The 72,089-nt window shown below is 37.3% G+C and overlaps 2 protein-coding genes across 9 annotated transcripts; one reads left to right on the forward strand and one right to left on the reverse strand.

Annotated features, from left to right (window-relative positions):
* Positions 1 to 12,673: 12,673 nt before the first annotated feature.
* On the reverse strand, positions 12,674 to 31,683 carry plag1.L (PLAG1 zinc finger L homeolog). 3 transcript variants are annotated; one of them, XM_018268011.2, is made up of 4 exons: positions 31,463 to 31,683; positions 17,102 to 17,201; positions 16,115 to 16,277; positions 12,674 to 13,974 (listed from the first exon to the last, which is right to left on the reverse strand). In XM_018268011.2, the coding sequence occupies exon 4, from the start codon at positions 13,968 to 13,970 to the stop codon at positions 12,720 to 12,722; it is 1,251 nt and encodes a 416-aa protein (XP_018123500.1). In that variant the 5' UTR covers positions 13,971 to 13,974; positions 16,115 to 16,277; positions 17,102 to 17,201; positions 31,463 to 31,683; the 3' UTR covers positions 12,674 to 12,719. The 3 variants fall into 3 exon arrangements, with proteins under 3 accessions (XP_018123500.1, XP_018123497.1, XP_018123498.1); XM_018268008.2 differs by having other exon boundaries at positions 15,906 to 16,277; positions 31,463 to 31,678; XM_018268009.2 differs by having other exon boundaries at positions 15,906 to 16,277; positions 17,064 to 17,201; positions 31,463 to 31,678.
* A 211-nt stretch (positions 31,684 to 31,894) lies between these two features.
* chchd7.L (coiled-coil-helix-coiled-coil-helix domain containing 7 L homeolog) lies at positions 31,895 to 42,067 on the forward strand. Of its 6 annotated transcripts, none has more exons than XM_018266722.2 (6): positions 31,895 to 32,030; positions 33,873 to 33,971; positions 34,280 to 34,385; positions 36,171 to 36,233; positions 38,104 to 38,202; positions 41,940 to 42,067. In XM_018266722.2, exons 4-6 carry the CDS (start codon positions 36,183 to 36,185, stop codon positions 42,042 to 42,044), a joined length of 255 nt encoding a protein of 84 aa, XP_018122211.1. In that variant the 5' UTR covers positions 31,895 to 32,030; positions 33,873 to 33,971; positions 34,280 to 34,385; positions 36,171 to 36,182; the 3' UTR covers positions 42,045 to 42,067. The 6 variants fall into 6 exon arrangements, with proteins under 6 accessions (XP_018122211.1, XP_041421514.1, XP_018122212.1 ...); XM_018266723.2 differs by having other exon boundaries at positions 31,943 to 32,219; NM_001171759.1 differs by having other exon boundaries at positions 31,989 to 32,118.
* The last annotated feature ends 30,022 nt before the right edge of the window (positions 42,068 to 72,089 follow it).

The raw sequence follows: 72,089 nt of genomic DNA on the forward strand, positions 1-72,089 counted from the left end.
ACAGCTGATAATGGCTCACAAGCCCCATTTGACTAACTTGAGCAAGCTGGAGCAAATCTTCCTGGAAAAATGGGGTGCATTTTGTGCAAAACAGCGTAGAAAACATGTACATACATACATACATGTCTTAAAAGCATTAAATCTGGTTTTGGTTCTACAAAAAAAAGTGTGCCAATTTAATAAATGCCCTGGAAGTAATTTTGAATTCTGTTTTGTATACTGTTTGTGTTCCATGTAGATATTGTAACATAGTTCAAATAAATAATTCACTTGCGGTGGCATTCTGTCTATGTAAATTAAAATGAGTGGAGTGGGCTGTGTAAAGTTTGTATTTGTGATTTCAGGGTGTCCAGGATATTTGTGTTCATGCCATTCCAGTTGAAGTAAGGAGCAATTTCTTAATATACAATACTTTTGCTAAAATTCTGGGTGTTGTTGCCTTATCTGATCCAAAGGGGCTGTAGGGGGGGGTCATCTGTAGAACTGAGAACTTTAGGCTAAGACAATGTGCAATTCATATTTTTCATCGCAGTAGTAGAACATATGCTGCCGTGTTTAGAGTAAACGTAAGTATAACCATTGTCTAGTGTGAAGCTTGCCCACTGAGCTCTCCTTCTCTCTCCAACTAGGAAGACCCTTAAGAGCTAGCTACTGCACCTGCCTGATTGATTTCCATTAGTGCAGAGGCAGTGAGCATGCCCAGGTTGGCACCTCTTTGAGGTCTTCCTAGTAAGAGAGAGAAGTAGAACTCAGGGGGGATCTCTCTAGCTTCACAGCAGACAAGGAAGTAGCTAAAAGAGCTGCTTGTATCAGAGAAATGAAATAAAACTAAACGGAGGTTGAATGGTTTGTTATTCTGGGGCTGTTTAGAGAGAAAAAATAAAGGCATACGGTACTTATTTTTAAGTGAATATCAGAAACCATGAAAAATATCTAGAGACCAAGTGATCACCAAGTGCAACTACTTTTAAATGTTTTCTAATAAAGACTATATACATGGTAAAGCCTCCCTCTTTAATGCTTTGAAAGGGGTAGTTCACCTTTGAGTCATCAAGCATGGGCATTACATAATTTGCACAGGCACTTAATGCATGAAAAATGTACAATAATATTGTTTCTACATCTGAGCCTGGGTGCGTCTTAGGATCCCCGGACACATCACAGTAGATTTAGTGGTTATTTGTATTGTTAATTTAACTTAAAAAGTATCAATCTGTTTTTTTATTTTTTTTTGCTTGTTTCTCAGAAATAACTTTTCTAATTCATGTTTACCATGACATATTGTATGAACTAGAATTCTCGGCATTGAAGTACAAGGGAAAGTCTCTATCCAATGTAAGTGTGCATGGAGAAACTACATAATGATGAATGGCTGGTAATTTAAGCCCAACAGGAAAGAGTTACGGGTCATTAACATTCCTTTTTCTTCTTGATGCAGTTACCTCTTCATCTACAATGGTTACCCATGGTGGGGGGTAGACCACCTAGGGGGAATTCTCAGTGATCAATGCATCTTCTGGAGAGTTTTTCTTCACATTTTGATAACTGGCAAGTTATGGCTTAAAAATAAAATGGATACATGCCTAAAGGGAGATACAAAGAGCTTTACTTTCATTTATATCCAAAATTATTTCTTCATTTTTATTGGAAAATCTGTTTTGACATACGCGAAAGCTTTTGACACAGCTGAAGGCTCATCAGCATAGACAGACACGCCTTTCCAGTTTAATGCAGCTCATGTCAAATTTCAAAGCAGGATATATTTTTCAGGAACCCTGGCTATAAACAACTTCCAGGTGAAAACATTTTTCTGTTGGACAGTATTGGTAAGTAAAAAGGAATGCCATTAAGAAGTATATGCAGTTTGTCACAACTAGAATTCCAAGATGTCTTGCATTTTTCCAAATTTTGTAGAAATTTTTTAAATGGCTACTAAAGCATTTACATTTGTCCAATGGCAATATTAAGAGATAAGGTATAATAATATTCATCATGCATGGCTCTGCTTGTGAATTATATTTTTCATGTCCATGCTATTGTTCTCTTGCTTGTTCCCATGAGTCCTTGTTTCAGTCTACCATGTGTGAGGAGAAAAGGATAAAGTGACATAAGGGTTTAAGCCAAAGTGTGAGACATGGTCTGAAATAAATGAGGGGTATGCTGTAATGTCATTGGATTACTGGCACTCAAAGCAGAAGTAAATGAGAGGAACCAGGCAGAGGTTTAGGAAAGTCCCACAAAGCTATTACTTTATCCATTAATTATCAACAAGAAAATGCCACCCTGCGTATTGTGTATTGAAATCTAGAGACCTAGAAATTGATTACCAAGATATATGCTTTACACAGTGGCTTAGTGCAGAGAAAAGGGTGGTGACACATAATGACCAAAGCCTGTATCAACCTTCTCAAGGAGCCCATATTCCTCTTCTTCTGTTCTACATTACCAATGTTACTTACCTTTTATCTTTTCTCTATGTTATGCAGCCTGTTATATGGTGGACATTTTGCAAGCACTTCCTCTTTTGACTGCCAGGTATTTATTTTGAGAGCTCACTATTAGTATCAGGTTTTATGCTCTGTTGAGCATGAGCAGCATGATGGGCAGATGACTAGGTGCAACTGTGTATCCCTCAGAAAGTTGCCTGTGTGTGCAGGTATATGTAGTAAAGCAAGTTTGAGCTTTTTAACATACCCATTTTGGTTGTACAGGTATAGGATCTGTTATCTGGAAACCTGTTATTAAGAAAGCTCTAACTTACAGGAAGTCCATCTCCTATAGACTCTATCATAATAAAATAATTGAAATCCTTAAAATATCCTTTTTCTCTTTAATAACGCATGTGTAGAGCTGAATCGTCAGACATACAGGTAGAAACAATAGAACTCTACCTGTAGCTGACGATTTAGCACTAACAATGGCCAATGCTCGGGTGCCTTCAAAAGTGCCCCATCAAAATTTTCCGCCAACTGAAATCTGCAGGTACTGGTTGGCTCATCTCCCACCATACACGAACCAAATATCATACAAAAATTAGCTTTGTACTATATTATCAGTGCGTCTACGGCCACCTTTAGGGTATGGATATACAAATCATGGAAAGACCCCCTTATGTGAAACACCCAGGTCCTGAGCATTCCTAATGTTTATTAAATTAGATACCTTCTAACAATGTATGTCTCTGAAGCATTCCTTACTTGCCTTTCGCTTTAAATGTATATTTGCTAGTCTCATTTTCGGATTTTCTAATTTGCCATTTATGAATAAAACTCCTTAAGGTGGTAAACGTACACTGTAGAATGATAGCCAGAAGCTTGACTCTGCCTCAAATGATGTTTGAATCTTGTTGCAGAAGACCAGCTATAGCAAACAGCATACTGTACCTAATTTAGCTGTCATATCACTACTATTTGAAAAATAAAATGGGTATGAGCTTCTACCTCAGGCCTACGATCCATCAAGACGGTTATCAAAATAAATTACCTACTTCTTTGTACTAATAAAAAGTTTATTTTAGCTAACTGGGAATGGCATCACAACAATGTTTTTTGGATAACTTGTTGGCACAGCTGGTTTATCACGTGGATGGGAAACCGTTACATAGGCATCTCTTGATTCTCAAGAATATGTAATATTGGTGAGGAAACATTTAGCAGTAAAGCTTCAGAACTCCAATGATCAGAATCGCTTATAAAGTCAAGCTGTGGAAAGGGTAAGGAACTCTAGTTTTGGAATATAGGACTACTTTAAGTTTCCCTACTCTGTCCAAGGCTTTAGACTAGTATTAATCTGTATTTAAAGCTATGCAGTCTAAGGGTGGTGTCAGACAGGGAGATTAGTCACCCAGTGACAAATCCTCTCTACTGTGGGCGACTAATCTCCCTAAATGCCTTCCCGTCGGCAAGAATACGAATCACCGGTGGAATGTCATACGAATTGCTTCAGATTTCCGAAGTCATCTGAATTTGCCTCAGGGTGGTGGCAGACATTGGAAACTTCAGAAATCCAAAGTAATTCATATGTGATCCCGTCAGCGATTCGTATTCTTGCTGGCGGGAAAGGGATTTCAGGGAGATTAGTCGCCTGCAGTAGAGAACATTTGTCGCTGGGCGACTAATCTCCCCGTCTGACACCACCACCCTTAGACTGCAGATTAAAAAGTATATATTCTTATTAAGATGTAGAGCGATACAATACAAGAGTGTAACGTTACTTTTATTATAAAGCTATGAAACTTATGAATTTTCCCATCTCCTAAAAATTTTGCAGTCAAACTTTTAAGATAGATGCTGCTTTTACGATAGTTTCAAATATTAAATTACATGCTCAGACAACCTGAAAGAGACATCTTGCATCTCAACTCTTACGAGTGCTTGAATCTACAGTGACATTTTTAGTTCCATCATTCCTTTTGGTTTTGAAGTTTGTCTTTCTGTTCAATAAAAAAAATGTTTGGTGGCCAAAAACAGGCAGAGATATTTCAAGTGCAATGGTTCAAAAAAAGCATTTTCAAGAAATGGTGGCTGCAGGAGGTGAGCACTTACCCTGGAGTGATACCGGAAAGACAACGCTGGAGCCCAAAGGCTGATGGTTATTCTCCCGCAATAATTCTACTATGGGTGGCAAATCTTCCTCGAGAGGAAACTTGTGCGACTTCAGAAAAACTAAGCAATGCATGTGTTTTTCCCACTGGCGATTTACATTATTGACAGTGGAAAAGCATTTCCGGGATATTTGTCACATATTGCAGATTTTAAGGTCGTCAAATGTCCCCGTGTGCCATGGAATGCCATAAAAGAAAAAGGAATGCAACCAGTCCAATAGCATTTGTCTTTTGTATAAAAGTGCTCTGATTCTTTAAGTTAACAAGGATTTCTTATCTCTTCTCTATCCAGCTGTGAAACTCAAATATTCCCCCAGCAGTTCCCTTGTTTACCTGTCAGGTATCAGCACTATATTAGGATTTTGTAGTAGAAGTTCATAACAGAACAACAAGAAGGGAGAGGAAAATATTTTTATCAAATAAGATTTTAAAAGTATGAGGCCTGTAAATATTGAAAGAGCACAGAGGAGAGAAAGGGAGATTAATGGCAAACATGGCAGAGACTTCAGTGACTACTGGATACTGCACCTTCCGTGAACAACAAAAACATTTGTTTATCACTGCACACACGGGGCAGTTTTTTTGCCCAAACTTGGTGGAAGGGAGGGGCTTGTTTATACTTTGCTCATTATCTCTATGTAACCTCTACTGATTATATACAAGTCCTATTTTGTGCTCATGTTAAACAAAGGTGTTTATAGGACTATACTGCCCCTTTAAAAAGGATATATTTTTCAGATTATTTAGGGCCCATGTCACACACGTTTATTATATTGAGAAAAATGTCAAGGTAACAAGTGCCAAACTGCCTCAATAATGGTGTGTCACCTGTACTTTGCCAGTGTATATGAAAAAAAACACAATCAGAACTGTATTAAAAGCCAGTGTATACATTTTCTCTAAAACCATTCTGTAATTTTATTTAATTTGTGGATTTCACATATTTTGTACAGCAAACACTGTAGGCCATGAAAAGCTGCAGCACTATTGTTTAAAATAGCAGCAAGGTATCTTTATATCAGAGAATCTGGACAATAAATAGCCTGTCTCTTTGGATGTGAATGCTTAACATGAAGAACTGCTGCAGCTTCATAATGTGATTGCTATTTTACAGAGCTTATACACAAAAATATATATGCAATCTTTTTGTCTATATTTTATACAAATACAACAGTAGTTTGTGAATACATTGTAAGTACATTTACAGGATAAGCAACACAACTTCCCATATCTCGATAACATATTTAAATGCAAGAAAGATAAAACAAAATTCAGTCTGGAATGCAATTTCTTCTACTTTAAAACCTTTATAAACTAAAACATTTTATTTATTTTTTATTTTTTTTTAGCACGCGAGACCGAACAGGTTTCGTTCTTGTTTTTTTGCTATTTTTTTGTTTAACCACGGAATAAAAACAATTACATTTCAGCAAAATAAAAAGTAAGAAGCGCATCATCCATTCTGAATACTTTCCCAAACGATGTAACAATGTTGAAGACTTCTCTTAATATACAGCAGGATCTTCACTCCACACTATATATCATGCCCATCTCAAACACTTTGTACAGAGGTTTAATGAACAAAAAGCTGTGTGTTAGAGAAAAATAAAGTGGCATTCTGCCACCTTTCCATTTTTACTTTTTTTTTTTTTGCAAGTGCATATTAATACGCTGTGGTGTTTTGCAAAGTTCAATGAGGGCAAACTAAGTCACAGTATAAAAATAGATCATACAACTATTGCTATAATAAAATATTCATTTTTTTTTTCTATAAGTAAAAATACATCTGTAAGTGACAGAAAAGTTGTAGCACCATGAGAGAGTTGTATCCCAAGTTACATTAGCAGCATGATGATCCAATATAACAATATTGCAGGAGTGTTTTTTGAAAAGATAAACATTCATTCTGGTTGGATTGTACCACTGAAGCTTATTTCAGAAAAGTGTTTACATATGATTAGCAATAGTACTGTCACTTCCATGGTTAGATAACTTATCAAAAGACACTGCCTTCCAACAATGAAAGATATATTTTTTTTTCAGTTAACGCAGGGTCAAACCAAATACAAGTACTTAATGACTGATATTTCTCTTTTCCCACAATATATTATATAGAATATACACAATGGTAAAATTAGCATTGGGAATTGATGTTGCCCAGTGTATATTATTGTCCTAAAATTGTGTGTGTGTGTGTATACATTTTGTGTGTGTGTGTGTATACATTTTGTGTGTGTGTGTGTGTGTGTGTGTGTGTGTGTGTATACATTTTGTGTGTGTGTGTGTGTGTGTGTGTATACATTTTGTGTGTGTGTGTGTGTGTGTGTGTGTGTGTGTTTTTATCTGAAAAACAGCAAACTGATACACCTAGAACACAATGTATATGCATATAGAGTAGAACACCCAACACAGGTAAAAAAGGGTGTAAAATCCATGAAAATGTAAAACCAGTGAAATGGATTATGCATTAGAAACTGGTGGGATCACAGAAAAAACTCAAATGCGGCAAAACTTAAAAATCAGGGTATGTAAAGGTTTCACTGTATAAATACATACATATACATATAAACATTTGAATGGAAAAGTTTGAGAACCCCTTGCTAGATTCTACTTTCAATTAATTTTTTCAGCAAAAAGAAGAAAATAACTACTGCACGAATGAGTTCTTTTAAATAATCTATTTTCAAATGTTAATGCACAGTTACTTTTGATTTCACAAACTTTTAAAAAAATAGGAACAAAAAAAAAAAAATAGTAATTATGACATGTGAAAATGTTCTACTTGCACTGTTTTTTGCAAGGTCACCAACACTTATTACCTCTTAACAGCCATTAGGAATGGTCACCTTTTGCAGATTTCAATAAAATCACACCAAAGCTGTGAAAGCTCCTGAACATACCTCAAAAAGGCACCATGGGCTACTTGAGAAAAGCAAGCTGAAGATTTTGCAATGGCTCCCACTCTCCCCAATTTAAACAGCATTTAAAATCGGTGGGTAGATCTTTAACATGCAAGACTGCCCAAGATGGAATTAGCAGTCATCTACCAGGAAGGGTGGGCAAAAAATTTTTGTACATGCCATTAATATTTTCAAGTTGCTGAAATAAAATATAACTGTGTATTAACATTTGCAAAAAGATTGTTATAAAACCACCGATCCCTGCAGTAGCTGTTTTCTACTTTTAAGTTACAACTATTACTACAATTAACTAAAAGTGGAACTGGCAAGGTGGGCACAAAGTTCTGCTTTCAACTAGGATCATGTTCTTGTCATTGATAAGTCCAGTGAGTGGGGCTCCTAGTGTAAGGGGCAAATTCACTAAAGAGCGAATCGGCTAACGCTAGCGCAAATACGCCAGCATGACGTCATTTCGTTACTTTGCCGATTTACTAACGGGTGCTGGCGTAAATTCGCTAGCGAAGTGGACCTACTCTAGCACTACTTCGCACCCTTACGCCAGGCGAAGTTGTGCTATGGAGAAGGGACGTAACTACGCTAGTGCACGAACTTGTGCATTTTACTGAACATTACCTCTTGCGCCATACTTCGCCACCTCAGACCAGGCGAAGTGCAATAGAGTAGATAGGGCTTGCTTCCCAAAAAACGCTGCCGTCTTTTACTTTTTTAAGGGCGATAGGCTGAAAAAGATCATATATTTTTTTGGGGATATCCTCCTTCCCCCCTACATTTCCTAATATGGCACCTAAACTATACAGTGGGCAATGTATAGGGCAAAATAACAACTCTTATTTTATGAAGCTTTCCCAGGATTGTGTAGTGTAATGTATTTGCTGCAACATATACGTCCATTGTACTTTAACTTGGCGCTGTATGCAAATTAGGCATCGCTAGCTTAACTTCGATTTGCTTGACGAATCAACGCTAGCGCAACTTTGCTACCTTCGCAACTTCGGATTTAAGTGAATTAGTGGCGCCCTGGCGAAACTTCACCTGGCGAAGGCGTCGCTAGCGTATTTTCGTTGCTTAGTGAATTTGCCCCTTAGCTGGAGCTTACTATTGTGACATTGTATACATACACACAAAATAACCTAAGTTTGAAGGTCCATAATTTGACATACTTTTAAGCAATGCAAAACTTATTTGGGTCAGAGCTTAAGTTTGATAAAAAGGTCAGCATATTCACCAGACCTCACTGTTATTTTAGAGAAAAATGCCCCACAAGTTGCACTTCTAGAAAGATCTACAGAAGGCACTGGTTGATATTTTAAAAACGGACTGCTAGAACACCAAAGGTCTGCAACTTTAAAATTATGCAACTACAGGATTCTTTGATGAATTCGATTTCTGATCAATTTTATGTTAAATAACAGGATCACATTTCTGTAAACAAAAAAATATGAAAAATTCTGGGTGATTTGAAACTTTAAACATGTGTATCTCGAAAGCAGCAACTGATACACCTACATCTTTTACGACACATATATATATCCTGTCTCAAATACAAGAGAAATGATCACCACTTTGATGCTGGTCTTTGGATTTTCATTGAAGAAGGCAGTGTGGATTGAAATGTGTAAACCCAATCAATAACCATTGGAGAGAAGTCAAAACACTTGTATCACCAGAATCTACTATGAGATTCAATACTGCTCCACAAGTGTCTCTGGCAGCAAAGGTGTTAACACAATATATATATATATATACCTGTATATATATATATATTTATTTAAAAAGACACTGGTTTTGTGCAACATAGCAAACTGATAAGCAAACACTGTAAATAAGTTGTACCTGTTCCATTTTGTACACTAAGCATTATTACCAGAGGCCTACATATCTGATCTAATGGTACTTGAAAAATTATTCAGAAATATTCTATAATAAAAAGCATTTTCATTAAAGGTTCCATTGTTTTTAAAAGTGCTATATCTTGTAATAAGTGTAACATCGAGGTCACCCAAGCTAAGTTTTTTTTTTCTTTTTTTACAATATTGGCCTATGACGTAGCTAACTAGGCAAATGATCCTGAAAAGAGCTATTAACATTCATTACCTTAACATCACAATCAGTTCTGGCTCATGTATCAGTCAGCATGTTTCTTATAAAAACAAACAAACAAAAATGTACTGGCTAGATTATTTAAAATTCTTTGTCCTACACAAATCAAAGAAAAGGGGTGTAACATCTGGGGTAAAAAAAATATATCAGTGATAAGAAACTAACAAGAGATGTTGCACAAAATAAACGGTTGTCTGTTGTGTAGCTTAGGAAAACAATATGCATTCAGTTAAATATTGAACCTTTTCTGCCATAGAGAGTCTTGTAAGGCTCTAGAGAGGAGCACGCAACATTGTTCCCCAGTACAAAATGAGTAAGGGTCGCCAACAATAACTGGTTATAAGAAAAAAAAAAGATTTACTACTAAGTGCGGAGCTAGATAATCTTCAGGCATTAGGAAAGCAGTAGCTTGTTAGGTCATGGGTAAGAAGAATGCAACATTATAGCCCATCTAAAGCCATGATGACCTATTGAGGTTCAACATATTGTCCTGACTTTCAAATGGAATACAATTATAACGTAATCTAATTTTTTTTCCAATGCAATCCAATAATTCGCCCATTTCTTCTTTTAAGGGTGTTGGCGAGTAGATACACAGAATTATATATACACAATACATAAAATAACTTTTGGAAAAATTAACACTTTATACTATAATATAAATATATGGCACTTCCATTAAACCAAAACATATCTCTTATAAGGCCATGATTTAAAGAGGTGTGGTTAATGTATGTTTAAGCCTTAAAATGGTGTCTTTAAATTTGTATTTCCTAGCAAAATGCTAGGTCTATATGCAGCTATAATTTTTTTTTTAGGTAGTCTTGCTTATAATTTGGCAAATTTGGGAATACACAAGAGGAAAAGTGTGAAATGTTTAAAGAGAAAGAACTGAATCATAGATGACCTATGGTTGTAACCCCAAATTACACAATACAAGCAATGCTTCAGTTGTGTTTTATCTATTATCCAAGATAACCTGCTCTAGGTCCTTAAAATAAAAGGTAAAGTTATCCATTAAAAAAAAAAAAAAATAATCATATTCCCTTCTGTAGTTTTTGTGCTCTGCTGGGTTTTTGTCTTGAGATAAAAAGGCACCTTTGAACCTCAATATTGCTCAATAGTTTGTTTCACAGAAACCATAGGATGAAATAAAACCATCGCTGAATGGATATGTCAGAGGTGTACACAATTTAAACTGTTGTACATTTAGAATTAAAAGTTCCCTACAATATAATGCCTTTAGAAGAAAATACTGTTAGAAATAAAACGGATATTTACACAATACAGGAAAAAAATATAACTACAGAAAATATACTAAGAAAATATAATATTACATTTTAATCCTCTTATTGTTTATATTTTTGCCCCTGCCATATTTTTCTGGTTCGCAACTTCAAAACAAATTCAATATATTGTATATATTAACCATCTAACTCTTAGGATATAGACTTTGTCTTTTTTCCTAATGCCTAAAATTAGACAGCAGAGCAGGTTGAGGGGCAGACAATAATTGTGCTAAGCAATATGGTGCAAGCAATATGCTCTTACTTAACTCTTAAGAGACCTATTTTAAAAATCTTGGTAGTAGGAAAAAATTCCTACACCAAGTATTTATATTGCAAGTGCTGTATGCGTCAATCTGTTACATGGCAAACAATGTCCTGAATACAGATATCTGCTTAAAATATTCTAAATGCAGTTTACACTTTCTTATTAAAGACACACTTGTAAATTCTTGCAAACTTGTTGCGAATAGAGAGAGAGAGAGAGAGAGAGAGAGAGAGAGAGAGAGAGAGAGAGAGAGAGAGAGAGAGAGAGAGAGAGAGAATAAAGTACCCCCTATTCTAAAATATAAGGATATATAAGTCACAGAGGAGTTCCATGACCATATAAAAGCACGAGGCTGAAGGCCGAGTGCCTTTATACAGGTCATGGAAATCGGAGGTTACTTCTAATATCCTCATATTTTCCAACGAGGGGTACTTCATTTATTATAATACACAAGTTTTAGCGAGTCATGTGACAAATTACATCACTACTCACCGTTTATAACTGATGGCATCACTAGTCATTATTTAGAAGGATAGAATTTACAGATAGATGAGCCTTTGATAAGAACACACTGACTTACCTAATTCTTAAGTTTCTTCTTGGCAAAAAGTGGCAAATAGTAAGAAAAACAAAAAGGGGATAAGTACATGGTTATGCTAAGCTTAAAACAATTCTCATTAACAAACATTACAAGTGCCACTAGGTTTTCTCAATTTAAACTAATGCATGATAAACATTCAAAAAAAAAAAAAAAAATGGAGGTTTGGATATGCTTTACCTTGTGTCTTAAAATATAAAATCCAATTACATTAATTTCCCCCTGAATGACAAATTTTCATATACATTTGTTATTTTAGAACAAATTTAACAGCAATGCTTAGAAAAGAGTTGCTTCTAAAGAGCTTATAAGATACTACTTGTGTGAAGTAATGCTGCTCTGCTTTACAGCAAGCCCTTCTCCCTTTCCCATTTTACTGGCTACTTTTAGAATTTGCTAGTTAACAGTATTGCCACTGTTGACCTGTTCATCTCCAGAGGACACATTTGCCTGTATTGTGCTTCTGTACCGAAAGAGATCACTTACTTTTGAAGATGTCCACAATAAAGTCTGCACAAGGAGATGCAGGGTTCTGGAGAGGTTTTTTGTAAAAAATTTAAGATATAACACGAAATACAGAGCTCCTGTATTAATACATGCAAAATACTGTTTTTTTTTTAAAGAAAAGCAACTGGATTTTAAGCAATACTGTTTGAGATCAAGTCATACTTTGACTTTTTTCCCCCATCAATTTATGAGATTGATATGTGTCTTTCCGTTAGTTTGTTAAAGCATTAGCCTTTTCCCTATAGAACAAAAACATGGCAGTGAAAAAATGCTAAGAGGAAAAAATCTCTCAAAGTAAACACATACACATTTGTAAAATGTGAAAAGCTAAAGATGTACTGGCTTGAGGAGACTGTTAATGTATCAGACATTTAAAGTGTTCATTGGCACTAAGGTTAAAAAACATGCTATCTAATTGAATCCATTTTAACTAATCCTATTGGAAAGCTTGATGAAATCGTGGCAATGTTGTTGTAGTACTTAGACTACTTGTAAAAGCAGAGGACAATGGGTGTAGAGAGCCAAAGCATAAATTGCTAGGGTCTTGAGGATCTTGTTGTTGTGGTGGGAGTTGGGGCATTGAGGAATGGGCTTCGTCTGAGGAATAACCCATTCCTAAATTTCCAACTGATACAGGGACATGGTATGGAGGACCATTGGCAGGTATAAAATTGAAAAGCTGATTAAAATCCAATGATGATGCGTTAAGAGGTTCGCTAATTGAAACTGAACCTTTTGAGAGGGATACTCCATCAGAACCATCATCCAATGGCCCTACTTGAGGATCCATTCCTAATTTTGAAGATGATGAAGGAGAATCCTGGGATGAATGTGGCATGCCACTTTGCAATTCCATAAGGTAACTTTCGATTTCCCCTTTCAACGGCTGTTCTTTCTCGGGCATCGAAATCGCATATGAGGTAGAATTAAGTGGGTATTTCAGAGACAGCTGGTGAGAAGGGTGGACAGGATCCATATCTATTGGACAAGGCATACCCAAAGACAATGTTGGAGCAACCATTTGATGAGCAGTTGCAGAGCTCTGCATGGACTGAATTTGTGTATTGTAAAGGTTTAATTGCAGACTATTTGTGAATGGCTTTGATGTCAGCTCACTGGAAGATAAAGACATCACAGGAAGCAGCTCATCTTTAATAGGAACACCGCAGGTAAAATGGTCCAAGAGGTCCATGGGTTCTGTTTTGACTTTTAGCAGTTCTTGATTATGACTTTTCTTCATATGACGAGTTAGATGATCCTTACGCCCAAACCTCTGTGCACAATATTGACAAAGGAAGTCCTTTCTCCCAGTGTGCACTACCATATGTCTTCGGACATCTTTGCGTGTATAAAACCGCCGGTCGCAATGCTCACATTGGTGTTTTTTTTCCTTAACACCACTGGAAGATTTGCCTGCATGGGTTTTTAGGTGCTCCAGCAGCACAACCGTGCTTTCAAAAGTCTGCAGGCATACTTTACAGGTGAGGTCTCCACTTGTTGCAGCATGCAAGGCCAAGTGACGTTTAAAACCAAGCTTTGTGTTGTAGTTCTTTCCGCATTCTTCACACTTAAATGCCTCTTTATTAGGATCATGGGTATGAAGGTGATTCTTTAAGTGATCTTTTCGGTGAAACATTTTCTCACAATAATTGCACTTGTGTGTTTTCTCTGGAGAATGAGTAGCCATATGCCTTTAAAACACAGATAGCACCACATCAGTTATTTGGGTTTAAAACAACAAAATGAAAAGAAAGAAAAACAGCTCTGGAAGCAGTTAAATGTTTTTAAATATAGAAACCAGCATATTTCAGAATAGAATATAAGCATTTTGCCCAACTTATTTTTAGTAACATGGATACTTTAGAAATGTATACATAGGTCAATCTATCCAACGACTTAAATGATCGGTCTAGGTATCTACATTTCAAACGGACACTGAAATGAGCACTTCCCTGAATAGAAATAAGAATAGTGGTTGGGTGTAAAGGAGAAAAGAAATGGAAGACAAAAGATGAATGGAGAAGACTAGAAAGTTGAAGTCATGGAAATAAAGGAGGAGTAGATGATAAAATTTGAATGCCATTCTCTGCATAGTATCCTGATTATCCTTTTATCTATATACGGTAGCACTGATATATTACACAGCTCTAGCTTAAATACGGAGCAGGACAATACCAGTTGGGCCTGCATTAAAGTGACACTAACAACTACTTTTTAAAATATGAATGTACATTAAAAGTTACCTATAGGTCATGTTGATCGTTTTTTTGCTGAGGTTTGTTTTGTATGTAACTGTTAGTTGAAGTTCCTAAACCTGACTCTTTTGCCAAACTGACTGTCCCATCTCAGCTTGTCACAGTGTCAGACTGGCCCATCGGGATACCAGGAAAACTCCCGGTGGGCCTAGGTGTCAGTGGGCCCTTTTGCTTTTAACTATGTGGCCAATTTCATTGTCATTCCTTATTTCTTTATGTAGAAATATAAGCTTAATAATGGAAGAATAGACTAAGTAAATATAAAAGACTAGAATAATAAAGAGGTTGAGTGAGGAAAGGAGGAATAATAGTTTGGAAAGTGGGCCCACGGTCTAAGGATTTCTGGTGGGCCCCTGGCATCCCAGTTCGACACTGGCTTGTCAGTTAAAGTGATACTGACACTAAAAATTTTCTTTTCAAAATATTAATCTACATTAAAGTTACCTATTGGTCATGTTGATCGCTCATAGTTCTGCTTTTGTAAGTAATTGTCACTTGGAGTTCCTAAACCTGACTGTTTTGACAACCTGATTGTTCCTTCTTAACCTGTCGGTTAGAGTTTCTTATGCTAAGGGACTACTGTTTCACAAATATGGCAGCCCCGTCATAGAATAAACAGGGTAGTAAGAAAGGTAATGTAAAAGCATCAGGCAAATACTTTTATGGCAAAATTATAAAAAGCATTCAAAGACAATGTTATGATAGATAATAAAAAAAGGTTATTTTCTGATGTCAATATCTCTTTAAAGTTTCCAATGCTAACGGACTCCTGCTGCACAAATATGGCATCCCCCTCATACAGGAACATGGGGCATCAGACAGGTAATGTAAAAGCATTTTGTAAATACTTTATGGCAAAGTTATAAGTAGCTTTCAAAAGCAATATTATGAGAGATGTAAAAAAGTTTAATTTCTGGTATCAGTATCTTTTTAAGATACAAACTGCACTTGTATAAATACAAGGGGGACTTGCTGTACCCACCAATATTCATGTATATACAAGACGCACCATATTTAAATTTATGCCTAGATAAGTGTGGGGAGGTCCCCATAATTGTGTCTTAAAAGTCAGATTTTTTTTTTAAAAAAAATGTTCATAATTTGATAACAGAAACCTCTTGTTGAAGTTTTTGGCCTGCCGACATCAAAGTGCCATGATATATGGTACACAGGATCTTAGAAGTTGGGCAGCACTAGATTTAAGGCATATCTATAACTATATTTTATAGATATATAAGCAAGAAATGATACCAATTACAATTCTCAGAAATAAACTAGCCTTATTTGCTGTTCTATATAAATGATTGTGATTTGATTAATTTTCCGGTCAATTACTTTAAGCGGAAAAGGTAAATAGAATGTAATACCTTAGTAATTTGTATTTAGAAACAAAGGCCTTGGTGCAGTCTTGTTGTGTGCACTTGTAGGGCCTCTCTCCTGTGTGAGTGTAAGAATGAACTTTTAATTTCTCAACACTGTTAAATGCCTTTTCACACAGTTGGCAAGTGAAGTTTTTTCTTGGTTTTGTTTCACAGCGCTTACGCTTCCCTGAAGGGACTGTTTGGGTATCTCTTACTTCTGACAAATCACCAGGAATGACAGTGGCCATCGCAGCACAGCCTAAACCAGGCCTTCTTGCTTGACACTTGGCAATCGCCCAATTCGACAAGGTGACAGCACTTTAGGGGGCTTCTCAAGTTCCATGTGGTCGAGAAAAAAAAAAAACAATAAAAGGGGCACTGGAAAAGAAAAATAAAGTATATATTCATTTATTAATTCTGTTGCAAATCAATGTGTGATAAATTAAATGTATTTGGAATTAACAGTACTGTGTTACTACCAAGTATGTAAAGAAACTTTATTAGGGAATTGTAATGAAGAACCTTACTAACCTTATTATACATTATAAAATAGAAGAAGATGCCCAGTGGTTAGTTAATAATAAAAAATGTTTTAATTGATTTTTTGGGGTGGGGGGGTTCATCGAAAATTTTATTTTTCATCAGTTTAAACTTGTGTAATGGAAAAAAAAAAACCAACAACTATGGTTTCAGCAATTTCAGGAAGGGTTATAATGCGACCATTGCTATACTATATTTTACATATATGGCTTCTAAACAATGGCCTTAGAAAAAAAGCAACAAGGCAAGTGGCCACACTATGGCACAGTTCCTGGAATCATTGGAAAAACATTGCAATGTGTTTTGTTGTTTTACTGCAATCTTTTGTGAAATGGTTTACCACAGTAGTACCTGTGCCAGTATTTCCCATAGCCATGAAACCACTGCTAACTGCTGTAAAACAAAAAAAAATTGCCACGGATCAACAGGCACCTAAGGTTATGGTTTAAGGCACAGTTTTGTTTACAGCAGATATAACTTATTGCTGCAACCCCGATAGGGTGCCAACACAGAGGTTGAAGATTTCTACTTGCACAGGTTTAATAACAGACCATTTTTAATTATTTTAAAGAATAAAAAACAATAACAAAACTAATATGCTGAAATGTAATTAATCAGTCATACTTAAAATAGCAATTGGATAGATTCCATAGGGTTCGCACCTGGTGGTTGTCCGATAATTTTCCCAGATCCTGTTCTTAACCAGTCTCACTAGCACTTCTTGGGGGAGACCAGACTCTAGAAGTTTCCATTTTTGTATGCCTTTAAGGATATATAAAAAAATAAGTTATTAAGACTGCAGCAATTCATTGTGTTACCATTAGATGGGGGAAGCACATGATGATGTTATTGTGCGGTTTTTAAAGGCCTGGTAAAACTCTAGGCATATCTAGACCTATACTGCATGTTAAAATATTCCCTCTCTTTCTGAAATGGAGGTCCTGTGTGACTTCTTTGTATTATAAATACCTTAGCTGTGTTCAGTCATCTTTATCTGCTGTCTAAACAAAGCCCCACCCAGTCTTGTGTTCAGTAGATCATCAGCTTATACATATTCATGACCTTTCCCCCCAAAAACTAAAAAAAAAACAAAAAAAAAAAACTAACCTTATGTTACTGAATTGTGCTTTTAAAAGGGTCTCCATAAACACTTGTATTTAGCATGCAAAAAAAATACATTGTTTTTAAATGTATGCTGCCACTTGATTTAATTTTTTATCATGTAGCATTGTTTTGTTTTTAACCTTCCAACATATATACAGAGTCCATTTAAACAAACTTTCTTTAAGAACCACTCCATTTCCACCTTTGTTGCCTAAACATCTGGTTTACAGATAAGGTTTAAACTGTAACTATGTGTAACTCCCTTCTTGCACACTTAATGAACAACTAAGGACGTTGGATAAATAAAGGAAGTAATTTCAATGTTACTGTTCTGCACCGATCTATGCAAGGAACACCACAGATCCTTAATAAAAGGGTCAAGCATGTTCACACAAGCCATATTCACTTAAAGTTATGTCATATACATACAGAGATGTAACAAGTAATTATAAGCAAAAAGGTCCATATTTGCATCAACTTCTTTATGGGGGGACCAAACATTTTATACTTCTTCATGATTGATTTTTTTATATTTCCTGTTTCATGATTGTCAATCATGTACTATCTGAATGACACTGGAATTGTGTTGTTTAGTGCAACTACAGTAAGAATCAATTGCAGATCTTACAAACAACTATAGCCTTACAGGTAATGGTAAAACTAAAGTTAAAGTTGCCTCCTTTTCTAGGAATAACTAGGAATCAGCCTCCTCATCTCTGTGATATTATTGTATCAGATCAGGAAACCTGCATATTATTGCCAACAGAAAAAAGTTTTGAAAAAAATGATTTATATTATGCAGGAGGGTAAAATGGTTTGCCAAACTTTATTTCAGGTGACCCCCAGGAAGGATTTCTCTGGCCATTAAGTAACTGGTCAGGGGTTATTATGGTTCCTTAGTCTTTAAAAGCTAGCACATGTTCAGTCTCTTTTTGATCAAGTAAAAATAGTTGCTAAAATCAAAATTTGTGGATCTTCTACTAGTCCATATTCATCAGGTAGGTGTGAAGAAGGACTTTTTTTTAACACTTGGGATGGTCATTTTGAGTAGACGCATGCCGTTTGACTTGTGCTATGAAACTGCTGCCTTTCAAATATGTTCTTTGTTTCCAATTCCAAAAGCTTTGGAATAGGCTTATTCTTTCAAGATCTGTCACCCTGATGCCAAAAAGTATAATGACAGCCACAGCCATTAAGGCTCAGTGTTTATCTTAAGTCATCCTACTCATTGTTAAAGAAACAGTCTTAGTATGGTAACAAAAATTGTTTTTCTAGAAATTCTCAGCTGAAACATCAAACAATTCATTTTATGAAATCAGCAACCAAAGATCTAGGTTTCACATGCTATATTAAAGTCTGCTTCAAGTGTATATCAGATGAGACCTTACTATGATCAGCAAACAAAACAGCAGATAAGTGGTCTAAAAGTCTTGGAAATGGCTTTTCTACAAATGCTTCTAGGCATCACTAATGCAGCTGCCTCAAAAACCTTGAATACTTTGAGCAGACTGGCTTTTTGGCCTTAGAAAAGGTGCAATACACAACTGTACTTGATATGAGGTTTTGTGGTTGACATGCATTACACCTTTATTCAATTTAATTTATATTAAGAGTTTTTTCTTGATCCAAAGAACCATTTCTAAAAAAGAAGCTCTGTGCAATACCATATTTTGTGATGCAAGTACAAAAACAATGAAGAATTTGAAATCTAAAGATACAGAGCACTGTACTATAGTGACAACATGTTTGCAGCTGTCATTCTGGTATTATAGTCTAAACTGTACTTGGGTTGTGACACCACTTTAACCTTGAGAGATGAATTACCTGAAGCTTCAAAATAATCTTTTTGGTCTGTATTTGCTGTTGCTTTAGACATTCTCTACTGTACCGGAGATGGGTAAAGACCGGGTCCTGTAACAAAATGTCCAAAAACTACAAAAGAGTGGATAAACCAGTTTATCTGCCTCTGTAAATAAGCCACAGTCAGAGGTCTGCAGATGAAAATACGTGCAGGTCTAACTTCCAGTGTATGGACTGCATGCCATGAATTCCAGCTTCCCTCTGAATGTAAGTCAAATTTTTTTGTCAGACATGGCAAATTGTAAACCCCTAAAATTATTTGCACCCAGCTCCATGAATATATGGTAGCCATTTCTCAAAAAAAAATAAAAAAAAAGTTGGACCATGCTACAACATAAAGCATATTTGCCAGTCCTGCATCCTTGGTCATGCCCAGAATGACCTCAGGCATCATACTTTAGAGGGTTGAAGAGTGCCATTTCAGAGAAGATACAGGCTGATAGCTTATACGTTCTTAAAATATACCACACCCCGAAACCAACATCAATATGGTCAATATGTCTCCAACAGACCAATGTATGTTTAAAGTAATATTTATTATTCAAACATGTCTGCTAATGTAAAGTTATATAACATGTAAGGAGTAGATAAGTCCATGCAGCTAAACAAGTCCGTACATTTGTGGAACACAAGGTCCCAAAGGGGTTGCACAGAGCATACAATCCATAAAGTTAGAGGTATGGGATCTGTTATCCAGAATGCTCAAGACCTGGGGGTTTATGGATAAGGGGTCTTTCCATAATTTGGATCTTCAGGTCTTAATGTTTACATGATTTTTAAGTAGACTTTATTAAACCCAATAGGCTGGATTTGTTCCAACAAGTATTAATTATATCTTAGGTGGGATCATGTACAAGCTACTGTTTTATTATTATAGAGAAAAGGAAATCATTTAAAAAAAAAAAAGAAATTGGATTATTTAGATAAAACAAATTCTGTAATTCAGAGCTTTCTGGATAACAGGTTTCTGGATAACTGATCCCATACCTGTATAAGGAAAAAAATGTATGGTTCCCATCAAGTACCTAAAAGTACAAATTTAACTGGCAAAAAGACATTTTAGTACAGGTAGTCCCTGGGTTACGCATGAGATAGGGTCTGTGGGTTTGTTCTTCTAGTTGAATTTGTATGCAAGTTGAAACATATACATTTACTTATTAAATGCAAAAAGACAGATGTTTGTCTTAAGATAGTATTTATTTTTACCTTTCTGTACATATGTATTTTTACATCCATGTGCTTTGCAGTAGACAACACATGCCAGAGGGGATTGGGGTAGGTGGTTTATTAAAGCTAAATGCTAATAAAGGCCAAACAAACCACAGTACATTACTGTGCTAGCCTCTGTATGCAAGTATGAGTTGTACTGTATGTAAGTTGGTTGTAAATAACTTGAGTACTCCCTGTACTCATAACATATGCCAATAAGACAGCCTGTAGGTCAAAATCCGAAGTTTAAATAACACATTTACTGAACCAAGCCAGAGGTCCAACAGTTCTATCGCAGTAATGTTTTATGCCTTCAAAATTGTCCGCAGCAGCTCTCTATCATTGATCTTGTAAGGCCTGATTTAGTGTGCCACTGACTTTGCACATGTTCAGTGTGCTCTGTGAAGCTGAGCTTAGGGGTTGTCCAAAATTATGAACACATTTGCAGAAAGAAAGCGGATGCTATAGGCTGATTATTAATGTATTTTGATGCATATATACAGACTGTATATTGAGATTTAGTTGCTAAACTCAGGTAACTAAGAGAAGCCCGCTGAACGTGCTGTAAATCAGCAGATGGGAAGCTGTTGGGAGCATCTCCAGAGGCACAGAGTTACAGTCATGCAACTTTTGGCACAGTCATTGCATTCATTAAATCCAGAGATGCTCCTTGCTCTTCTGAATAGTTGCTCATGGCTGTCTTTGTCCTGCCTCTTATTTGGAATTTTGCAGAAGTGTTTCTAAGGGTTTGTTCCCACACTTGTGCCTAAAGAATTGTGCACATGTGTCATGATGATGGTAATGAAGACATTCTGACAACGATTTTCAACTCAACTGCAGGTAATTAGCACAACTGTCTCGTGACCAATTATGCAACTACAGAGGAATACTGCATTGTGGGTAAAAAACATGGCGTCCTTTTCCAGAAATTGCCTACTGCATAGATTATCCCTATGGTGTAACAAGTCTGGACCAGTTATTTGTTGAGCTTTAGTTCTTCTTTACTATACAGGCAGGTTAAATGTTTCAGGATATCATTTTAATACACAGAAAACAGTCTAGAACTCACTTATTGTCCCAAGATGTTGCTTCCCTAGATGCTGTCGAAGAAAAAAAAAAAATAAAAAAAAGGCATCATACACAGCATATTTATACATTTATTCCAGTCATGGTTCATTATGTGATTTGTGCCCAAAACGTTGGGTTGTGTGTCATGATATGTGGCTGGAATAAATGGGTTTAACGCCATTAAGCGATTTGTTGTGTGTGCGATGTGAATGATCTATAATCTCAGAGGGGACTAGGTACAGCCAATTGTTTCAGATTCTATGTTAAATGAACCATATGTATTAGCTGGAGGGTAAGCCACAACAACATGTTTTTTAAGACCCTTTCCTGGAGCTTCCCATTGATGCAAATGGGAATTTTGTATATTTAAAGTCAAACAGAAAATTTGGCAAAACGTGCACCTTATGCAACAAAATGACTAACAGCCAAAAGGCCCCACAGCCATTTAGTCTGATAAAGGAGCAAAGACAGATTAAAGAGCATATAAGGTCTGTAGAATACATTGAGTTATGATTCTTATGTAAGATATAAACCCACAATATACTATAGAGCTTACCTGCTACGTAACCTGTGCCATTTAGCCCTAAATCAACTGAAATGGTTATCGTTTCTTTAAGAGAGATAATTGAGTGGGTTGTAAAGTAAGGGAGATAAAAGTCAGAGAACACAAGGTGGTGATGAAAGAAACAGCATTTAGATCCCCTCCCAGAGGTATCTGAATGAGAGTATCTTTACCCAATTTGGCCACCTACATGCAAGGCCAAATCAGGCTGATTCGACTATTTTGCCCCTGGGCTGATTGTGTTGTATGCACATGGATCTATTATAAAAAAAAATAACATGGATTGGAATAACGATAAAGGCAAAATAATGTTAATATTGCCTTAATCTGCTGAATTCTGTAAAAAAAATGTGTTTCAAGACAATATAGGGTTAATTTACAATGGCAAAGTGCAGTACTAGCAGCAAAACCAGGGAATATAGCTCAAGGAGCAACACACTACATGTGATCAAGGGTTAATTTTGCGTGTTGTTCCTATAGGTGCTCCTGTTTGCGTCAGATAAACTCTGACTATGTAACGGATACAACACAATGAAACATGCAAGTGCAAATACACTCCGATGTAGGTTTTGTGGTTGTAAAAAATGTTTTTTGCCGATAGCAGGAAATGCTTTTATTGAAGAATAAATATGCTTCGGAGAACTCCATTTATAAATATATGTTAAGAGCTTTTTAAGATGCGGTCCATCAAAAGAAATGTGGTGTCCCACCAGGTTGCCCTAGAACTCAATAGACTTTCTACCCATGACAACATTGCAATAGTAGCCCTCTGAAAGTTCGGTCTGCAGGCTAAACAAATCACATTGCACAAATATCAAACACTTTTTGCTATTAAGCCTCTTAAATTACCTCAGTGTCTCCCTTTCCAGAATGAAAGATATGCAGTTATTTGATAAACATTTCAGCTACAAAATATGAATGCATCTTACTTTATGTAGTGATCTAAGATACTGTCCCAAGTAAACCTGTAGTGGCAGGGTTAGCAGAAGAAATACCATTCTCTTGGGAAGCTCTGTCTATAGTTTATTGTTGACATTTTGTGAATAATCATTACCTATGCCATATTTGACATTTAAGGCTAATAGCACACGCTGGGGGTATTCTCTAGCAGCTGACAAATATATGAAGTTGCACTGGCCCCTTCCATTAACTTGAGCATAAAATGATTGAATAGTAGTCACTTTTCCCCAATCAAGCAGCTTTATTAGCTTTCCTGCCAGTAGAGAATATCCCTGTGTGTGCGCCATCAGCCTTAAAGCTTAAATATGGCATAGCTACACAATATCATTAGCAATAAATGATTAAACAAAATCTAAAGAAAAAATTGTTATTTCTACTGACACTGAAGATTCACATTTCAGTTTAATAATTCCTTAACCTTTTTTCCCCCTGAGAATGTTTCCCGTGCAATAATATGGATAACACGTGAGCAGAAAAATAACTTTCAAACTGTTAATACAAAAACAAATAATGCTAATTATTGTTCAAGATATTGAGCCACTAACATATATGTTAAAAAACAGTGCGATACACTACTATTAGACTCATACACAATTCTTATTACAACAGTTTTAAGAAAATGAGAAAATGTCAGAATAAAGGGCATAAAACAATGCAACTTGCTAAAGGACAATTTGCTAAAGGACAAGTCTATTTCTTAGTACAACACTTTAAAAATCCAATATAAAACAGGACCTTTGAGAGTCATAAAATCACATTTGACCTGTTTATCTTTCTGTGTAAGAACAAAAATCGTTACATCTATAAACCTCACTAAACGAACGTGTGCCCAATTTATTTGGCTACCGCGATGGATACACAGCTTATTATATAAACTGTAGTAGTGCTTCTAAAGCAAATATACTGTTTTTACCAAAGCAGGGTAACAGCATATTATATTTAAATGCATACACAACTTTATTTTTTGTGCTACTGGTCCTTTAAGGCCAGAGTTTTGGTTTTATTAAACAGCACTCAAACTCCTTTCTCTTATACAAATTCAGTGACCTCCTAGATGAGCCTGTTTCTGCAGAGTTACTGAGGGAGAAGGGGAAATACTTTAGTCCTATTCTCCATTTCCATTCCTCAAGTATTGTGTTCAAGAGCACAATGGCAGAGGCAGAAGCTCATTATTTCTTCTAACACTGGAAGGGAGAATGGGAAAAATCATTCCTCTTAAAGTAATGCCACCAAATCAAGGGCAAGGGTGGTGGTATATAAAGAATTAATTCACAGAGTTTTGTTTTTTTTACTCAAAACGTGCTATAAAAAAAACAAACCATACTTTGTTATGTTTGTTTTTTCAAATGTGTAATTTAAATATCTGCCCTTCTAGAACTCTGATCAAATTACTAAATGCAGTCTAATCATGGGTACCATATATATATATATTTACATTTTCCAGGTTGTCTACAGGACAGGAGAAAAAAAAAAAAGGTATACTTTTTTTTTTTTTTTTTTAATATAAAATGTCATACAATTTCATAAAAATAATTAAAGCAAAGATCTGCTCAAGTTCTAAGAGCACCCAAAATGGCAGTTCATTTTACTACTGTGGTTGATTTAAACATAACTTTAGATGTCTTTAAACGTCTAATTTTTATAATTCTACAATTCTAATATTTAATTCTACACCAAATTTCTATGTAGACAGTAGCTTCTTTGGTTAACAGTTATATACGATACATAAAATTTAACAAAAAACAAAACAATACACAAAGGGACTTTTAAAAGTCAGTGCTTCTTCTGCAAACAGTATGTACAACGGATGTTGAGGTCCTCATTTGGACCTCTTTCGAGAATTGCGACTGAAATCTTGATTGTATATACACAAATGGACGGAGATAGATAGATAGATATATATATAGATAGATAAAAAAACAAGGGAAAGTTGTGCTCACCACTATTTTTTAAAACCATTAGGCGGGGGTGCAATGAGGCTGTGACCACAAAATACATACAGTCAAATACAAGAGTACTCTGCACTCAGTGAGTGCAGAGGACTCTTGTATTTGAATATATATATATATATATATATATATATATATATATATATAAATAATATTTATATAATGATTATATATATATATATATATATATATATATAAATAATATTTATATAATGATTATATATATATATATATATATATATATATATATATATATATATATATATATATATATATATATATATATATATATATATATATAAAATCATTACTAGGGTAAATCCACCACACACACTCTCTCCAAGCCCATGTGATTTACAGATAGCTTAAACAAGGGATAATCAGCTGCATAGGCTGGTCAATTTTCCAGTCAAATATAATAAACTTGAAGTAATAGTAAGTTTAAATTATGTTATAAAGGTTTGCTCTGAACAGGGACTCTTATTATTGGGTCCTGCTATGTTTGCAGAAGGGTCAGATTACAAGGCACATCCTGGTATCCAATGGATCCATACAAGCAACAATAACAGAAAGGTCAGATTGCATACAGCCTGCACCAATGAGATTGCAGACAGCATGATTTAACAAGTGGGGCATCTGCAAACATGGCATGATAGATCTAGTGAGAGGAAATTAAGGACACACTCAGCCATGTCTCACATAGCAACGAGTTGTCTACAAAGCACTGCTTTCTTGTTAACGCGTAGTAGATCATACTACTTCACATTACTAATCACACAAAAATATGATGCAGAACTGAAAGCAAAAGGAAAGCAATAATTTGCTCTGAATATCTTTTATGGTTGTATGTGAATGAGGAAGCTACATAGCAAAAAGCAATCAATATTTTATACATTACTATGCCCTCTTTTATTGCCCCTTGTCTCAGATATAATTGAATGCAACCAAATTTATATAGATTTAAAAGACACACTATTTAAGGAAAAAGCACAGAATACAGTGTGAATGGCACCATAGGAGAACTTGCTTCTGTTTCCACCCAAACCACATCAAATCAAGCTGAAGAAGCCCATACCCTTTTGCACAAAACAGAAATGTACACGAACATAAGCTCAAAGTGGTCAGGTGAGAATTATGAACATACAAAAGATGACAGTGTTTAATGTAATTATACAACGATCTATTTCACACAAGTATAATTAGCGTATATTTGTCATTTGCTCTCCTATAGAACGAGAAGCTCATTAAAACAAATCACAAATACTTTGGCAGGGGCAATTAATCCTTTACGTGGCACAGGTTGCTGGTGCTATCAGGCATCCGCGTGCTTGCTAAACAATGAGTTAAACACCACCAGAGACTTTTAAACACAATGTTGCAGTTACATTTGCTAATCTACAATTACTTAGTACCACCCTTGGGAAGAGTTCAAAAAAAACCATGAACTGGAGAATATAGTAGTAACTTGCAATTCAATTTAAAACTAGTTGTTGCATTTTTATTTAAGTGATTTTCATTCTAGAATGTTTGCAGGATTCCTCCCTCTTACAGATCATGTAGTTGTTCTTCTATCAGTACTTTTTTCTGCTGTCCCCACACATAAATTCCAATTATGAGAATTTCTTATACATTAATGTAATAATAGCCAACAGATTAAGCTGTGCAAGCACCGAAATGTTCACTTTAATGAGTTCAGAGCTTATATAGTTGAAGGTTTAAAGCAAATATCTTTTATACTTAATTCAACGGGATCTTAAAAACTTTCTGGTCAATAAAGGATGCAGAACGTGTTTCTATGTGCTTAAAAAAAACATTAAAAAGAAATAGAAAAATGTCTTTAAATATGCAAAAAATGACCATCAAACTATCTCCTAGTATAGTATAAGGACACAAAAAGCATACCTACAAAGTATACTGCATGCGTAATTTGTTTTCTATCTTTTATTAAAGTAATACCAAATACAGGTGAATAGTTAACTTCACAAACTGCATATCAAAAGGCTAAATTTTATTTTAAAGCAAGATAAGTTTCCTCCTTATCACGTCATCGGCGTACAATCACCATTTAAAAACACAAACAACATTCAATCAGTTAATAGAGATATTCACAACATTTTCATCATAGATCATAAGGTTTATATAAATATTCTAAGTCCCCACAATATCCTATTGCCATAAAGCATCCAAGAGGATGTCTCTAACAGCAGAATAAGTTATGTATATTTCAAATACTTTCATTAAAAAAAATTTTTTTAAAAAACCTTATGCAAATATACTAATAAGACAAACAGATTGCTTGTAACTGTTACTGACACAATTCATTTTTGTTCTTTGCCAAGTGTTACAATGTACACCTAGATATCAACACAGCAACAGGCAATCTGCATGCTGCCAAATGTAAATAGTTACTTGTCAGTCAACCAAAATGCAGGAAAAACATATACTGTATCATTTAGTAAAATGATCAGCAATCAGCTTTCATTACAATCAGGGAATTTACGTGGCACTGTACACAAGACCAAATGTATAATGTTAATGCCCAGTGCCTTTGATCAGTTGTAATTAAAGCCACTGGACCTGGCCCAGCTGCAACAAGAAATTCAAATGATATCACTCAATCACAATAAACCCCACTCACTAAGATTATACTTGACTTGTTCATAGATAAAGCACAGAAATCAAGCTTATATTATCCAGGCTTACATAAAGTCAGCCATGTAAGGACTAATGTAGCAAGAATCAGTTTAAACTACTAAATATGTAATAAGCTGTGATGAATGTATTTTTAAGCCTTGTTAAATATACAAATTCACAGCACATTGTGATGAATCGTCACAGGCTCAGATGCAATATTTAATCTGAATTTAATTTCTAAATAAATGATGTGCATTACAAATCAATAGTGTATGTACATATTAAGCATGTAACCTTAAAATGTCAATGTATTGCTTATATGTAACGATTAAATGTGTGTGTAAAAAGCTAAACATTCCGACTTACATCTTTTTAAAATCTCAAATCTACAACTCAGTAGCCAAATTAATTCTGAATTCAACAATGAAGTCATAATGTTACTGCTAGAAAACCAGGAGTAACAATGTATGTAAAATTAAGATACAAAGTGAAAACATTATAATATTTAAATTGCATGCTGACAGGCAGACTTTCTATTAAAAGGCATGCAGTTTGGGTATTTCTATAATAAACGGTTATATCAGGTGATTTAAAATCCTTATTTAGATGCTGCAATTAGCATTAAAGTTTCCTTAGAAGGAAATAAAACAACCTGAATGAAAAAGCAAATGTTCATTTCAACCACATTATGGGTTTTTTTAAATTGACATTTCAGTAAGAAATTGATTTGCGGGTGTATTATATTTTAGTTACACAAGCAAAGAAACATAGCCCTTCCTCAGAAGAACACTTTTCTACCAATTAACTTGGAGGTCACTATTAGACAAAAAGATTCTAGAAAAATATGAAATTATGCAATTCTGGATAACATTAAGAGCATAGTCCAGAGATTTAGAAAGGCAGGGTTTCAAGCTCAGGTCATTTCCAAGAGGGCACCTATAAAAATCTGCATTGTACTATGATATTTTCACCAATGACTGGAGTGAGGGTATTTAATGCAGCTAAGATGCCTCATTAACAGGCAATGCATGGAAGAAAATGCAAGCATAACTTTTAAAGGAGACCAGCATTTAAGCAACCTGATCTTTTCCTTGGGGGTTCAGGCATCAGGTATTTACCACTGTTATGTCTATTTGACATAGTCACTTTTCAACATTTTTTTTCTTTCAAAACACTAGAACACACACATATTTGGCCAGTTTTGCATTCTGCCACTGTTCCAACAGTAGGTGTAATTGTAACTTCTCACTGGACCATGGAAGAGGCAATGATCAGTAGTTTTGTTAATAAAAAATAATTACAATCATAAATCCCAGTCCTTAATAACACTAGCATGCATCTAATTACGAAAAGCCCAAACTACAATTAACATAAAACAAAAAATGTTTATGGGTAGAAGCAACCACAAATGCACACTCTCCTGAATTACAATTATGAGCAGCAGATTTGGGAAGCAGTTCATACACACACTCTACATACATTTGGCTGCTTGCATAGAGAAAAACAGCTACATTGCAATATAAATATCCTATTCCATCAATAAAAAAAAAAAAAACTGCTGCCAAACACAATAAGTTCAAAAACAGATAACACATATAGTGAACATGTGCATTGAGAAAGCAAAAGGCAAATAACTCTTTGGTACAATCATAACACACAAATGAAAAGAACAAAAGAAATTCCAGCAAACTTTTTTTTTTTGTTCTTTGAACATATTATTGATGATTAATATTAATTGACAACCCTGTTACACACTATAGAGAATGCTGGTTTATTAGCAAGCACTCAAGCTTCAGTAATAATGTGCAAAAAGCTGTGTTGCTTCAGTATCTCCTATACCCCTGATCCCACGTGGAAGCAGCATCAGCTGCACCAGCAGCTCTTTTACATGCATGTAGTGCAAGAGACAAACAACAATGGAAAGGGCACAGCTGCATTATTCACTATGGGAGGATTATTACAGCAGGTGAAGTGTATGTTGCACCAAAAAATAAAATAACCAAAACACTTGATGGGGCTGAGTTTCCTAGCAAATAGCAGCTAAGCACAGGGGAATGGATAAGCCACAAGCTACTGAAAAGCAATGGCTGAGTGGCAGGAGCTTGCATTGAAAAGATAAGGGATTTGTAGCATGTAGAAAGGTGACAAGGAAGATAATTTACATCTCAGGGGAAAAGCAAACTGCTTTAGGACAGGCAGGAAAATAGTCATTATAAACTCACAACCAGAATCCATGTGCAAGAAAGACCCCCACATCAGCATCAAACCATCAGTCAATGCAACCCCATCTACTGAAACACATCAGGAAAAATAACTTTAAAAAACACTAAAACTGTTGCAGAATGTTGCAAGGGGAGATCAGTCCTGCTGCGATTAAAAATAAGTATTCTGTAAGGGTTTCTTTTTTCTTCAATGCCTAAAAGAATTCACCTTTCCACGAATCAGGCAGCTCCTGTAAAACTACAACTCCCAGAAATCGCCGGCTACCGAATATTACCGGGACGATGCTGGGACGTGTAGTGCAGCAGGAGCTGATGGGAGAAATCCCGATTCTCGGTTCCCTCACTGTAGGATTTTTTTTTTTAGCAATTATTTTATTTGATTTTATTTGCTGGTGTTTCGGTTCTCCCTCCATTTTGGTTGTTTATGAGACTAACAACACGCTGGTCCTCTTTCCATGCTGCCTCCCAAACTAGTTGCAGGGCCGGAGCTAGAGGAGAGGGGGCCTTGGCACTGCAGGGGGAGATTGCACAGAGCTGGGGGGAGATTGCACAGAACTAGGGGGTCCCTCCAGCTGTAGCTAAACTACTACTCCCAACATCCCCCGACAGCTGCAGGTTGGGAATCCAGAACAATTGTACACACGGGGTGACTGATGCCGGGGGTCGGGGCAAATAGCCTCTGTGTCTGTCCGGCCCTGCCTGTCTCTACCATTCCTCAGCCTGTGGGGGGCGCAGTGCAAGCTAAATGCCCACCCTCTCCTCACATGGAGCCCCCTACCTCCCTCACTGCAGCACTGACCTAATCTTACTCCCCCACCTTAAGAAAAGTGCAGGGAAATCCCGCAGAAACGCACAGTTTCCCCATTCCAAACCCGCACGTCTGTGAGGAACCCCCCACCCCAACTTTGAGGGCAATTCGGGGGGTGTAGAACAGAAGAGCGAATTTTAAAACATTTTCTCTCGGTATTTCCACCCCAAGCACGGGCTCAGTCTGTGTCTGCTTTCATGTCTCCCCCTCTCCAGCCTCTCCTGCTGCCGCTGTCACAATATTACAGGAAAGAAGAGAAAGTTTCCCAGCAGCCACCCCCAAACTTGAAGTAACTTTGCCCCCGACACTCACATAACAGTCACATAGCAGTCACATAACAGTCACATAACACTAAGTGCACATTTCTGTGCCCCAGTCTGAGAGACATTTGCTAAAATCTACACTACCCGAAAACTTTCCCTCTTGCCCTCAAACTTTCCCTTCCGTGCACCCGGTCATTTTATTCGGCCAGGGAAGTTATTGCACACAACAAGAAGAAGAAGGGGCTTCATATGCAATAACTTTTTTTTCTTCCTCTCTCCCCCTCCTCCTCCTCCTTTCCCTCGCCCCCCTCCCATAATTTAAATAACCCTGATTTTCTATGCTTCAAAGGCGGCAGCGAACGTCCAAACCACTTGCAAACTCACCGCGGGAGCCTTAACATCCTTCCTGCGGTCGATTTCCGGGGTTTAGATGCCTTTCCGATTTTTTAATAATTTTTTTCCCATATTTTTGCCTGGACGGTGCGGGCCTGGAAATTGTTTGCTTTCCCCTCTCTCCAGCAGCCATTGTAGTGTAAGCGCTGCGGTGCAGCCCAACCTGTTTCGGGAGACGCGCCCACCTCAAACACCGCCTCCATCGCGTCCCACCGACCAACCCAGTTCCTACGCCGCTCATGCTGGTTTCGCAATACTAATTGGTTAACAGAGACCGGATCGTATTCTTATTGGGTGCAGCGATTGTCAATCATCAAGAAGACGCCATGTAGTAGGCGTATTGGGCCGACACGAGGGGAGTCCCAGAATTGGTCGTTTTTGCTGCCAATCAACAGAACGAGCCATGCAATTGGACTGACATAGTGTCATTAATTGCGCTGAGCAGCAAGTTACTGTGTGCTGCTACTTATAGCACAGTGAGGAGAGAAGTTGACGTATTTCGAATTTGAGTCGTTCGCTCGCTTCTGTGAAGGGTGTTGTTATTGTTATCAACAGCCTCGTGAGTAGTGGTGCCCTCAGCACTGTGACCTTAGGCCAGTTTGTAAAAAACTTTCCAAATCTCCCGACCGACTGTGGGACACAGGGAGGTGAGCGCGAACACTACTTTGCACAGCTCCGCAAACCCCCCTAACGTTTACGCTACGGCACCATGTCTGGTTGTCTCGTCAGAAGTGAGGAGTCAGTGATGGTAACGCAGCTGCCTGTACATTGGGTCAGCGGATTTCCTGGTCAGAGGGGTGCTGGGAGTACTAGTAACAGCCTCAGGGCAGGGACAAGTTAGTGTTTGTGACCCTGAACGTCCACTGTTATGTTATCACCCCCACATCCCCTGACTAATGGGATGTCCTGCGACCCTCCAACGCTTCAACTACAACTCCCAGCAGCCATTCTGCACTTGGGGAGGGACTGTCCTTGTCACTTCTCTCAGGGTCATGGCTGTAGTCAGGCCTGCACGTGGTTATTCCCATCTAAGGTTACCAGACCACCTGATAGGAGGACATAGAAAATACTCAAAGACACTGACTGAAGGCTCCATTTAAATGACACAGCTTCTTCACTCCTCTGTGTGTGTGTGTTGTCCCCATGTCCTCTATGGTACTCTGACTAAGATCCCTACTAAGTACAGATGTATCATTGTTTCATAATATGGCCTTATTTTTTATTTAGAGCCATATCTTTCCTTTGTATGTCCCTTCATTACTTCGCCACCTACCTTTTTATAACCTAGAAAGGTCTAAATCACAGCACCCCTATACACAGGCTGGGATCACGTGTTTACTTGGTAGACTGATCATGTTGCCAGGAGTCTGTGTCATAAGCAACCGAATCCTTATGGTTTTATTGGCTGAATTGTATTCTGACAGATGTATCTGGAGCTGCGAGTGTATCTACTGTTGTAATAGAAATATTCATGTAAGAATTAAAATATACATGCTGGGAGTTCATGCACGGAGACCATAGTTTCTCTGCATTCCTGACTGCCTGCTGTCTCTTCTTAAAGTCATTACAGGCTGATTTAGAAGCAAGCTTTAAAAAAATAATATATATATAGATATATGTATATTGTTGTTTGTCATTGATAACCTGATAGTCTAATAGTCTGTCCACAAAGTTATCTGCAACATATAATGCTAGAACTACTTCCCTTCCACCCCCCCCCCCAGCTTAAAATGCAGGCTGCAGAATCACCTTTCAGATTCCCTGTTAGTGAATACACTGGAATGTGTTCATGTGACACCTAGCGGACATCCGGAATATTTGTCAGATCCAAAAAGCGTCCTCTGCTTTGTTGAAATTCACCATATACCAAACTGTAAAGGCTGATCAAATACCAACAACTTCCATGGGATCTTTGCGTCATTGTCAATATTTATAAATCTGTACATAAAAAAGGGAGGCATTGAAATAAGGGGTGCAGATGATGCATTTGGCCAAATTCCAGACTTTTGGGTATCAGGGGTGTTTGAGTCTGGCCTTATCACATATCTCTTTACCATTGGACAGTTTGGGGGGTTGAGTGGATTATGCTCACTTGCATATACAGATGAGGGTTTGGATCTGGTTCAAGATTCATCACAATCTTTTGTGCAGGATTTAATATTGGTCTGAAACTCTGAACCCTAAAATTGTGTTTTCAGTTTGTCAGTAAATGAAATGCACCACTTTTTGTCCTTCTAGCACCATGGTACACCATGCGAAATCACGTGTAGTTCTAAAACTGTAATAAATTTTGGCTTATGGTAGCCTAGTGTAAACTTTCGGAGTAAAAGGGGTGTTAGAGGGATGCTTGCTAAAATGTACTAAAATGTGACGCGTTAAAGAAATGTTTTTTTGTTTATAGATTTAAAGAATTACAGATGTCAGCCACTGATCCGCATGTAAAGAAGTATTGATCTCTGCCTATACGTTTTCGATTGCCTGCATATCTTCATTTGCATAGGTATGGGACTAACATGCAACACTGACAAACTATTCCACTCGCAATTATCACCATGCATCCTTTGTTGGATAATGAAAGAAGATACACTTTATTGAAGTTGCCTTTCATGCTTTGTGCTGTTCATTAGACTATGGCATAGATACAAAATACCATTTGATAGTGTTTAAAGATAAGGTATTCAAAATCATGCTCATTGTGTAGGCTGTGAAACAATATATGAAGCCTTATTCAATTTGGGCCAAAAACATACCTTATATATCTTAAAAGGCACTGCTAATAAATCCTCTCTGGTCCGTGTTCCTTCTTAGGTCCATTAAACTACTGACTGCCCCATTGCAAAATTGGATTGGATACTGCAGTGAAAGAAGCAGCTTAGGAAAGCAGCCAGCAAAGCTCTGAGTGACTAGTAAATTGGTTAGAACATTTTAATAATAAGTGCAAATGTAACCTTTAAATGCACTCTCTATTTTAACAGTTCTATAAGGCAAATACTTGTTTATATGTACCCTTTGAGTGTTTCTAATTTGTTGTTGAAGGTGTAAACTGTCTTTTTTGAAAAGCATAAAGAATAGAATGTTAGTCAATACAGAATTTTACCTACACAAACTACATTACGCCTGAAATCCGTTAACCTGTCCTTATGTTGGAAGGGAACCCACCTAAAACACAAGGAGGACATACAATTGCTATGGAGATAGGCACTGGCTTGATTTTGACTAGGGTTCAAAGTACTGCAAGGTAGGGGTGCTTACTTCTGTGCCTCACTTGATTTGTCTACCAACACCATTCTTACTGATGAGGGGAATATAATCTTGAAAGACAACACAGTTAATTGACAGCAGTATTCACTCTGCAGGAGGTACAGTATGGGATCTGTCATCCAGAAACCCTTTATCCAGAAAGTTCAGAATTACAGAAAGGCCATCCCCCAAAGACTCAATTTTATCCAAATAATCAATTTTTAGAATTGATTTACGTTTTTTCTCTGTTATAATAAAACAGTACCTAGTACTTGGTCCAAACTATGATATAAGAAGTTATTATTATTGGAAGCAAAACCAGCCCTTTTGGGGTTATTTAAGGTTTACATGATTTGTTTAGTAGACTTAAAGGGGTTGTTCACCTATGAGTGTACTTTTAGTATGATGTAGAGAGTAAACTTTTGAGACCACTTACAATTGTTTTGTATTATTTGAGTTACTTAGCTTTTTATTCAGCAGCAAAACCAGTTTGTCGTTAAAGAAATCCAGTTGCTAGAATCCAAATTACCCTAGCAGCCATGCACTGATTTGAATAAGAGAATGGAATATGACCAGAATAGGAAGATGAGTAATAAAAAGTAGCAAAAACAATACATTTGTAGCCTTACAGAGCATTTGAAAGCTTTGACTGAAGAGTCAAAAGAAAAAGGCATATAATTAAAAAAAAAAACTTTATAAAATAAAAAATTAACACCAATGAAAAAGTTACTTAGACTTGGCGATTCTATAAAACCCTAGGTCCCAAGCATTCTGTATAACAGGTCCCATACTTGTATGTGGTATTATCCACTGGACAGCTCTCCTTGTAGCAGTCCTAGTGGACTGAAGGAGATTAAAGGGATACTGTCATGGGAAAACATGTTTGTTTGTTTTTTTAAAACACATCAGTTAATAGTGTTGCTTCAGCAGATTTCTGCAGTGAAATCCATCTTTCAAAAGAGCAAACAGATTTTTTTATATTCAATTTTGAAATCTGACATGGGGCTAGACCTATTGTCAGTTTCCCAGCTGCCCCCAGTCATGTGACTTGTGCTCTGATAAACTTTAGTCACTACTGCTGTACTGCAAGTTAGAGTGATATTACCCTTCCCTTTGCTGGAGTAGCACTATTAACTGATGCGTTTTGAAAAAAACATGTTTTCCCATGACAGTATCCCTTTAAGGAGGAAAATACATTTAAAGCACTGGGGGCATATTACCATATTTACTGGGGTTTTTTTTCAAAATCTCTTGCCAATTAATTGATTCAGAAGGCAATTCCTGTGTTAAAATTGTATATATTTTTATAAGGATAAGACACACATGGGTGTCAACTGCGACATTTGCATTTAAATTACAGTGATTTTCCTCAGGGCCTTTGCACCTGTTTTGACCCTTTCTACCTGCTTTACTTTGTATACTGATGGTTAGAGTGATCCTAACTCCATATGTTTTGCAGGTTCCATTAACGATGTCTAGGATACGGAGGATGAGGGACCTTGACTCAAATCCCTGTTTAGAGGTTAGTTGAACTATTTTATACACACATTTTACATATTTTATTTGTTACTAGAAACAAATATCACTATTGTTGTTAAAAAAACTATTTAAAATACTGTATTTAGTCTCCAGGACTTAGACCCAAAAAGACTGAGGAAATGTTCTTAAAGATATAATCTAACACATGCCTGGTATATGTGGGCAAATATTATGTTATTCAAATATGCAAGGCAATGATGATGATAGACTTCCACAGACCATAGACAGTTTTCCCAAAAATCATATAGGGGTTGACTACAGCAATGAAAGAAGCATGTACAGCATGCAAAGTTATACAACAAGTAAAATATATTAAAGGGATACTGTCATCGGAAAAAAATGTTTTTTTCAAAACACATCAGTTAATGGTGCTGCTCCAGCAGAATTCTGCACTGAAATCCAATTCTCAAAAGAGCAAACAGATTATTTTTATATTCAGTTTTGAAATCTGACATGGGGCTTAACATATTGTCCGTTTCCCAGCTGCCCCAGTCATGTGACTTGTGCCTGCACTTTAGGATGGAACTACTTTCCGGCAGGCTGTTATTTCTCCTACTTAATGTAACTGAATGCGTCTCAGTGGGACTTGGCTTTTACTATCGAGTGTTGTTTTTAGATCTACCAGGGAGCTGTTATCTTGTGTTAGGGAGCTGCTATCTGGTTACGTTCCCATTGTTCTTTTGTTAGGCTTACAGTACAGCAGTAAAGAGTGACTGAAGTTTAGCAGAGCACAAGTCACATGACTGGGGGCAGCTGGGAAACTGACAACATGTCTAGCCCCATGTCAGATTTCAAAATTGAAAATCTGTTTGCTCTTTTGAAAAATGGATTTCAGTGCAGAATTCTGCTGGAACAGCACTATTAACTGATGGGTTTGGGAAAAAAAAACATGTTTTCCCAGGACATTATCCCTTTAAAATGCTTCAAATTAGTAAGGAGCATAGAAGTTTAAATGAAGGCTGTTTTCTTAGCAAACAATTTTATATTTATGTTTAAGATTTTAAAGGGGAAATGACATTGCTTCAAACATGTTTTTTAATTGTACTGGATGTTGAATTCTTTCCAAAATATTAGGGATGCACCGAATTCAAGATTCGTTTCAGGATTTGGCCTTTTTCAACAGGATTCGGATTTAGCCGAATCCTTCAGCCCTGCCGAACTGAATCCGAATTTGCATATGCAAATTAGGGACGGGGAGGGAAATTGTGTGTCTTTTTGTCACAAAACAAGCAAGTAAGAAATGTTTTCCCCCTTCCCACCTACTAATTTGCTTATGCAAATTAGGGTTTAGTTCGGTATTCGGCCGAATCTTTCACGAATCCAAAATAGTGGATTCGGCGCATCCCTACAAAATATAGGATTTTTTCTTTTGTCAAATAATTACCAGTGTTCTTAAACCAACCTCTTGGTGCTGCTGTATGGAAATTGGGAAGGCCAAAGTGATGTTAAAATGTTAGACCAGATGCATGCGTTTGCAGCAGGAAAAAAAAATAAATAAATTGTTAAACAGATATTTTGCACAGCTGAAGTTTTAATAAAGTATTTTATTTAATACCTAATTAAGTTTAATGTGTTCTGTTTTTTTAATGATAGTTCCATTTTATTTTTTTTAATGCGAGATACATCCTGAAACAGAATTCCAAAGGCATGTACAGTGCTAGATGTGTGAATTGTCTGATTTAAGTACATGCCAGAGACATAACGAAGTGTATCAAAATAAAAATCCTAGCATTTTGTTGTCCCTCAAATGTTTTATCTGTATATAGTGAGCTTCCACCCAGTTTCTGTACTTTCCTGTAAATGTGTTGTTTGTTTGCAAAACCAAATCTTGACTTTTAAATTTGCTTTATAAGGAAACCGACGCATCTACTAAGTGCATGGATGAAAATCAGTACCAAAAGGACTTGTGCACCTCTTACTTTATCAAATACAAAAATTGCAGAAAATTTTGGGTAAGTATAAACTTACCAGTGTAATATTAGAAAGATGTGTCCAATAGTTATGGATTTCATCTTACATTACTCGCTGAAAACAAATTTGTTTTTGAATTATTTGCCTTTCAAATGGAGGTCACTGACCCCACCAGCCAAAACATTATTGCTCTATGAAGTTACACTTGTATAATTACAGTTACTTATTATTACTTATCATTCTATCCTGTTCATGTTTCAGTCTCTCATTTAACCCACTGTCTGATTGCTATGGTAACTTGGACCCTAGCAACCAGATAACTGCCAAAGTTCCAAACTAGAGAGAGGCAGATTTTTTTTTTTAATAAAAACGCCAAACAAAATGAAGCCCAGTTGCAAAGTGTCTCAGAATATCACACTAAAAGCTAGCTTAAATGTGAAATACCCCTTAACATATTGCAGTAAGTGATACAGTAGTATACAGTACTTGAGTACGTTCATGTTTAAAAAAAGTTTTTTGTTTCAGCAAAATGGTTATTAACTACTGGTTCAAATTCTTAAAATAATTAAAGAATAAAATAGAAATGGCAGACAATGGGACAGCATTGAATAAAGATGGGGAGGCTTGTGGGTGTGCACAAATATTTTAGCAGGCAGGCATTTGTTCTGGTTTGAGATTGATGAGCATTTCCATTCTAATTCTTCAAGGGGTGGTTCACCTTCAAACAATTAGTTGTTTTCAGATAGATCACCAGAAATAACGACTTTTTCCAATGACTTTCTATTTTCTGTGTCACCGTTTTTCTAATATTGAAGTGTAAAAAATCATGTTTCACCTTCTGAAGCAGCTCTGGGGGGGTTCACCGACCCTGTAAACTGTTCTTAATGGATACATTTAGTTGATACATTTCTTATTATTGTCCCTGCTGAGCAGAATCTCTGGATTTCATTACATGCAGCTGTTAAAATTGATACAATTGTTGCTAATACTCCAGAGATGCAGCTGAGAAATGGATCAACTCAATGTTGCAAAATTGTAACAGTTTAGAGTCTGAACCTGAATTACTGAGCTGAACACGAACTTCAAACATTGATTTCAAAGAGAAGCTTTTCTATTGCACCAATAATATTTGGAGAATGTATATATCTAATCAAGCTATAAGAATGAAATAGTCCAATAAAGAAACTGGCACATTTTCAGTTTCCGGACACTACAGAAGGCATCTTTGACAAATAATAACATTGTGATAGATGGATTATAGTGGCTTCAGCATGCATTTCTAGTCTTAATGTATGAAAACTAGTGATCTGGTTAGTTGCCGTGTGTATGTGTTTATGGCCAGTATAGAAGGATATAATAAAAGTAAATCAGTATTCCTGTTTCCTTGTACTAAGCACAATCCAGAACAATATTTTACAGTGTAATGTCGGTTTGAATGTCGGATGTCTGAAGTATTTCCTGGGTGCAGCACATAAACAATTGGGATAAAGATGCTAATATTTTCTTTTATAATTATTTGAAAGGGGATTATATTTTGTGACTCTTGCAGGTGATCTGTGCAGACAAAACTCACATGAGTCTGTGCTAATATAGTGTGATATTATAAACTTGGGCAAACCACTTATAACTTTAATGGGAGTAAAGCAAATGATGAATGGAGATGGACCAGGGTTCTTGTGGATTTTAGCTGTAGCAAGCAATGCCGCTGAGCATGGGTTTAAAATGAATTAAATTGGGTATAGATTTATAAAAGGAGAGTAAAATTCTTTTCAAAGGCCATATCTACAATATTTAATGCAGTTTTGGTCTCCAGTGATTACTTTATTGAAATAGGGAAAGTCCAAAGGAGAGCAACTAAGCAGGGAAGGGTTTACCACTTTAGATAAATTGTCATATATTAGAAGATTCGTAGTCTAAATATTTGTCAAAACACCAAAAATTGTTGTAATCACACATGGTAAATCCTGGAAAATACAGTCATAGCAATGCAGTGCTGGTTATACCTTTATTGGTTATGGGTTGTGTTTCTTTGAATAATCTGTCAGTGACCCCAGCCAACTAACATCATATGAACTATAAGGGTCTTATTTTACTTTCCAAATTCTTTATGGCTTTCTATACTCTCTTCTATTCGTTTTCCATTATGACGTTCAAACTACTGCATGGTTGTTATAAAATCCCCTGGGAAAAACGTCTTAGATTGCAACTCTTCTTTGAATACTATTGTCTGTATCATCAAACATTCATATTAAGGTTTGATTTAAGGTTGACTTTATCTTTTTAAGGGTTTGACCATCTATTGCAAATTTAAGAAGGAAATACAAATCTCAGAAATACAGTCTCTACACAGACTAGAGATGTCTGAGCTGTTGTGGGGGGATAGGAGTGGAAAGATTGAGGCTAGATTTACACGCTACATTTGATTGTACAAGGCTGTTAAAGGGTTTTTCCCCTTTGAGTTCACTTTTAGTATGATGTAGAGCGTGATATTCTGAGACAATTTGCAATTGGTCCCATTTTTTATGTTTCATTATGCACTTTTTGAGTTATTTACATTTTTATTCCGCAGCTCTCCAGTTTGCAGTTACAGCAATCTTGTTGCATTGATTTGAATAAGAGACTGGAATATGAATAAGAGAGGCCTGAATAGAAGGATGTGTAACAATAACAATACGTTTGTAGCCTTACAGATCATTTGTTTTTAGATGGGATCAGTGGCCCCCATTTAAAAGCTGGACAGAGTCAGAATAAGAAGGCAAATAATTAAAAAAAAAAAAACTAATTAAGATATATAATGAAGACCACTTAAAGTTTGTTAGAATTGGCCATTCTATAACATACTAAAACTTAACTTGAAGGTGAACCACCTCTTTAACACACATTTGCAAATCAAATAAGAATTGTTTGGCAAAATATATGGAGAAGTGTTGAATGCCATTATACTTTCACATGTTGCAAGCAAATCATGAATCTAACCGTAAATTTATAATTAGCTCTGCAGCAGCGTTACTGTGCAGTAGCTGATTGGGCTAACCATTCTGTTGTGTAAACTACATGGAAGCACTGCCATTCGACACAACATCCCTGTTGAATGTGAAAGGTGCATATGTTGTATCTGGCAAGATAAATCTGAGCTGTAATCTGATGAATATGTCGGAAAACTTTCTCTTATGTCTTCTTATACTACATTAAAGGGGTTATTTACTAAAATCCAATTTCATCTCATTGTTTCAAAAAAATTATTATTAATAAAATAACTAATCGGATCTGTAAAAAAAATGAATAAAATCTAGCAAAACCGAATCATTCTATTTTTTTCAGGAATTTGCCCGAAAAAAACAAATTTTTACGATTATCAGGCTTAACCCAGTGCAGACCACAATATCTTCAAATTGGGGTTGGGACATCTCCCATTGATTTATACATGACCTTGACAGGTCTGAGATGGTGGATTTTTGCTTTCTGGGATTCTTTTTTGCGCCAAAAAGCCAGACCTGAAAAATTCCCACACAACCCACTGAGTGTCTGATGTAAATGTATAAATAAAACATGTCATCCAACCTTATCTGATCAGACTAACCTTACAGTAGGGAGGATGAGATTTGGAAGTTTCCACAAAATCTGGTGCTGTTGCATCAGATAAAAGTCTGACCTTCAAAATCTCCTGTATAATTTGAGATCCGTCCATTTAATTTGTGTTTGAATCGCTTCACATATTGTAAAGTTTAACCCCAAAAACTACTTTTAACCCTAAAACAACTTGTTTTTGTTTTGTCAGAATGGAATTATGATAACAAGAAGAAGAGAAGGTACTGTTCCTTATATGCCAGCTGCAGAAGAAAGAAAGCAGATATTGGAGTCATTGGAAAGTCTACCGTATTAAATATGCTCTGAACATGCACATTATATATTAGGCTATTGTGTCTTTGTCTGTTCGTTGGCAGTCTATGTATACTTTTGTTTTGGTTAAATTTAATGGTCATTTTCCTTAAAATGAACTTTTAGTATAATGTAAAAGTGGTTTATATGAATAATTACCGGTAATAAAACGCTAGCTTGACAGGAAAAAATCCTGCCCAGAAAAAATTCTGCCCAGCAACCAAATACTAGTACTAGTGGGACCTGTTATACAGAATGCTCGGGACTTGAGGTTTTCCAGATAAGGGATCTTTCCATAATTTGGATCTTCATACCTACAGTCTATTAGAAAATTATATAAAAATTAAATAAACCGATAGGCTAGGTTTGCTTCCAATGAGGATAAATAATATCTTAGTTTGGATCCAGTACATGGTGCTGTTTTATTATTACAGAGACAAATCATATTTTAAAATTTGGAATATTTGGATATAATGAAATCTAAGGGAGACATAGGAGCTTTGTGGATAATGGATTTCCAAACTGAAAAGTTCTAAGGACAGACCATTCTGTAACATACTAACCGCTTATTTTGAAGCAAATAACCCCATTAAAGGTTAGAGCAGTTTAAACTGCAAAGCCATCTGGGAAGGATCTCTGCTCTGTTGCAGTGAGAAGAAGAAGCAACGGTTATCTTGGGGCTGTATTTGCAGCTACTATTGGGCATACTGTAAGGGTAAGGTCACACTGGGCGATTCGGGGAGATTTAGCCACCCGGTGACTAATTGTCTTTTCTATGGGGCTACTAATCTCCCCGAAATGCTTCCGCCTGCTAGAATGAGAAATTGCCTGCTGCATGGCACTCGCGGCGCTTCATATTCCGAAGTTGCCTCACAAGGTGACTTTGGAAAACGAAGATAATTGAGTTTCCCATGCATCAATGTGTACACTTGTGTGTAACTTATCAAAGCAGTCTCAAGGGGTGCATTCATACTCTCCACAAATTACAAAGCAACATGTAAGGAACAAGCACCTTTGTAAATAGTATCAGTACCTGCTCAACTTTGGCGCTTTGCCCTTGTCTGCATAAATGAGCCATAATGAGTGAACTGTTGTGTTACATCACAGCCTTACTCAGTGTCCTTGCTTTCAGCTGCCTTTTTTGCAGCAACTTGATCACTACTAAGACAAAGGCATTTGACAGCTGCTGGTTATACTGTATTTGTTCCTCAGATACATCAACTGCTTTGCAATCAACAAAAGTGGGTTTTGTTGATGAGTAAATCAACAGCACTGTCATACTAGAGAGCATTAAAACTTTTATACTTTTTGTAAGGCACAGATCGCTAAATATATTGTTTTGGATGCTCGTGCTTCATGCACTTATTTGCCATTGGCCTTTTATATATGAACGTCAGTCTCTGGAATTGGTAAAGAAGTGTTGGCGGTACAGAGCAGATCCATATTTGAATTCTTTAAATCTTGCACTAATAAGCAAAAGTAGTAGTAAAACAGCACCTTCTTAGTTGGCTTTTGCTTGCCAATATCAAGCTTCAGGCTTTTTATTTTGGTGTTGAACAGGTTCTTTAGGGTTACAATACAACTTCTAAAATGGAATTGTTTGTTCAGTCTTAAAGGAGAACTAAATCTTAACTAAAGATGTTGCAAAAAAATGTTCTATATTATGTTTTGGGCTTCTATACCAGCCCAATGCAACCACAGCCATTTAGCAATAAAGATCTGTGTCTCCAAAGATGCCCCAGTAGCTCCCCATCTTCTTTTCTGCTGATTCACTGCACATGATCTGTGCTGCTGTCACTTACTGAGCTTAGGGACCCACTCACAATATACAGTACACATAGAATAGAAATGTCACAATATAAGATACTAGTGCAATTAGCATCAGAATCTAATAATCAGCCCTGTAGCATCAGCTTGTATTAAAGACCAACCTCATTTTCTACTTGATAATTTTGCAATGACCCCCTAAGCTTAGCTTCTCAACAGCTTCTTAGAGCCCACTGATCATGTGAGTGTCACAGACACTTTCCAAGATGGTGACCCCCTGTGACAAGTTTGAAGTCCTGGATCATTGCTGATATTGAAAAGCTGAAACTAGGCTGGAGCAATAAGGTCATTATATAAAATATAGATTTTTTTAGTGAGTGGAAGAAGCCCCCCTCTGGTGCTGGACTGATTACGGAGGAGCCAATATCGGGGTTGTACATAACAGTGAGGTGAGATACAGCAGCGTTATGGAGGTGGTGGAAGGGGACAACATGATTCCATTATCTTAACACCGATCCTTGAGAAGAATGGCGATGCAGCTGAGTATCAAACCTCTTAATCTTATGAAGGTGCCACATGTTTACTACATAGAGGGATACAATGATGCCACGTTTGGTGCAATGAATAGCAGCTGCTGCGTCTACCAATTACTTTACGCTTGACTAAGTGTCCAAGGAATTCGGAACGTTCTTAACATTTGCTTTCATCTCCAACAACCACCTCTAAGATCTAGCGCTATTATAAAAGTACTGTGCAGTCACTCCACATGTACGGCTCATTTCAGCCAGGCACAGTTGACCTCTAACAGTTAAAGAAACCGGAGAATTTCAGGGGACCATTGTACTTATGACTATTAAAGGAGAAGGAAAGGCTTCGTACACTTGGGGTGCCAAATATTAGGCACCCCCCAAGTGATTGTATTGACTTACCTTAAACTCCGGGTTGGTGCTCCTATCAGCAGAAAACTGTTAAACTGGTTATACCAGTGAGCACCACAGAGTGATCTTCTTCTGTCTTCCTCTGCCTTCCCGCAGCTGCGCATGTGCAGTAGAACGAAAAGCCAAACTTTAACTAAAAAGTCGGCTTTTTCATTCTACTGCGAATACGTTTGCCCTGGTAAATTTGAAGAAAGAAAAAGACGAAAGAGGATCGCTCCTTGGTGCTCACTGGTATAACCCCCCCCCCCGGCCGGTGCAGTTTTCTGCTCATAGGAGCACCTGCCCGGAGTTTCAGGTAAGTCTATACTACGTATATAACATTGGGCACCCCCAAGTGTACAAAGCCTTTCCTTCTACTTTAATGATCTTGCCAGTCATCACAACATACCTTTACATTTCGGTCAGTACTGGACAAAAAATTGTTGATCTGACACACTGATATACATGTTTGAAATCTGAACTACTCCTGTTGATCTAACGGTTTTCTTATTGTATATGTTGATATGCATAAGTATTTTTCTAATTAATTCTTATAGAGTGATGAAATTAGTAAAGGAGGGGCCCTTCTCTCACTAAGCAGCACCATCTGGTTTAATAAGTGTTTTTAATATGCATTGTGATTCATTGGCACGGTTGTTAATAAACATTGGCATTTTATTCATATGCATGTCTATGCAAATATTTTATTATTATTTAGCTGGTACAAAGAGTATAAATCCCACTTTGTAAATATTTTTTGTGCTTGTGGAGATACCCTTTTGGCAAATTCCGGTTTAGGTATTATCAAACTGCTGCCCAACTTAACAATTTGATTTTTGAAAATTCAGTATATAATTACCAGTAAGGTGGTTGGTGGCACATATAAATTTGGTTTCACTATTTCTGAGTGCTGCTGGAATATTTAATTGTATAATTACCAGTTGTTGTAACAACAAAATATATATTTCTGTGTTTTGTTACTGGAGATTCAGGCACAAAAGTGATGAATTGTTTGAAGCAGAATTTACTAAATCTGCTGAATGTTCAGGGTCTTCATCACGCTTAGAAGCAAGTAGCATTTGAATTGGTAAACTCCCAAGAGAAAGTCTTCTAAAATGGAACATTTCAAATTTAAATAAGTATGAAGATATGAATACGCAGCAAAAATAATGGTGTTAAAAGATCTCCCAAAAACATTTTCGCAAAAGGAAAGAAAATGCAATACATTAAAGGGATACTGTCATGGGAAAAAAATTTTTTTTCAAAATGAATCAGTTAATAGTGCTGCTCCAGCAGAATTCTGCACTGAAATCCATTTCTCAAAAGAGCAAACAGATTTTTTTATATTCAATTTTGAAATCTGACATGGGGCTAGACATATTGTCAATTTCCCAGCTGCCCCAAGTCATGTGACTTGTACTCTGATAAACTTCAATCACTCTTTACTGCTGTACTGCAAGTTGGAGTGATATCACCCCCTCCCTTTTCCCCCCCAGCAGCCAAACAAAAGAACAATTGGAAGGTAACCAGATAACAGCTCCCTAACACAAGATATCAGCTGCCTGGTAGATCTGAGAACAGCACTCAATAGTAAAAACCCATGTCTCACTGAGACACATTCAGTTACATTGAGAAGGAAAAACAGCAGCCTGCCAGAAAGCATTTCTCTTCTAAAGTGCAGGCACAAGTCACATGACCAGGGGCAGCTGGGAAATTGACAAAATGTCTAGCCCCATGTCAGATTTCAAAATTGAATATAAAAAAAATCTGTTTGCTCTTTTGAGAAATGGATTTCAGTGCAGAATTCTGCTGGAGTAGCACTATTAACTCAGGTGTTTTGAAAAAAACATGTTTTCCGATGGCAGGATCCCTTTAAGCATGTTCAGTACTTTTACAGTTACTTGTAAATGTGATTGCTACCGAAGTAGTATTTGATTGTTTATATTCCCCACACTGCTGGTTCTAACTCCTGAAACAATGTAGCAGGTCAGCTGACCTAAAGGAGAACTGACTTCTACCACACCTTTTCTTTTAGAACAGAAAGGGATAACATACTGCTTTCAAATGCTATTAAAATTCTGCCTATTCCCAGCATTCAGATGGGAGTCAGTGACCCCATCTGCCAAATAATTATTGCTCTGTGAGGCTGCAATTTGATATACTTATCTTTGTGTACATGCCCTTTCCTATTTATCTTCCAGTCTCTCATTCAAAGCATTGGGAAATTATACTCTAACAACCAGATAGCTGTTGAACAAAAAGCTAAATTTGCTAAATTTTGCTAAATTGCAAATTGTCACAGAATGTCACTGTGTACAACAGAATACAAGTTTAAGATTCCCCTACTACACTTTTAAGGTGATAGTTTCATCTGGCTATATAAATATATATAGTATATGTTAGATACAGAACATCCAAGCATCTGCAACTCAAGTGTTGTCCAAGAAAGAATCTAAACCTCCCAAAATTATTTTTTAAGTGGTTTCTGAGATATTTGCATTTGTAGACTGGAAATACCAGACTCAATTGAGATTTGGCAACTCTAGAGTTAAAGAAGAAGGAAAGCTACTGAGGCATTTTATTGCCAATAGATTAGCTGCAATAGTGCAAGCTAGAATGCTATATTTATTCTGCAGAATGTTTAGAAGCTCTCTGTTTGTTTAGGATAGCAGCTGCAGTATTAGTGGTGTAACATCACTTCCTGCCTGAGTCTCTCAATGCTCACTTATAGCTCTGGGCTCAGATTACAGCAGAAAAGGGGGAAGGGAAGAGGAGCAAACTGAGCATGCTCACGCCCGGGGGAATGAGGTTTAAGCTGAAGGCAGGAAGTCTGATACAGAAGCCCATGTGTACATAATAGAAGGAAAGAAATGCTGTGTTTCTTTTGACAGAGGACTCAGAGCAGCACTACTTTGAGGGTTTACTGGTATATTTAGGTGGACCTTACTTAGTTTTAACCTTTCCTTCTCCTTTAACTGACTGCAGAAAGTGCATAGACTATTAGGGTTACTGACACTCAAAAAGTCTTCAAAGAGAGCTGTTGACCTGAGCCTGGTATTAGCAGTGTAAAACTCTTAAATAGAAATTGCATAAGTGCTCAGGGAACCAATCTGAATAAGTTCATAGATTAACTTTTCGGGTTTAAGAAGCAGCTGGACCCATCTCGCTTTACCTCTGTAAAAAACCTTGGTGCCTTACCTAGCTGAACAGTAACAGCCAACCTTACAAGAGGATAATGGGACTAGCGTATACCACAGCAATCCTACCTTGCTACTACTTGCTACTAAAATTTGCTTTCAGCTCATATAACCTCTGTGACATAATGGAAATCTAATCACCCCAAAACAACAAAGACATCTGCCTATACCCTGGCTGGTTAGTCACAGGGCACTAGTGATGGCTATACCCCGAATGTAGACTAAACTAAAAATGTTTGCAGACAAGTATTCATCTACACTAAGATGCAAACTGTCCCCAGAGCTCTGGGAATATCTTTTTCAAAACAAAAGGACACTTCTCCACCCAAAGACACCCAGAGGGTCCTTACTGTGAAATGCACCAGATGCCCCTCACATGAGGCAAGATACACCCCAGCACTGGCATTTTCACATAAAATTAAGTTGGCCTTCTCTTTGCAGCCTATGCTTTTCTAGGATGTGCTTCTCCTGGATGCTGAAATATTGTTGGCTTCATTCCATTCAGCAACAAGAATTAGTGAGGTTGGGCAGTGATGTTGGATGATCAGGCTTGGCTTGCTATAAACATTCAATTTCACCTAATAGCTGTTTAGTTGAACCAGTGAAATGCTTCTTGTTATAGAACACTTTCACAGAAAGCACTCCTAGGACAGGTTCCAATCACTGGGGCTCATTTATAAGCACTGGCATATTTGCGCCTGGGCAGTAACCCATGGCAACCAATCAAATATTTGCTTTCATTGTTGAACCTGCAGCTGGCTGTAAAAAAAAGCCAGTCATCCAGTGGTTGCTATGGGTTACTGCTCAAGTGCAAATTTGTGTAATGTATGAGGGTAAAGCATATTATGTACATTTCAATCTACATGGTCTGGGAAAAGGGTCTAAGTAGGTCCTGTAAGCAAGTCTTGCCTTATTAATTCTCCCACCAAGCAGCCGGTTACAATTGGTGGTGGGCTAGCCAGTGCACAGAAGTTTGTGGGTTGGGTTCTGGCCATACCATTGAAACCATAATACCAACCACAGCAAGGCTCTCATAATATTTGGGGTATAAGGGGTAAACAGTAGTGGATCTGAAAGATTTTTAAATTAAATGCAAAGAAGGGAAGAAAAAGGAAGAAGTAACTATGGTTTCATAGTCATACTTCTGTGTTACAAAGGCAAGCTACATACTCCTGAAGTTTCTTGCAGCTCATGTCCCCTGCCATGGCTTAAAGGAATTGTTTAGTATAAAAACTGGGTAAATAGATAAGCTGTGCAAAATAAAAAAAGGTTTCCAATATAGTTAGTTAGCCAAGAATGTAATGTATAAAGACTGGAGTGAGTGGATGTCTAACATAATAGCCACAACACTACTTCCTGCTTTTCAGCTCTCTTGGTTTCCACTAATTGGTTACCAGTTATGGGTCATAACTGCTGTTTTTGAATCTGAGCTGAATGCTGAGGATCAATTGCAAACTCACTGAACAGTTATGTCCCATGTGGCTCCCCTTCAAGTCGCTGACTAACTCAGAGTTAGAGAGCTGAAAAGCAGGAAGTAGTGTTCTGTTCTATAATGTTAGACATCCAGTCACTCCAACCTTTATAGAAAACATTTTTTAGCTAACTAAAATTGAAATATTTTTTATTTGGCACAGCCTATTTATTTACCCAGTTTTTATTTTTACACTGAACTGTTCCTGGCACCTTGGTTCCTGTGCTTTTGTTTAAAGCCCTCTACTTACCTTTCACCCTACCTGCCCTGTGCGTGTTTCTTTCCTGTGCTTGCTTTTGTCCATTTGGTATTTTGGATGGCGTATGAGTCCAGCAGTGGGTTAAGTTTCCACAGGATGCCTGCAAAAAAATGGGTTGGTAGGTCTGTGGGATGTTATTTATAGTTAAGTTAAAACTTGAAGCCTACTTCTGAAGACAAGACTTCCAGTTTGCAGCAAGAGCACTCCTGGTTTAATGGTGGCCAGTGGTTGGAGGATCTGGTGGCAGATAAGGCATTTGCAAGTCAAGTAGTGGGTCCAAGGAGGTAAAAATGCAAGATGTGGGTTGCACGTCCAGGTTTCAAAAATTGGACCCACGCATGACTCATTGACTATCCACCTTTATGTACCATGTCTGTAAAACTACAGCCTTGTCTGACTTTATCATCATTTATACCTGCACAATGGCTGGGTTCACCAAGAATGTCTAACTGTTATTTGTATGGTCTCATCATACATGAATGCTATTGATGGGCACGAGATCATTAATATATATCAAAAATATATTATCTGGTAAAAATGAACTGAATTGTATGATTACTGTAATAATGAACACCGTTAATATATACAACCTATTGACTAGATATTAACATAAGGCTTGATGGGAACATTTTATCATCTTTTTATCATTCCTCATCTGACTGCTACTTTCATGCTTTTTACAGCAGAAGAGAGAGTGAAGAATATAAATGGAGAACTGGAGGCAACCATGATGGGCCATGATAGACCTAGACAGACACCAAATGACCTTCAAATCTCCATTTATCTATTGCATTGTCTTTAAAGGAGCACTAAAGCTTAACTAAAGATCTGTGTCTTCAAAGATGCCCCAGTAGCTCCCCATCTTCTGCTGATTCACTGCACATGCTCTGTGCTGCTGTCACTTACTGAACAAAGGGGCAGAGTCACAATATACTGAATATTTAGTATATAAATGTCACAATATAGGGCTGGGGTTGATTAAGAAATAATTATTGGTACATGACAGCTCACAAACCAGCACAATTAGCATAAGAATGTAATCATTTGCACTGGAACAGGACAACCCTCATTTTCTGTTTGATGATTTTCATAGGTTCTCAACATCTGCTCAAAGCACACTGAGCATCTGCGTGTCACCAACAAAATCCAAGGTCAGAAACTCCTGTGACAACTTTGATCATTTCTTCTAGCGATGCTGAAGCTTAGGCTGGTGCAGTATATGAAATTTTTAGCCATATTCATTTTTTGTATTTTGTTCTTAAAGTATAATGTAGAACTGCATAATTTATTATGAAAATCTTTATATTATTAGACATGCATTTTGTCCTATATAATTCATTTCTTAAAGGAAAACTATACCTCCAAAATGAATACTTGAGCAACAGATAGTTTATATAAAATTAAGTGGCATATTAAAGAATCTTACCAAACTGGAATATATATATTTAAGTAAATGTATGTTTGTGTGCACCGTGAATCCTACAACCTTATTTTTTAAAATGGCAATTTTCTATTTATGGTTACCCAATACTGCTAAAAAAGTATATTATTATGAAAATGGTTTATTTACATGAAGCAGGGTTTTACATATGAGCTGTTTTATGCAATATATTTTTATAGAGACCTACATTGTTTGGTACACAATACATATAGGGGGCTAATTACTAAAATCCAATTTTATCTCGACCAAACTCCCATCTCCGATTTTGCCTTATTTGTTAATAAAATAATTGAAATTATTTTGATTGGGAAACAACTCGATAAAATCAAGCGAAAATCGCAAATCATTCCATTTTTTTCTGACTTTTCTCCTGAATTGCTCTATTTTTTCGAGTTTTTTCCCGAAAACCCCCAAATTTTTCAGATTATCGGTCTAAACCCAGGGCAAACCACAATATCTTCAAATTGGGATAGGGCCATCTCCCATTGACTTGTACATAACCTCGACTGGTCTGAGATGGTGGATTTTCAGATTGAGTTTTCTTTTACTCTAAAAAAAACACAACCAGAAACATTTGTGTTTAGTAAATAACCCCCAAAGTGTTGATTGGATTAAAGGGGACCTGTTATACAGAAAGCTGTATGAAAAAATCATTTTCCAATTAACATGAAGCCCAAATTTGTTTTACTTATTTTTTTTTTATTAAAACATCCATACCTGTTATAAACACGCTTAAAACCTCCTGCAGGAAATTCCTTTCACTTTCCGTTCTGCACTTCCTAGATGTCACTCACATTCCCTCTCCCTTCTCACTGTCTGACTGTGTAGCCTGGGCATGGACATCAGGTGCCCCATTCTGGTGCACAAACAGGCTTTTAAACAAGCTTGCCTTAAAGGAGAAGGAAAGTCATCCTGCAAATGTTAGGCACCCCCAAGTGATTGTATTGACTTACCTGAAACCCTGGGCCGGTGCTCTTATCAGTAGAAAACTGCACTGGCCCGGGGTTATACCAGTGAGCACCACAGAGCGATCCTCTTTCAGTTTTCTTCTTGCTTCAAATTTACTGGGGCAAACGCATGCGCAGTTGAACGAAATAGCCGACTTTTTAGTTAAAGTTCGGCTTTTCGTTCTGCTGCGCATGCACAGCCGCGCAAAGAAATCGGAGGACGGAAAAGAAGCCTTCTTCTTCAGACTCTTTCCAGCTTTCACAGACCCCATCTAAAAACAATGTTCTGTAAGGCTACACATTTATTGTTATCACTACTTTTTATTCATCTTTCTATTCAGGCCTCTCCTATTCATTTCAGTCTCTTATTCAAATCAGTGCATGGTTGCTAGGGTAATTTGGACCTTGCAACCAAATTGCTGAAACTGCAAACTGGAGAGCTGCTAAAGCTCAAAAACCACAAATAATAAAAAATGAAAAACAAATGCAAATTGTCTCAGGTTATCAGTCACTACATCACACTAAAAATTCATTTAAAGATGAACAACGCCTATAAGTAAATTTTTTCATTGCATGATACCATAAACAGGAATTCCCTGGGCTTTATTGTGATGACGAAAAATACACAGATTTAGGTATAATGCCGCTATTTAATTTTCTCTCGTGTCCACTAGATGGCAATAACTGCATAATTGTAAATTTTTCTGTAAGGGCGTTGAGAGCAGCTTGTTAAACAGTTCATGTTTACCAAAATGTATCATGATTTTTTCTGTTTTTCTGTGCAGAGAACTGATAATCAGTGACATGAACTTTCTGCCATGTAAAATGTTTACAAATAGCAACCATTCTGCCCAATCGCTAATGGGTATATTTTGTGTAATGGCTGCTAATGTGCAATATAGGGATGCACCGAATCCACTATTTGGCCGAATCCCCGAATCCTTGGTGAAAGATTCGGCCGAATACCGAACTGACTCCCAATCATGCAAATGTGATGAAAAGTCACGTTATTTCCATATGCAAATTAGGATTAGGTTCAAGGATTCGGCCGAATCGGAATCCTGCTGAAAAAGGCTGAATCCTGGCTGAATCCCGAACCGAATCGTGGATTCAGTGCATCCCTAGTGCAATATATGATCAGTTTGGCTTTCTAAATAATGTGATACACACTGCGCTATCATTATACAAATCTGTATATTGTGCTGAATTTATTATGATTATACTATAGCTGAACTTATTGTCACTGAGCAGACAGATGCTTGTGTACTTGTGTAGCAAGAATATGCTAATACACTGTACCATATATTATGCCCCTATTTGTTTCACAAGCAGTAAAATGTACATGTTTTGATGAATGGAGAAAATGCTGGGAATCCCTGAGGAATCCACAGTTATAATAATAACAGATATAATAATGCATAATGATTTTGATTATTAAAACATATTTATAAAGCACCACACATATTCCGTAGAGCTGTACAATAAATGAGAGCATACAACAAACATGAAAAAAGAGGCCATGCCCAAAGGAGCTTACAATCAAAATAAATCAGCAGTCTACTGAACTGCTCCATATTGCAAAGCCTAACAAGCTGCAGATTGGGTGAGGTATGGAGTTTGTTTATACAGAGGCTTTTCAGAGGGCTGCTGATTCGTTTGAATGTGGCGTTTACTTTCATTTTCAGATTTTTCCATGTTTAGTGCAAGAAATAAGAAATACCATTATTATAGATAATTCCAAATAATAATAAGTATTTATTTAAATAAGTAAAAAGGGATGTTCAGCACAAGCCCTATTTTTTTGCACTGAATATGAATAAGGGGGTATTCTGCCCAGATGTACCATATCTATTGATTATCTAAACAGGAGTTTGCTTGTTTTTTTTAGTGTTATAAAATGTTATTTTCATATATTACATAATGAATTTACTATATGTTGTAAAATCCACTAGGGAAATGTCACTTTGATTGTTTACGTAAGTGAAAATGAAGGAATATTGCTTTTAAGACGCTAGATGGTGCTGTGAGTCTTGTAAATGAAAGTGGCATACATTATATATATTGCTTTTGTGTTGTTGCAGGATGATTTCTTTGGGAACTTAAAAAACTTCCCAAGAAGAAACAAAGCTTTATGTGTTACAGCCCGCACTCCGGGTGGAAACGTTTTATTCACTAATCTGTAGGCCCAGATTTCTAATTATAATATATTTTCTAGATGGGTTGTCAGATATGCAACATATGTGTACATTATTCTAAATTCCTTATCATTATCTGGATTATTCAAAGTCCTCTACCCCAACCTCTTATCTTTCATCCAGGCTTGTGTTTGCTGAGCGATGTCCCAGTACGCCCAGTGGAAGGCTGTGAGAACAGTGAATACCGGTACCTATGAACAATATGGCTGTTAGATCTTTATTATGAAGTCCAGGCTTCACAATGATTAGCTCTGTTGCACCCTGTACTCAGCATTTACTGTATATATCAGTCAGAGTTCTCTCCTCTGTGGTGTAACTATAGAGGAAGCAGACCCCAGAGTTGGGGGGGCCAAGGAAAAGGGGGTCCAGACCCCCCTTAGGACTTAGGGCAGAGACACACAGTCAGAATCGAGGAGATTAGTTGCCCGGCTACAAATATCCTCTTCTTCGGTGCGACTTATCTCCCCGAACTGCCTCCCCGCCAGCTTAAATGTAAATCGCCGGCGGGATGGCAATCGGATCGCTACGTTTTCTGAGGTCGCACGAAGTTGCCTCATGAGGAAACTTTGGGCGACTTCGGAAAACGAAGTGCTCTGAGTGCCATCCCGGTGATTTAAATTCGGCGGGAAAGCAGTTTGGGGAGATTAGTCACCCCAAAGAAGAGGAGATTTGTCACTGGGCGACTGATCTCCCTGAATCTGACTTTATGTCTCTGCTCTTAGGCATAGGAGCTAAAATAACTGCTAATATCTCAGACACGCTACAAACTAAAAATAAAAGAGATGGTAAAGTGATAGAGCAGTGAATTCTGACATACTGATAAATACGGCATATAGTAAAGTGTAGTACATGAATTTATTTTTTGGGTTAAATGTTGGCTATTCTTTTAGATACTACGGTCACATTGTTAGCACTATAGTAGCCTGACATAAGGGGTCATTTACTTACCAGACTGCATTGTGCAAACAAAAAGGCTGCAATTGACCATTTTTGTACTTTGCACACTGCAATTTGGTGTTCTAGCATTGCCTTTTTTGGCAGAAAGAGACTTGCCACTCACCCCTAGAATACATTGCTATAGAGTGGCAACAGGGCCCTGTCCTTATCACCTGCCCTAAAAGAGGCTTTGCTGCTCCTCCTGACCTTTCACTCTGCTGTTCACACACCAGAATGAGGAGTAGTTACCCCCAGGTTACCCCAGGGTAACATAAATGACCCCTTTTAATCTTAGCAAAGAAGAATTGTCAGTGCACCAACATGTTCATTACAGTGGATACAGTAAATAATATTATTCATCAATATAACCATTTTCCAACTGTAACAATAGGTTCCTGCTTTAGATCTAGAACACTAAAATATAATCATAACCTATGATATAGCCTGTGAGCATGGAGAGATTCTTAAGCAACTATTACCCATTAATGCATGAAATGATCTCTCTGCAAAGGAGGATCATTTTGCTTTTGTGCATGCAGTTCATTTTCTGTCCTTTTTGTTCCAAACTGAGAAATATCACTCATAGATACAGCATCATTGTATCATTCTGATTCCATATTTTATTCATGTAGGCAACAGCAATGTTTGGTCTACAGTTTTTGCAATAATTAAATATTTAAATAATTAAATATTGTGCAAAATTACTGCAGTGGCCAGTGATATTGTAATGTACTGACTGTGTTTGTCATGGATGTTGAGATAGAGAACTATGTGGTTTTAATTCACCGGACTTGTACCTGACCCCCAGCCTGAATTTTTCTAACTCTCAACTTCTACCCACTTTGCCCCTCGGCAGAGGAACTGATAATCTGCCCTGTTTACCCACTAGTACCACTACCTGTCCTTCAGCCAGGACGTCTCCTGAGGGTGCACAGAAGGCAAGACCTGCTCTTACAGAAGCAAACTGCTTTAATAGACCTGACCAACTAGCTAATCAAACCTGCATTTTAACACCCACTACCCATGCAATACCTGCAATGCACTGTTGCTTCCCATCAGTTCCCAAAATAATCTTGATGCTTATGCTGCAGCTTGTTTTTTTCCATCAGGAAATACACAACTCTATGCAAGTTTGTTGAAAAAATTAAATCAAAATAACAGTCAATATTTACACATTATACTCAAGAAGCAATAAAAGTATTTATTTTGAAGACAGGGATGATGATACATTAGTTAACAGAAGCGGAAGAACAGATGGCAACTTTATCTAAGATAATCCGCTGAATGAGGCAATTTGAATGCTAATCACTTCAGTGAAGATCTTCAATATTTGTATACAAAAAAAAAAAGTATACCATTGTTTTCTACAGTCACAACACCAGCAGAATACATACATAGTAAGTTAGGTTGAAAAAAGGCACATGTCCATCAAATTCAACTTTTTACTTTTTTTAACCTGCCTATCTGCCAGTTGATCCAAAGGAAGGCAAAAAAAAAAAGCCCCATCTGAAGACTCTCCAATTTTTCCTGACTCCAAAATGGCAATCAGACTAGTCCCTGGATCAACTTGTACTATGAGCTATCTCCCATAACCCTGTATTCCCTCACTTGCTAAAAAGCCATCCAACCCCTTCTTAAAGCTATCTAATGTATCAGCTTGTACAACTGATTCAGGGAGAGAATTCCACATCTTCACAGCTCTCACTGTAAAAAAAAAAAAAACCCTTCCGAATATTTAGGCGGAACCTCTTTTCTTCTAATCGGAATGGGTGACCTTGTGTCAGCTGGAAAGACCTACTGGTAAATAAAGCATTAGAGCGATTATTATATGATCCCATTATATGTTTATACATAGTTATTATATCTCCCCTTAAGCCTATTCTCCAGCTTGAACATCCCCAATTTGGCCAGTCTTTCCTCATAGCTAAGATTTTCCATACCTTTTACCAGCTTAGTTGCCCTTCTCTGTACCCTCTCTAATACAATAATGTCCTGTTTGAGTGATGGAGACCAAAACTGTATGGCATATTCTAGATGGGGCCTTACAAGTGCTCTATACAGTGGAAGAATGACCCCCTCCTCCCTTGACTCTATGCCCCTTTTAATACAGCTCTAGACCTTATTTGCCCTTGATGCTGCTGACTGGCATTGCTTGCTACAGCCAAGTTTATCATCTACAAGGATTCCAAGGTCCTTTTCCATAATGGATTTGCCAAGTGCAGTCCCATTAAGGGTATAAGTGGCTTGGATATCCCAGGTGCATGACTTTATATTTATCAACATTGAATCTCATGTTTGTTGTGGTATCACTGGCTGATCCGCTATGGTTCTCTATGGTTCTCTATATGGTTTCTATCCAATTGGCCCATCTTTTTTGCAAGTGTCTTTTTGATGCAAGCACATGCCTATTGGGAACTGCGACCGGCCAGGTTGCCTAGGGCGCCTGGCAGGGCACTGATATTGGGTGCTAGGCAGGTCTCACCCTTTGCTCAGGTCATTGTATCAAACAGCAAGAAGGTGCAACTGCAGGGGGAGAAAGTGGTTTCTGCCTCTAGACAGTAGTGCTGAATGTTAGTTGTAATTTTAGTGTTTGCCCACCAGAGAGAAGAGGGAAATGCCTAGGAGGTTCTAAAAGGCTTTAAAAGGAGGCAGGACTTAACAGAGTTCTTTACCTTTGAATTATCAATTGCCTATTTGTTTTAATTTTTTATGTATTTTTATTTCGATTTTTATTCAGCAGCTCTCCAGTTTGCAATTTCAGCAATCTGGATGGTAGGCTCCAAATTAATCTAGCAACCATGCACTGATTTGAATGAGAGACTGGAATATGAATAGAAGAGGCCTGAATAGAAAGTTGAGTAATAAAAAGTAGCAATAACAATAAATGTGTAGCCTTACAGAGCATTTGTTTTTAAATGGGGTCAGTGACCCCCATTTCAAAGAGCGTCAGAAGAAGGCAGGAAAGAGTCAGAAGAAGGCAAACAATTTAAAAAACAATATAAAAAAAATGAAGACGAACTACACCCAACACAAGAGTAAGAAGGTTTAGCTAGCATAGGCTAGGGGGTATATTTATTAAAGAGTGAAGTTAGAGATCACCACAATCTGCTACAGTGAAATTCCGCCACTCTCCATTCATTTCTATGGGATTTTGAAAAGCGTATTTATCAAAAGATGAACTTTCACTTTCACCCATTGACAAATACTCTTTTAAAAATCCCATAGAAATGAATGGAGAGTGGTAGAATTTCACTCTAGAGGACTGTGGTGAGCTCTAACTTCACTCTTTGATAAATATACCCCCATGTCTTTACACTTAGTAGTGTGAGACAGTTCAGGGCAGTGAGTATGGGCAGCTAAAGGCTCCCCAAGGAGTGAATGGGAGTAGCTTCCAAACAGATACCCCACCAGGTAGAGTTACATGTGAAGAACCAAGGTAGTGTGGGCTCTAGGGTTGCACCTGTCTGGTTTTCACCTGGACAGCCCAGTTTTCGAGTTCTCCGCATTTTGAAATGAGGAAATCCAGACAGGGCTTTAAAGTGACTAAAGCAGTGATCAATCAGCTATCACCACATCATTGGGCCACCCCCGATGTAGCCAGTCCCACCCCTCAAGCTGCCCTCTGCCCGGTTTGCTAGTCGGCAAAAGGTGGCAACCCTAGTAGGTTCCAGGATCTTCGGTGGAGACCAGGAAAGTGTTGGGAAGTGCCTGGCTGGTGTCGTGGGCTCAGCCCTGTAGAGGGGAATGTATTGACAGGTTCCCTGGAGCAACACTGGAGGCTGCTGGCAAGGGAGAGGGATGGGAGAGAAAACCAATAAAAGTGTTGTCAGCAATCTGCCGATGTGTAACTATGCACTGACCTACCTTGCAGAATGAAGAACAATTGAATGTTGCTTAGAATTGGCCATTCTATAATATACTAGTTATTAAAGGTGAACCACCCCTTTAAAAGCTAACATCTTATTGTTTGTTGTTGGTTACTTTGTGCTTTTTATTGCATATAGGGGTAAGTGCCTTATCACATTCATATACGTATAACTATTTGCTGCCAAAAACATTCTCCATGATCTGATTTATTTCTGTTCTTTTGATAATGCCATTTATAGACCCCACAGACACATATTTTATTTTTACCGATCATCTCTTACTTTTGGTAAAACACACCTCAAGGTATGAAGCTAATAGGAAAACTAGGAGAGAGCTCTTCTGTACATGAATAACAACACAGGCAGGGAGAGAGAGTCATTCTGGCAGACTCTCTAGTTACAACTCTGATAATAAACAGATGTAAGATAAGGATGCCAATAAGATGATAGTGTGAGGATACATCTATGAGAAGGAGGGTAAACAAAGAAATGGCAGACATGGGACAAGAATACAATGGTAGCATCTAAGCGGTGTTATGCTGTACTTGCCTATGCTAACACTTGAGGGCACATTTATTTACTAAACTCCGAATGCAAAAATCAGGAAAATTTGTGATTTTTTTAAATAAAATCTGACTTTTAAAAAATCACGGCTTTTTCGGAATTTATTAAGCCTCGAGGATGGAAAAGTCTGAATCTGAAAATCCGGCATCTCAAACCTGTTGAGGTTGCTTATAAGTCAAAGGGAGTAGTCCCAATGATTTTGTGATGAGCGCTGGATTTCGTGCAATACCTCGAAGTTTTCGGGTGAAAATTCTGAAACAATTGTGAAATATTAATGGAAAAATCGCGAAAATCAGATTTTTTCCTACAAAGCTAATTTTCGGGAAAATGTAATAATAAATAAGCATAAAATACCCGAGCAGATTTGATCAGAGTTTGTAGCAGAAAATACTGAGATAAATTCGGACTTTGATAAATAACCCCCTTAGTGTGAATTTTAAGTATCGTAATTGTAAGTACACTTTTTCACGAGAAATGTAAATTTTCTCCTGGCGTGAAAATTCACCAATATATTTTCCCTGTACAATCGTAATGGGGAAGATAAAGAGATTCAAAAGAGGTGGCTCCATCTTAAATAGTAGTTTGGCAGCCTGGGCCTGGAGAAATATCTCTATGTGAAAACTCGTTCTTGTGTAAACCAGTTGCTAATAAATTGGCAAGTTAATTCTTTAAAACCTCCTGTTAGTAAATTGGTGATATTGAGGGGAATCTTCATTTTTGGTGAAATTAATCAAAATTTTCACTTTCACCTATTAATAAATATGCCCCATTGTGAGAAGGAGAAGCCTATTTATTGCTGGCTTTTATTAAAGGAGAAGGAAAGTCTTCTTCCATTTGGGGTGCCAAATGTTAAGGCACCCCCAAGTGATTATATTTACTTACCTGAAACCCTGGGCCGGTGCTCCTATCAGCAGAAACTGCACCGGCCCAGGGTTATTCCAGCAAACACCACCGATCGATCCTCGTCCGGCTTCCTTATAGTTTTTGAATGATTTGCCGCCTTCTTCTAACTCTTCTTCAAATGTATTATTATTGTTACTTTTTATTATCCGTCTTTCTCTTCAGGCCTCTCCTATTCATATTCCAGTCTCTTAATCAAATCAATGCATGGTTGCTAGGGGAATTTGGACCCTAGCAACCAGATTGCTAAAATGGCAAACTGGAGAGCTGCTGAATAAAAAGCTAAATAACTCAAAAAACACAAATAATAAAAAATGAAAACCAATTGCAAATTGTCTCCAAATATCACTCTCTACATCATACTAAAAGTTAATTTAAAGGTGAACAACCCCTTTAAGGTTTGGCGCCTGCTAAATTTATATTACCCTCGGGCAACTCACATGGTCACGGTCATGTCCCATTGACTAAGTCAATAAGGTTTGAGCGCCAGTGTTTTTGAATGAGACCAGTGAAATAATTCACTTTGATCACAAGGGGGTTATTTACTAGAACTCAAATGAATCTGGTCGGACTTTTTGGGAGATTTTTCTAGATTTATTAAAGCCAGAACCCGTAAATCTGGTATCTCAGACCTGCCGAGGTTGTGTATGGCAGGGGTCCCTATCCTAATTGGAAGTTATTGTGGTTTGGGCTGGGTTTTGCCGGAAAATCCGATAATTTCAGCCAAAAACACGAAAAAAGCTAACGATCTGGGGAAAAAGCCAGAAAAAAAACTTATGATACGATTTTTCCCCGAACCGATTAATTTGAGCTTGTTTAATAATAAATAAGGTCAAATTGTGTATGGTAGTTTGGTCGTGTTTTTTTTAAATAAAATAAAGAGATAAAATCAGATTTTAGTAAATAACCCCCTTAATATCGAGTAGAAATTCACGTCATTGTCATTCTAGCCTGTAGTTTTCTGCTGTTGGAGATTTTATGGTTTAAGAAATACTGCTTGCAGTTGTCTGGGACATGCTTTAAAGTCTACATTCGCCAGCAATACATTACACTTCTTCTTTTTTTTTTTCCTGTTGCGGACATCGAATAGCAGAGTTTATCTTTGGTTGACTAAACATACACATTCCTCTGGCAACTCCATCATTTCCTGTGACTGGAACTGAGACAAAACCTTTCTGTTCTGCTGCTCCACTCACATTGTTCTCATTAACAAGTTGCTTTGATACTGAATAATACTGAATAATTAAAAGCTCAGAGATGTTCATAATGGTGTGTACAGCGGCAGGGCTTCCCCAAAAAACGGACTTATGGTTCATTGTGTGACGTTTTATTCTTCTTATTGTTAAAAACACTTTGGGCTGAAAAGAGGATGCTGAAGAGAAGGACGTATCTGGCACAGCAAGAGTTAAGAGCATAGTTCTGAGTGCACATATGGTATTGATCATGCGCTTTCTTGTCCCAGCGCAGCCAAAGCTCTTTCTGTTTCATGGGGAGACACACTTACCTTAGTCGTCATTAAAATGCATGCATCTATCTGATGTTATGTACAAGGAAGCAATACATCCCCTACTATTATTTGTGTATATAAGGAAGTCTTGGGTGGGTGATGTTGGTACAGACCCAAGTAGTTCTGCAGTGATGGGAGAACAGAAGAGTAGAGAAGAAAGGAGAGTAGCATTAGATATTGTGTAACATTTATTAGATATTTGTAGTGGTTGTTTAGTAATACAGGTAATGGACCGGTTATCCAGAATGCTCAGGAGCTGGGGTTTTCGGTTTTCTGGATAAAGGATCTTTCCATAATTCAGATCTTCATACCTTAAGGGTCAGGGCACACGCTCAGATTCGGGGAGATTTGTCGCCCGGCGCCCTCTTCTTCAGGGCAACTGTGACAATGTACAATATGTGACCCTTAAGCTGTTGTTGATCTACATTATCCAGCATCCTGACAGCCTTTAGTTGATGGTGGGATGCTGAGAGTTGTAGTACAAGTATGGGTTCCGTTATATGGAAACCTGTTATCCAGAAAGCTCCAAATTACAGACAGGCCGTCTCCCATAGACTCATTTTATCAACATAATCCAAATTTTTAAAAGTGATTTCCTTTTTTCTCTATAATAATTAAGCAGTTGATCCAAACTATGATGTAATCACTTCTTATTGGAAACAAAACCAGCCTATTGGGTTTATTTAATGTAAACATGATTTTCTAGTAGACTTAAGGGTCAGGGCACACGCTCAGATTCAGGGGTGGATTCAGGGCAACCAATCTCCCCGAACTGCCTTAGTTTTCCGAAGTCGTCTCGCGAGGAATTTCAGACGACTTCAGAAAGCGAATTGCTCCGAGTGCCTTCCTGCCGACGATTTACATTCTAGCCGGTAGGAGGCAGTTCGGGGAGATTAGTGCCCTGAAGATGAGGAGTTTTAAACAACATTTTGCTGACATTTTCCTGAATAAGTCTTTAGCTCCTCTTACAGCTGTCAGTCTGCCATCAGGTGACTCTCAGATCTCCATTTGCCTCCTGCTAATGATTACCTGCCTCAGATAATCCCTCCCCTCTCACTTGCACCATCTTCCCTTTAACCCACTGCACCCCAGAACTGCAGAGCCACACCGCCATCTTTGCCCATGTAACTTCCATTCATATCATTTATCTCAATTATGAACAAGTACAGCAACCGAAGATCCTAGTTTAGAAACATGTTTGTGTCGTCTATTTTATGTTGGCATTATACTGCTTTTATAATGTTTTAAAATATGCTTTTTTTTCTTGTTTATAAATGCTATTCAGTTATGTCGGACGAAAAACCATTAGATGCATGATCTTTCGGTGCCCACTAAACTCACGATAATTTGATGGATTTTTCTATGGTTACCTTAAAAGTTGGGTGAATGGAGACTGAAATGAGGGAAGAGTTACTGGGCTGACATGAGGGAAGAGTTACGCTCCATCTTAAAAATGTCCGAAGAAAATGATATTCTACTGTTTTAACAACATATTCACAAAACTGTTTTTTACTTCAAGTGGCAGTTGAGTCAGTATTTTGGCGGATTTCTGTTTGTGAATATGGAGATAGCATTAACACCACTTTTACTTTAAAAAAGTACTATCTTTACTTGTGTGAATTCCCCGTGTGTTTTTTTTTTTTTTACTGATGCATAATTATTTTCCCTTTAATAAGTTTTATTATTGATAGAGAGAGAGGAACTCGCACAGGGACTCATTGGCGCCTCACATTTATTTCTAAGATGTTGAACATCTTTGTGATTATTTTTATTGAGGCTAAAACAAACCTATCCCAGAAATGTTATTGTTGGTAAAATCCAGTCATTGAAACATTCTTCTTCTGAAAATGCTATGCCTGAATTTTTCTGCATTGCATTTGACATTGCTTTTGATAATGCAAAAAAAAAACCCAAAACCCTTTTATTTACTGGAACAATAAGTCCTATGTCCTCCTTACATGGTCAGAAATGTTATAGTTTGATTGGCCCAGCTAAATTGCAAGCCTTGGACTAAATTCCAGCGTTAATGTATTTTTTCCCTTCCAGCAGCAGCTCTCTGTTATTTGACTGCATATGAATCATATTTGTTACACGTGTAAAATATGATCCCAAGGGTTCCTTCTACATCTACAGATAAACAAGACATGCTGCAAGACTTTGCTTGTCTGGGACAAATCTGGCCCATTGCTCGTGATTTGTTACACTTCATTCACCTAATGTACAAGAGACTCTCTAGTTACAGCCTCGCTCATATGTATTTCATTTGTTTAAATGTTAAGCCTGGAAATGTGCACTAGATGTTAATGACTAGCAATAAGCTCACCTTGCTACCTTATACCTGCATTATAATGCCTATCACTGGCCTTGAGCTATAGCAAAAGGCTTGTGACCTGTTATCCGGAATGCTCAGGACCCAATAAGGATGAATTAAACATTAGTTTGTGTGGTCATAAGGTTTCAGGTAAGTGCAACCATGGGTGCAAAGGTTTATATAAAATTAAATGGCACATGGTATAACCCAGAGTTAAATGAAAGGTCTCATAATCATGGGCAGTAGGAAAAGCTTTAAGGAATTCAGGATGAGTAATGTACTTCATCAAGCAATAATGTCTATTTCTACAGGCAAAGCTGGAGTATTATTTGTTGGCATAGTGCAGGAGATTAAGCCTGAAAAAAAAAAAGATTTGCGTTTAGAGGAGAACTAAACCCTAAAAATGAACATGGCTACACATGCCATATTTTATATTATGAACTTATTGCACCAGCCTGAAGTTTCAGGTTCTCAATAGCCGCAATGATCCAGGACTTCAAACTTGTCACGGGGGGGTCACCATCTTGGAAAGTGTCTCTGAGCAGCTGTTGAGAAGCTAAGCTTAGGGGTCGTCCCAAATTATCAAACAGAAAATGAGGTTGGTCTGTAATATAAGCTGATGCTACAGGGCTGATTATTCAATTCTGATGCTAGTTGCACTGGTTTCTGTGCTGCCATGTAGTAATTATCTGTATTAATTACTAATCAGCCTTATACTGTGAGATTTCTATTCTATGTGTACTGTATATTGTGAGTGGCTCCCTAAGCTCAGTAAGTGACAGCAGCACAGAGCATGTGCAGTGAATCAGCAGAAACAAAGATGGGGAGCTACTGGGGCATCTTTGGAGACACAGATCTTTACTGCTAAAGGACTGTGGTTGCTTTCGGCTGGTATAGAAGTTCAGAACATAATGTATGACATTTCTAGCCTACTTCTTAAGTTAAGCTTTAATTCTCCTTTAAACCTTCTTAAGAGGACGAAATTGGTTTCGGTGCAACCCATGGATACCATGATCCTTGTAAGGGTCTTAGGAAGCAGGAGAAATTAGGAAAGGAAGGTTATTTAGTTTCATTGTTTCAGTATGTCACAGGTAACAATGTCTCTTGCTTTAAAGGACCAGTAACAAAAACATTTGTTTGTACATAGCGAAAAAAAAACACTAACACACATTTAACTTTAAATTCGCTTAGTCTTAATAACTTACCGATACTCCGCTTGCGCTCCTCTTCAGAAAAGGCGACAGGGCGATGATCCATCATGCAGCACTCGATTTCTCCTCCCTGCCTTCTATAGGAGACAGCCTATCACATGGACTCAATTTTAATTATAAAATCAATTATTTAAGAATGATTTCTAGTTTCTTAGTCATAAAAATGTAGTACCTTGTACTTCATCCTAACTAAGATATAATTAATCCTTTAGTGGGGCAAAACAATCCTATTGGGTTTATTTAATGTTTTAATAATTTTTTTTAGTAGACTTCCAAATTACATAACTATCTCTTATTCAGAAAACCCCAGGTCCCAAGCATTCTGGATAACAGGTCCCATACCTGAATAATAATTACTTTCTCCCATTGCCTACATCATTTTGGTATGACTGACTCAGCTGCTCTGACTTACCAAATTGACACGAGCAGGCATATTGATGCCATATAAGAAACTGTCACATTCAAGCTGGTGGTCAAGAGACGAGATAATTGAAGGTATCAAGAGAAGCACCACTTTCTTTCCAAAATAAAATCCACAAGCTACAAATCTATATATCTTAATATTAGGGATGCACCGAATCCAGGATTCGGTTCGGGATTCGGCCAGGATTCTGCCTTTTTCAGCAGGATTGGATACAGTCAAATCATTCTCCCGGGCCGAACCGAATCCGAATTTCATTGCAAATTAGGGGCAGGGAGGGAAATCGCATGACTTTTTGTCACAAAACAAGGAAGTAAAAAATGTATTTCCCTTCCCACCCCTAATTTGCATATGATTCGGCCGAATCTTTCACAAAGGATTTGGGGGGTTCAGCCGAATCGAAAATAGTGGATTCAGTGCATCTCTACTTAATATTTACTTTTCCTGGGTGTTCATTAATTAAATTTTCAGAAACGTAAAATGATTACCTTTTCACAGAAATTTTGTTGGGGTAAAAATAAAGCAGTAGAGTGTGAGCTCTCAGCAACACTGCATTCAGAAATGAACTTGCATGCCAACAAACAAGTATGGCATGACAATCAAAGGAAACCTTAGGGGGTTATTTATCAAAGGTCGAATGTTACAGTTTTTATAACTCGAATAAACTCACAACTCGAATGAGAAAAACTCAATTCTGCGAGTTCGAGTTGCGTGACCTTGACATGTTTTAGATGGTGTATTTTTGGATTCAAGGGTCGGGGTATTAAAAAATCTTGAAAAAATTTTATTTTCTTGAAAAATTTTTATTTTCAAAAAAGCTTGAAAAATTCGAAAACTTGAATTTTCATGAGAAACTAACCCCCTTAATGTGCTATTGCTGCATACCACTACGAGACCTCTTTGGTGCACACAATCTATGGGGCAAATTCACTAAAGTGCGAAGCGCCTAACGCTAGCGCAAATTCGCCAGCGTGACGTCATTTCGTTACTTCGCCGAATTACTAATGGGTGTTGGTGTAAATTCGCTAGCGAAGTTGACCTACTCTAGCGCTACATCCCTTACGCCAGACGAAGTTGCGCTATGGCGAAAGGACGTAACTACGCTAATTCACTAATTTGCGCATTTTACTGAACGTTACCTCTTGCGCCAGACTTGCCTTCGCCACCTCAGACCAGGCAAAGTGCAATAGAGTAGATAGAGATTGCTTTAAAAAAAGTTGAAATTTTTTCTAAGTCCCAAAAAACGTTGGCGTCTTTTCCTTTTTTAAGGGAGATAGGCTGAAAAAGATCGTACATTTTTTTTGGAGGCACCCTCCTTCCCCCCTACATTTCCTAACATTTGGCACCTAAACTATACAGTGGGCACATGTATAGGGCAAAATAACAACTCTACTTTATTTTATGAAGCTTTCCCAGGCTTGTGTAGTGTAATGTATTTGCTGCTACATATACGTCCATTGTACTTTAACTTGGCACTGTATGCAAATTAGGCCGCTAGTGTAACTTCGCTTTCCTTGACGAATTAACGCTAGTGAAACTTTGCTACCGTTCGCCTCCCTGAGCGCAACTTTGGATTTTAGTGAATAAGCATGCCCTGGTGAAGTGCGGCGAAGCCTTCGCTAGCGCAACTCCGCAGGTTAGTGAATTTGCCCCTAAATGTAAAATGCCTGAAATACAACCAGAAAATCTCCATATGCTGTATTAAAACTTACAGAAAGAAAGAGTCTTGTCCCTGCAATACCCCTGCCTAAACATGGCTCTGTTTTACCCAGTAAACTTTGTTGTTCAGCATCTCAGGAATTAATGTAATCCCCACAAAGAAATTGTAATCCTAACACAACAGCACAGGGTTTGAATGCAACAAACCTCCATGTTGACATCAGGCATTTCTCTTTCGTACCACGTTCATCTGTTTCTCATTTTCAACGTGTAATTTTAGAGTTTAGTGTAAATGTTCTGTTTTTTAGAAGATTTACATTTCAGCAGTTGTATAGAATTCCATAAGTGCACTGCGACATTGTTCTGTAAAATGAACTGGAGCTGGCTTCTGCCCACCATATGCTTGGAATTTAGACTTTCGCCAAAGCCAACACAAGAACAGAAACGTTCAACATTGCATCACTTTCAAAGAAACTATTTCAGCTACAGAATGACTGTTGCCAGAATCAGTATTTTTGGGAAGTGCCTCATTTCCTGATTTCTGCTGGCTTTTTACAGTCCTTTGGTTTTAAGGCAAAAGGCTTTAAACACTATGTTTAACAACAAATCCTGACTGCAGATTTCCAGGCTTTCCTCCTACAAAAAAAAATCAATGGAACTCTCAATGTTTTACTACTGACCTCAATTTGCCTCTGATGACTGCATTTTATAAACACTAGGGTTTTTTTGCAAGGAGAAAAGAAACAAAATACTATGTATACAATGTGTAAATTGTTGAGACGAGGGTTTGGCGAGATTCTGGAGCTCCTACTTATGGTTCCAAACGACCTCTAATGGGTTATTTAGTGGGGCAAGAACAGGAACCAACAATCCATAGTTTAGAGACAGATTCTCAAATATTCAATATTTTATTTACTAGCTGAACTGTGTATGTATCTATAAAGCTAAGTATAATCTAATTTATTTCTGTGTTTTGTAATCATTTAGTACACTTAGGGGTAAATTTACTTACCTCCGAAATTGCGCCAGCGACGGCTTTGCATTGTCGCCAGGACAATGCTAATTCACGAAGATCCGAAGTTGCGTCCAGGGTTCCGAACACTTGCAAAGTTGCGCTAGCAATAATAGGATAACCAGTTCGAAGTTACGCTAGCGTTGTCTAATTTATATACGGCGTGAAGTTAAAGTACAATGGACATATATGTTGCAGTAACTACATTACACTACACAAGGCCAGGGAACTTTAATTAAATAAAATTGTTATATTGCCCTATACATGTGCCCAGTGTATAGTTTAGGTGCCATATGTTAGGAAATGTAGGGGGGAAGGAGGGAACCCAAAAAAATATTTACGATCTTTTTCAGCCTATCACCCTGTAAAAAGTAAGATGCCAGTGTTTTTTTTAGTCCTATCTACTCTATTGCACTTCTCCTGGTCTGAGGTGGCGAAGGCAAGTCTGGCGCAAGAGGTAACGTTCAGTAAAATCCGCAACTTAGTGAATTTGCGTAGTTATGCCCATTCGCCAGATCGTAAATTCGCTTGGTGTTAGGGTGCGAAGTACCGCTAGAGTCTATCTCCTTCGCTAGTGTTATCACAGCGCTCGTTAGTAAATCAGCGAAGTCACGAAATGAAGTCACGCTGGGGAATTTTCGCCATCGTTAGTCACTTCGCCCTTTAGTAAATTTGCCCCATAGTGGGCAAACAGGTAAATAAGTAAGCTTTGGTTTGCATCAAAAAGAATAAGAAACATTTGCAGGATGTCCATAGTTGGAAGAGACTTTAATACTTGGTGGTTCTATTGACCAGGGTATACTTATGCATCAAACCTGTCTGCTTTTTTGTTTAGCTTTTGTTGTGTGCCACAATAACAAATATTTTCCACCTTCATTAAATATATTCTGCAAATGAAATGGTAATAATCCCAATAAAATTAATAATAATAATAAATAATAAAAAGGTCCAAGGGTGTGAATAGTTATGCAAGGCAGTGTGTTATTTAACCCCCATAGCCTTTTATTATCTGGAGAGAACCACTGAAAGAGGCTATAGAAGGTGATATATAAAAAAATAAAACTAGAGGAAAACGTGCCAGCTCTGTTTTCCTGTAATGTATGTTTAATGTTGTGTTTATCAAAGTGCGAAAACTGGTATGGGATCAGTTATCCAGAAAGTTCCGAATTACGAAAAAGGCTGACTCCCATAATTATTTCCTTTTTCTTTGTAATGATAAACCAGTAGCTTGTTGATCCCAACCAAGATATAATTACTCCTTATTGGAAGCAAAATCAGTCTGTGGGGTTTATTTAATATTCACATCATTTTCTAGTAGACTTATGGTAGGAAGATCCAAATTACAAAAAGATCCATTATCCGGAAAACTCCAGGTCCCAAGCATTCTGGATAACAGGTTCCACACCTGTACAAGTTAAAAGAGAGCTATGAAATGTCCTTCTAGCAAACTACAGCGAGGTCTGTTTGATCCCTTCTTCTATACAACCACACCACACTTATTGGATCTAATTTAATAACATAGGTGCTACATTGCACTATTGTAGATACTAAGGGGTTATGCAATAAAAGGCACTAAGTTTGCTGAGGAGCACTAAGCCATAGCAACCAATCAGCAGATAGCATGTACTGGTCACCTGTTAAAAAGCAAACATTGATTGCTAAGGGTTTACTGCTCCCAGGCAAATGTAGTGCCTTTTATTACATATGGAGATTACTCTTTTCTTGTAGTAGACTGATCAAAACTGTTGCAATTTAACTGCACTGCTACTTGGTGCTGTGCAGACCAGAGGGTGTTCATGGCATCAGATGGGGTGGCTCGCAGAGTGAGAGAGTGTGTGTGTTAGGGACCTTAGATTGTACATTCCTATAAATACATAAAGGGGTTTATTACAACCAGGGTCTTAGTATCAGTCTCCAAGCAGAACGTAAAATTGCTCAGGGTGCTTTTCTAAGCACTTTTGCTATTTATATTCATTCCTTCTTTTCCAATTTCAGAGCGATTAGGCTGTTTGTGAACTGCTAATATAATGGATTTTGTAACAAAAGTGCCGCCTGCTGGTCAGTTCATCTAACTGTACCACAGAGAGAGATATATGTTCAGAAAAAACCCAGAGAACTGTTCTGATGAGAAAGAGATGGAAAAGGTCATCGGAGGCAACATCAGAACAGTTCACTGTTTTCCTTATTAATGTATATCACTCTGACTGTACAGTTAAAGGAACTGACCAGCAGGTAGCGCTGTTGTTACAAAATGTATTATAGTAACAATTAACAGTCTAATTGCTTTGAAACAGAAAAAAATGAATGTCAATTACAAAAGTGTTTCCAAAAGCACCCTGTTCAATTTAACATCCATTTTAATGTACACATATCATTTGAAGGGGTTGTTCACATTCAAATTTACTTTCAGTATGATGTATAGAGTGATATTTTGCAGTTGCAGTTCGTCTTCATTTATTATTTGTGGTTTTTAAAATGATTTTGTTTTTTGTTCAGTAGCTCTTCATTCTACTATTCAGAAGCTTCAGAATCTGGTTGCTAGGGCCTAAATTACCCTAGCAACAAGACAGTAGTTTAAATAAGTAGGGATGCACTGAATCCAGGATTCGGTTTGGGATTCAGCCTTTTTCAGCAGGATTTGGATTCGGCCGAATCCTTCTGCCCGGCCAAACCAAATCCTAATTTGCATATGCAAATTAGGGGTGGGAGGGAAATTGCGTGCCTTGTTAAAACAAGGAAGTAAAAAATGTTTCCCCTTCCCACCCCTAATTTGCATATGCCAATTAGGGTTCGGATTCGGTATTTGGCCGAATCTTTCACAAAGAATTCAGGGGTTCGGCCGAATCCAAAATTGTGGATTCGGTGCATGCATCCCTATAAATAAGACACTGGAATAGAAATAGGAAAGGGTCTGAGTGTATAGATAAGTAATAAAAAGTAACAATAAAATTGTAACTGCACAAAGCAATAGTTTTCTTGGCTTCTGGGGTCAGTGACCCCCATTTGAAAGCTGGAAAGAGACAAATCATTTAAAAAAATGGAAAATAAATTAAAGACACGTGAAAGTTTGCTAAGATTTGGTCATTGAAACCATATTAAAACGGGGAACTACCCCTTGTGATCATTTTATGTGCCATCCTTTAAAATTGCAGTCTAGTTTTTCTAAGCAGCTGATTAAGGCCAATTACTTAGGGGGGCAACTCACAGCTCTGAGTGTGTATTCCACACAAGGTAAGATGAACAGCACATCTGAGCAACTTTAACTTCCCAGAAATGTAAGCAATGTCATGCTAAAAAATGTGTCATGTGTAACTACGATGAATGAGTTTTAAAGAAAATACAACATTTATAAAGAATTTGCTAAAACTTACTGAAGCGATAGTGCTAAATGTCCTTCATTTGGATCTAGTGAGAGTTTTTTTTTTTTTTAACTGGGTGGTTGATAATGAACGAATGTAGGAGCAAATC

Source organism: Xenopus laevis, chromosome 6L (genome assembly GCF_017654675.1).
Source record: "Xenopus laevis strain J_2021 chromosome 6L, Xenopus_laevis_v10.1, whole genome shotgun sequence".
Lineage (NCBI taxonomy): Eukaryota > Metazoa > Chordata > Amphibia > Anura > Pipidae > Xenopus > Xenopus laevis.

What these genes read in the sequence shown, in the direction of transcription:
- plag1.L (XM_018268008.2), bottom strand. Translation starts at nt 16,147, where the DNA reads ATGGCCACTGTCATTCCTGGTGATTTGTCAGAAGTAAGAGATACCCAA. An exon ending in TCTAAATACAAATTACTAAG is followed by an intron (nt 13,975 to 15,905) that starts GTATTACATTCT and finishes TGTGTTTTAAAG; the next exon opens with GCATATGGCTACTCATTCTC.
- chchd7.L (XM_018266722.2), top strand. Translation starts at nt 36,183, where the DNA reads ATGTCTAGGATACGGAGGATGAGGGACCTTGACTCAAATCCCTGTTTA. An exon ending in ACTCAAATCCCTGTTTAGAG is followed by an intron (nt 36,234 to 38,103) that starts GTTAGTTGAACT and finishes TTGCTTTATAAG; the next exon opens with GAAACCGACGCATCTACTAA. An exon ending in AAAATTGCAGAAAATTTTGG is followed by an intron (nt 38,203 to 41,939) that starts GTAAGTATAAAC and finishes TTGTTTTGTCAG; the next exon opens with AATGGAATTATGATAACAAG.